The sequence below is a fragment of the Zingiber officinale genome, chromosome 4A (assembly GCF_018446385.1).
Source record: "Zingiber officinale cultivar Zhangliang chromosome 4A, Zo_v1.1, whole genome shotgun sequence".
Lineage (NCBI taxonomy): Eukaryota > Viridiplantae > Streptophyta > Magnoliopsida > Zingiberales > Zingiberaceae > Zingiber > Zingiber officinale.
The window spans coordinates 140,629,321-140,701,409 of NC_055992.1; the positions used below are offsets into that span (position 1 = coordinate 140,629,321).

Genomic DNA, 72,089 nt, shown 5'->3' on the forward strand with positions numbered 1-72,089 from the left:
ACGGAGCCCTCTGTCATAAGATCCCGCGTATGGCCTGATCGTCGAACATACCCGCTGTCAGAAGATGTTCCCTTGTCCTTTTCTCCTTTTACGCAATATCGAGCGTCGGCCGGCAAGCAGTTCTCTCACGTCCGGCCGGTCGTAAGTGTTGGTCCGCTCGGGAGATTCCCGGTAGTGTGCTCTATGGACTGTTCGCAGTTTGATACTTTATGCCTTCGGCTGAGCGGGCCACCCGCTCGGCCATACGACCATGTTCAACATGAGCGTCGGAACCTTGACTCCTCGCCGGGTGCCTTTGACTCCGATGAGACCCCGTTCGGCAGACCGGTCTCCCCTTCTCCGGTCGATCGTTCGACCTTTTGACTTCCACGTGGCGTTGACTTCCCTCAGAGGGGGGGTCCCTGTTCTTACCGCCGGATCACACCCAATAAATCATCAATCAAAGTTTTAAAAATATTTTTAAGAAAATAAATTTATAGGTTTTCAAAAATATTTTTTAAAGAATATTTTAAATTTTAAGTTTCTTAGCATCTCACCCATTCTAAATTTTCAAATATGATAATCCTATAATTATGTGAGATGACTTTAAAAATTTGAATTTTAGTTTAACTTTGATTATTTTAAGTTAAATTTGGGTTAAATTATTAAGATTAATTAAATTGATATTAATGGTAACATTATTATTATTATTATAGTATGAATTAATTGAATTAATAATGTTTTGTTAATTTATTAATTTAAGATTAATTAACTAATTAATCAAGAATTAATTTAAAGTTAATTAAGTATTTTTTAAAAAATTAATGATTATTAATTGAGTTGATATAATTTTACTCATATGGGTAAATTTATATAGATTGATTTTTTAGATTAAACTTAATTTGGAATAATTCAAAGTTAGTTTCAATAGATTTATTCATTTGTATTTGGAGTTCTGTTTAGTATGATTATTTTATATTTTAATTTATTTTTAAAAATTTAATTTATAATTGTTGGATTAATTATTGCTTATTTCAATTAAGAGTGATTATTATTTTAATTTTTGATTAAAGCTTCATAATTAATAGTTATGGTTTAATTGATCATGAATTATTATTAATTAAGGATTAATTTAATTAGTTTTTTAGGAATTAATTAGGTAAAGATTTAAGAATTGATTTAAATTTGTTTAATGTTAAAGTACTTAATTTGTTGGTTAAAGTTAAGATTTCAAGTTGAAATTCATTAAGATTTAATTAAGTATATTAAGTTAAATTGTAAAGTTAATGATTAATAAAATTAAGTTAAACTTATTAATTATTGATTTAATATTGGTTAAGGTTAAAGTATTTTATTTATTGATTATAGTTATTGATCCTGTCCGAATGCTGAATCGACGGACGCTGGGGACGTGGCGCTCTCTGCTGGCTCCTCGCGCGCTCCGAAGCGCTAAACAGGTCTCCGGCGAACCTGCAAGGAAGCCGGGCCGGGGAGGGGTCCCCGGCGACGGCCCTCCGACGCTCAAGTCAGGCAAGAAGAAGATATGAAGTGGCTCCAAAGATGTTAAGTCGCGTACCGATAGCTCCCTCTCCTTTTTTTCCTCTCTCGCGTTTCTGAAGTTTGCGGGCTCTTATAGAGCTTCAGGAAAGCTCATGCACACCTACCGAGGTGTACACGTGTCCTCTACCATGCCTGACCCCATACTGCTACAGTCCGAGCACGTCCTTGATGGGACAGAAAGATCTTCCGTATTCTGATTCTGCGTATGGCCTGCTGTCAGAAGGTATTCCCCACTGTCCCATTGTCCTAGTCTGCTTTTCCCCGAGCCGAGCGTCCATCCGCTCGACAGGCATCGATCCGACCGGGCATAGGAGCCCTTTTCCGACCGGGCATAAGTATCACTCCATCGCATGCTCGGCTGAGACAGTTCATTCACCATTGCTGCTTTAGCCTCGGCCGAGCGGGCCTCCCGCTCGGTCCGTTGACCTTGTTTACGATGAGCGTCGGAAACCCGACTCCCCCGTCGGGCTGTCTTTGATTCCGCTCGGATCCGTTCGGCCGGTCGCCCCAATATTCATCCGCTCGGTCAATCCTCTGGTTGACCTTTTACTCTTCAATCTTCCCGTGGCGTTGACTCTATTAAATGTGGTCCCCCATTCTTACTGCCGGATCACTTGCCTCCCCTTCAAGTCTAGTCGAAGGAGGCGATTAGTCCGACTGACTGGACCATCAGTTCGGCCGAGCGGCTCCATGAAAATACCATCCGCTCGGACGAATATATTCTGCTTCGACAGAAGAGGTTATTCACTGGATGTTGGTGAAGTATCTTTGGGTACTGGGCCGAGCGGAACACGTAGGTGGCCGAACGATATTGACGGCGAGTACGAGTCCCCTTGATCGCCTTTTTCCGCTCGGAGGCTTTATAGACGCCGGCTCGTCTCTCGATTTTTAACGTCGGAGCTCGACGGTCTTCCGCTCGGACGTTTATAGACGCCGGCTCGTCTCTACGGTTTAACGTCTGGGCTATACGGCCTTCCGCTCGGACGTTTATAGACGCCGGCTCGTCTCTCGATATTTAACGTCGGAGCTCGACGGTCTTCCGCTCGGACGTTTATAAACGCCGGCTCGTCTCTACGGTTTAACATCTGGGCTAGACGGCCTTCCGCTCGGACGTTTATAGACGCCGGCTCGTCTCTCGATATTTAACGTCGGAGCTCGACGGTCTTCCGCTCGGAGGGTTTATAGACGTCGGCTCGTCTCTCGATATTTAATGTTGGAGCTCGACGATCTTCCGCTCGGACGTTTATAGACGCCGGCTCGTCTCTCGATATTTAACGTCGGAGCTCGACGGTCTTCCGCTCGGATGTTTATAGACGCCGGCTCGTCTCTCGATATTTAACGTCGGAGCTCGACGGTCTTCCGCTCGGATGTTTATAGACGCCGGCTCGTCTCTCGATATTTAACGTCGGAGCTCGACGGTCTTCCGCTCGGATGTTTATAGACACCGACTCGTCTCTACGGTTTAACGTCTGGGCTAGACGACCTTCCGCTCGGACGTTTATAGACCCCGGCTCGTCTCTCGATATTTAACGTCGGAGCTCGACGGTCTTCCGCTCGGAGGGTTTATAGACGCCGGCTCGTCTCTCGATATTTAACGTCGGAGCTCGACGATCTTCCGCTCGGACGTTTATAGACGCCGGCTCGTCAATCGATATTTAACGTCGGAGCTCGACGGTCTTCCGCTCGGACGTTTATAGACGCCGGCTCGTCTCTTGATATTTAACGTCGGAGCTCGATGGTCTTCCGCTCGGACGTTTATAGACGCCGGCTCGTCTCTACGGTTTAACGTCTGGGCTAGACGGTCTTCCGCTCGGAGGGTTTATAGACGCTGGCTCGTCTCTACGGTTTAACGTCTGGGCTAGACGGTCTTCCGCTCGGAGGGTTTATAGACGCCGGCTCGTCTCTACGGTTTAACGTTTGGGCTAGATGGTCTTCCGCTCGGAGGGTTTATAGACGCCGGCTCGTCTCTCGATATTTAACGTCGGAGCTCGACGGTCTTCCGCTCGGACGTTTATAGACGTCGGCTCGTCTCTCGATATTTAACGTCGGAGCTCGACGGTCTTCCGCTCGGATGTTTATAGACGCCGGCTCGTCTCTCGATATTTAACGTCTAAGCTCGACGGGCTTTTAAGCCTAATTTGGACGAGGTCTTCAGTTTCGAGCGTGGGTATTATACCTCCGGCCGAACGGCACGGGGCCTTCGTTTCCGAGTCTCTGATTCCGATAATGTACCTCCGGCCGAACGGCTCGGGGCCTTCGTCTTCGAGCGCTTGGCTCGGATAATTTACCTCCGGCCGAACGGCTTGGGGCCTTCGTCCTCGAGCGCTTGGCTCGGATACTATACATTAGGGAGATAGGCCGCTCGGCAAACCCATTGGCCATCCTTTGAATTAATTTAGCTTCCTGCATTACAAGGACATAGGCGACCGACATGTATATAAATTTACATTTAGCGCACCTTTCACCCAGCTCGGATAACGTACTCCCGGCCGAACGGCTCGGGGTCTTCTTCGTCGAGCGCTTGGCTCGGATAACATACCTCCGGCCGAACGGCTCGGGGCCTTCGTTCGTCGAGCGCTTGGCTCGGATATTATACCTCCGGCCGAACGGCTCGGGACCTTGGTTCGTCGAGCGCTTAGCTCGGATATTATACCTCCGGCCGAATGGCTCGGGGCCTTCGTTATCGAGCCTGTGGCTCGGCTACTTAACCTCCGGCCGAACGGCTCGGGGCCTTCGTTCGTCGAGCGCTTGGCTCGGATATTATACCTCCGACCGAATGGCTCGGGGCCTTCGTTCGTCGAGCGCTTGGCTCGGATATTATACCTCCGGCCGAACGGCTCGGGGCCTTCGTTCGTCGAGCGCTTGGCTCGGCTAATTAACCTTCGGCCGAACGGCTCGGGGCCTTCGTCATCGAGCGCTTGGCTCGGCTAATTAACCTCCGGCCGAACGGTGCGGGGCCTTCGTCATCGAGCCTGTGGCTCGGCTAATTAACCTCCAGCCGAACGGTCCGGGGCCTTCGATATCGAGCGTGCGGCTCGTACAATATACCTCCGGCCGATCGGCTCGGGGCCTTCGTCATCGAGCCTTTGGCTCGGCTAATTAACCTCCGGCCGAACGGTCCGGGGCCTTCGATATCGAGCGTGCGGCTCGTACAATATACCTCCGGCCGATCGGCTCGGGGCCTTCGTCATCGAGCCTTTGGCTTGGCTAATTAATCTCCGACCGAACGGTCCGGGGCCTTCGATATCGAGCGTGCGGCTCGTACAATATACCTCCGGCCGATCGGCTCGGGGCCTTCGCTCTCGAGCGCTTGGCTCAGATAATTTACCTCCGGCCGAACGGCACGGGGCCTTCGTCATCGAGCCTGTGGCTCGGCTACTTAACCTCCGGCCGAACGGCGCAGGACCTTCGTTCTCGAGCGCTTGGCTCGGATATTATACCTCCGGCCGAATGGCTCGGGGCCTTCGTTCGTCGAGCGCTTGGCTCGGATATTATACCTTCGGCCGAATGGCTCGGGGCCTTCGTTCGTCGAGCGCTTGGCTCGGATACTATACCTCCGGTCGAACGGCACGGGGCCTTCGGCATCGAGCGCTTGGCTCGGATATTATACCTCCGGCCGAATGGCTCGGGACCTTCGTTCGTCGAGCGCTTGGCTCGGATACTATACCTCCGGCCGAACGGCTCGGGGCCTTCGTTATCGAGCCTGTGGCTCGGCTAATTAACCTCCGGCCGAACGGCTCTGGGCCTTCGTCCTCGAGCGCTTGGCTCGGATATTATACCTCCGGCCGAACGACACGGGGCCTTCGGCATCGAGCCTGTGGCTCGGCTAATTAACCTCCGGCCGAACGGTCCGGGGCCTTCGATATCGAGCCTGTGGCTCGGCTACTTAACCTCCGGCCGAACGGCGCGGGGCCTTCGCTATCGAGCGTTCGGCTCATACAATATACCTCCGACCGATCGGCTCGGGGCCTTCGTTCGTCGAGCGCTTGGCTCGGCTAATTAACCTCCGGCCGAACGGTCCGGGGCCTTCTTTGTCGAACGCTTGGCTCGGTTATTATACCTCCGACCGAACGGCTCGGGGCCTTCTTCGTCGAGCGCTTGGCTCGGTTATTATACCTCCGGCCGAACGTCTCGGGGCCTTCGTCCTCGAGCGCTTGGCTCGGCTAATTAACCACCGGCCGAACGGTCCGGGGCCTTCGATATCGAGCGTGCGGCTCGTACAATATACCTCCGGCCTATCGGCTCGGGGCCTTCATCATCGAGCCTTTGGCTCGGCTAATTAACCTCCGGCCGAACGGTCCGGGGCCTTCGATATCGAGCGTGCGGCTCGTACAATATACCTCTGGCCGATCGGCTCGGGGCCTTCGCTCTCGAGCGCTTGGCTCAGATAATTTACCTCCGGCCGAACGACACGGGGCCTTCGTCATCGAGCCTGTGGCTCAGCTACTTAACCTCCGGCCGAACGGCGCAGGGCCTTCGTTCTCGAGCACTTGGCTCGGATATTATACCTCCGGCCGAATGGCTCGGGGCCTTCGTTCGTCGAGTGCTTGGCTCGGATATTATACCTCCGACCGAATGGCTCGGGGCCTTCGTTCGTCGAGCACTTGGCTCGGATACTATTCCTCCGGCCGAACGGCACGTGGCCTTCGGCATCGAGCCCTTGGCTCGGATATTATACCTCCGGCCGAATGGCTCGGGACCTTCATTCATCGAGCGCTTGGCTGGGATACTATACCTCCGGCCGAACGGCTCAGGGCCTTCGTTATCGAGCCTGTGGCTCAGCTAATTAACCTCCGGCCGAACGGCTCGGGGCCTTCGTCCTCGAGTGCTTGGCTCGGATATTATACCTCTGGTCGAACGGCACGGGGCCTTCGGCATCGAGCCTGTGGCTCGGCTAATTAACCTCCGGCCGAACGGTCCGGGGCCTTCGATATCGAGCCTGTGGCTCGGCTACTTAACCTCCGGCCGAACGGCGCGGGGCCTTCGCTATCGAGCGCGCGGCTCGTACAATATACCTCCGGCCGATCGGCTCGGGGCCTTCGTTCGTCGAGCGCTTGGCTCGGATATTGTACCTCCGGCCGAACGGCTCGGGGCCTTCGTTCGTCGAGCGCTTGGCTCGGCTAATTAACCTCCGGTCGAACGGTCCGGGGCCTTCTTCGTCGAGCGCTTGGCTCGGTTATTATACCTCCGGCCGAACGGCTCGGGGCCTTCTTCGTCGAGCGCTTGGCTCGGTTATTATACCTCCGGCCGAACGGCTCGGGGCCTTCGTCCTCGAGCGCTTGGCTCGGCTAATTAACCTCCGGCCGAACGGTCCGGGGCCTTCGATATCGAGAGTGCGGCTCGTACAATATACCTCCGGCCGATCGGCTCGGGGCCTTCGTTCGTCGAGCGCTTGGCTCGGTTACTATACCTCCGGCCGAATGGCTCGGGGCCTTCGCTTGAGGAACTAAAATTCTATTACCGAAATAAAATACAGCTGGAAAACTAACCTGCCGACCAGCAGAGGATCTGATTCAGTTTCTCGACTCCAGAATACCCGTGGAGTGAGGATACGATGTACTCATCGAAACCCATCAAGGCCATGAGGATGGCAGAATTTTCCGGGTCGCCCATCTTTGCGTTCCAAATAATGGGAACCCGAGCGGAGCTTCTCGATGACTTTGGAGGGGCCCGCTCAAGGAGTCTTCAACTTTCCCATCTCTTCCAACCGGCTTTGCCTTTTTCCATACTAGGTTGCCGACCTGTAATGCCCTTGGGCAAGTGGTGCTTCCCCTTGACTGCCGACCGGACCTTTATTTCGGCCACATGTTGAGATATTTTCCAGTCGGAGATGTACTTCCGCTCGGCCTAATGATGCTGCCGTCGCCTGTTGCTCGAGGCGTTCGGCTTGCGCTTTTTGTTTCTGCTGCTCCACGGGCTTAGCTGCTCTCGCCTTGATTAGAGCGCCCAATCCCTCTTGAGAGAGTGCCACGGTGTGTGGTCGTCCAGCTTCGTCCATCTCTTCCACTTGGATGCAGGCGCGTTCCCACAGACGGCGCCAATTTGATCCTGTCCGAATGCTGAATCGACGGACGCTGGGGACGTGGCGCTCTCTGCTGGCTCCTCGCGCGCTCCGAAGGGCTAAACAGGTCTCCGGCGAACCTGCAAGGAAGTCGGGCCGGGGAGGGGTCCCCGGCGACGGCCCTCCGACGCTCAAGTCAGGCAAGAAGAAGATATGAAGTGACTCCAAAGATGTTAAGTCGCGTACCGATAGCTCCCTCTCCTTTTTTTCCTCTCTCGCGTTTCTGAAGTTTGCGGGCTCTTATAGAGCTCCAGGAAAGCTCATGCACACCTACCGAGGTGTACACGTGTCCTCTACCATGCCTGACCCCATACTGCTACAGTCCGAGCACGTCCTTGATGGGACAGAAAGATCTTCCGTATTCTGATTCTGCGTATGGCCTGCTGTCAGAAGGTATTCCCCACTGTCCCATTGTCCTGGTCTGCTTTTCCCCGAGCCGAGCGTCCATCCGCTCGACAGGCATCGATCCGACCGGGCATAGGAGCCCTTTTCCGACCGGGCATAAGTATCACTCCATCGCGTGCTCGGCTGAGACAGTTCATTCACCATTGCTGCTTTAGCCTCGGCCGAGCGGGCCTCCCGCTCGGTTCGTTGACCTTGTTTACGATGAGCGTCGGAAACCCGACTCCACCGTCGGGCTGTCTTTGATTCCGCTCGGATCCGTTCGGTCGGTCGCCTCAATATTCATCCGCTCGGCCAATCCTCTGGTTGACCTTTTACTCTTCAACCTTCCCGTGGCGTTGACTCTATTAAATGTGGTCCCCCATTCTTACTGCCGGATCAGTTATTAAAGATTAATTATGTCTATTAAGGTAAATTAGTTAAAGATTAGGGTTAATCAAACAATTAATTTAGTTTTAATTTAAAGTTGATTTAATTTTCTTTTTAAATTACACTTGAGTTAATTTAGGTTTAAGTTTAGTTTAGATTAAGTTTATTTTAATTTTAGTTTAAATTAAGTTTAGTTTTATTAAATAAATTTGAGATTTAAAGTTGTAATTTAAATTTGATTAGGTTTTCATAATTAGGTTTAATATTTGAATTAAAGTTTTAAAATAATTTTTTATTTAAGTTTTAATTTAGTTTTAAAATAATTTTAATTAAGTTTTGTATAATTTTAATTAAGTTCTAAAATAATTTTAATTAAGTTTTAAAATAATTTTAATCAAGTTATTTTTAATTGAAAAAGTATTTAGGAAAATGTTATTGAACCCATGTTAGATTCAAACTTAACTTTGGGTTAATTAAGCAAGCTTCCTAAGGATAAGTTTTCAGTTCAGTGGCGAGACATATGACATTCTTGCGTATCAACGGTGGACCACTTGCTGAATACTTTCCAAAATAGTCCTGCCCAAAAAAATTTAATACTAAGTTTTAGTCTAACTAACTCATATTTGACTGGAGTAGCTTCGGTCAGATCTACTAAATCTAGTGCACCAAGTAGAATACATAGGATTCAGCGTACACATGCTTTCGACAAAGTTTTCTTGACGTACTATCATCCTAATCCATTCTGATGGTATGTTGTTAGGATTTGATAAACCTTTTATAACTAATCATTATAGATTTAATAGCATAAAGAGAAGATGCATGACATTGTATATAACAGATAAATATGCATAATCATGATAAGTCAATCAATTCATATTATTGTTGATTATTTTTATTGTTATTATTGTTATTATTATTGTTGTTATTGTTGTTATTTATTGTTTATAATTTTTATTGTTGTTATTATTATTGTTTATTATTATTATTATATACATGAGTATAATTAGGTTTGCGAAAGTTTTGTTTTAGATTTGGTTTTGATTTATAACTTAAATCTACATTTTGTGAGTTGATAAAATTATTAATAATGTTTTATAATTTATTAATTTTATTTTTCAAAACATTATTTTATTTTTCTAGTTTTCTAAAATTTGATTTTATATTTAATTTATAGTTTAGTTTCTTATTTTATTTTTTAAAATTTTAGTTAAATTTTTTTTATTGTTAGTTAATTTTAGATAATTATTATTTTGATTTAAATTAAAATTATCTTGAATAAATAAATTTTGATTAATTAGATCTAGATCTTGATTAAGATTTGGGTTGATTTGATCCATTTTAATTACATTTGAAATATTTAAATCTTTATTAATTAAATTAGTTTTGTTAAGTAATGTTAATGTAGGATTTTTCATGTTTTTTTTTAAATTCATAGAACAATTCAAACAAGCAACATGCACTTTTTCATGTAAAATAAATTGTTTTACCTTAATTGCTCCCCTTGGATCCTTGGATATTCTTTCCAGGCATTGGGATTTGTAGTGTTCCATCTTTTTGCACTTGAAACTGTTGGTTCCTTTGGAGGCCGGTAAGAGGGGATGGGTGAATTACCCTGCACAAAAAGAAAAACAACCCTTCTTGGACTTCTTAAAGAAACACTTGCATAAATTATAAAAGCAATAAATTAAAAGGAAGAGGCACAGGAGTTTACTTAGTTACAACCGGAGAGGTTGTTAATCCAAGGAGAATTAAGCGCAATAGATATCTCTTTTCAGGCGGAGAAGCCTTTTACAACATTCAAGCACAGAAAAATAAGAAGCTAAACTAACAATGAAAGCATACAAGTGTTGTAATCCGAATTGCTTGTTCTTCTTAGCTTCTTGGACCAAGGCTATATTTATAGCCTTGGTCGGGATGCCTGGAAGGGTTCCAGGCACCTGAGAGGGGATAAAACTTTATCCCTTCTCGCATAGATCACATTTGACCGCGATCTGGATAACATCCAGGTCCGGGCGCTCGGACCAAGAAAATCAACAGTGTTGACTTTTTCAGTCCGGGCCCTCTGCTCCAGTTCAACTCGCCTCGGTTCTGGTCTTCCGCTCCTACTCCGCTTGCTTGGGTGATCTCGGTCATCGAGAATAGGGCTCACCAAAACCCAAGTTCTGGCCTTCTCATCGAGTACCCTTCCTCCCTGGTTTCTCATCCCTCGAACGTCACGTACGTTCTTCTCATCCATCGGTGTACTCTTCCGCGGCACCTCGTCCCTCAGACGCACCGAGCCCATCGACTCTCTCCCCATGCCATCCTTCTCGCTAGCCGCGTCTTCCGCTCGACTTCCTATGCTCCTAAGCTCCTGCACACTTAGACACAAGGGTTAAACCAAACAGGACTTAACTTAACTTGTTTTATCACATCAAAACAACCTTGGGGTTTCAACAGAAACATTCGACGCGGTCCTTCGTTTTTCGGACTCTAGACATCGGTTCCTCCTTTGCCTCCGGTAGTGCAAATTGGTTCTTTGGACATTTACTTTTGTAATGCCCTTTTTCTCTGCAATTAAAACATGTTATGTGTTCTTTAAATTTTGTATTTACAATATTACCTTTTGAATCCTCATTAGGATTCTCCCCCCTTGACCATTGCTATCTCGGATTCAGGCTCGAGCATTTGGTCGGACTCAGGTTCGGATCCATCTGCCTCCTCCTCAACGATTAGTGTCATGAAGTTGATTTGGTCTTGATATTCTAAATTTGTCTCTGAGGATAGCTCTCTGGATTCAAACTCAGATTTGAATTAACTTTGATCTTCTTGCCTCGACAGAGTCTCGTGAAGCTCGATCAATTTGGTCCACATCTCGAATGCATTCTTGTAATCTTCTAATTGACACAAAACTTTATTAGGCAAAACACTAATTAATATATCCATTACCTTTGTGTTTGCTTTTGAGTTTTGAGAGGATTGTCTCAGTGTGATCTAGTTGTTGAAATTGTTGCTTCAAATGAAGCATTCCATCATTTGCCTCCAGAAATTGAAGTAGACTTGGTCATACGGTGGAGGGTCATAGATGCTTCGTCCTTCTTGATATGACATCAACATTCTTGCAAAAAATAGAAAACAAGTTTCCAAGACTTTCGTCTTGGGATTAGTAGTGCTGGAAAAAGAATTTAAAAAAAATAAGGGAAAAGAAAAATTTTTAAAAGGTGCTTGAAAATGATTAAGTACTTTCAGAGCTACAGGGCTCTAATACCAATTGTAGGATCGAACGAGTGCGATAGAGGGGGGAGGGGTGAATATCGCACTCTTAAAAAAACTTTTCTTTTCGTATTTTAAAGACAATCCGAATATACAGTGGAAAGTAAAAGACTTAGTTCGATTACTTGGTTCGAAACCTAGGTCGACTCCTACTACAAGGGTCGCGATCCTTGACCGCACCGATGGATAATCCACTAAAACCCTTCTTTCTGAAATCCTTGGAAAGAAGCAGATCGTACAAATGCAAATAGAAGATAGTAACAGAATACTATCTTATTTTAAATCAAATACAATGCAAGCTTTAAATAATTATACCGATAAGAGTAGAAGATGAAACTCGGTCAGACGGATGGAGTTGCTTGCTTGAAGATGTGCAGAAGACTTGTAGCGTAAGTAGCTTGTGCAGAGATGAACTTTTTATCAATCAGAATCCATTTTTTTAGCCTCAAACCTCGAGCTTTCTTTTATAAGAATCGTCGATGTTCGGTCGACCGAACTCACTTCCTTCCTTCTTTGCTGAGATTTGCTGAGATCTGATCTTCGAGCATTCACTGATTTTTAATGGTTCAATCGACCGATAACCTTATTCGGTCGATCGAATGGTGAACTATCCCTTCTCGCCGAGATTCACACTTAAAGCTCCATTAATGCTTTTATTGTTCAGTCAATCGAACCTCATTTTCGGTCGACTGATCATGCTGTGATACCATGTCTGTGAGCCTGATCTATTTTGCCAATTTTGCCTGTTCGGTCGTCTGATAAAATACCTTTTTTAGTCGACTGAACCTCCTGTTTAGTCGACCAAACCCTTGGTCAAATGAAGTTTTTGAGTGTTGGACGCGTGACCCCTGACAGAGCTTGATTCTGAGTTCTGAGTCAAAAGTTATGACCCTTTGAAGTTCAAGGGGTCATATGATTCTGCAACACAAAGTTAGTTTGATATAACAATAATATTCCTGCAAAACAAAGTTAACACAGTTATAATACATGAGTCGTAATATGCATGAGTATAACAGTTAAGATTGTCTTGATCTCAACTTGGAAACCTTCCTGGTTTCTTCAGTTGGATCAACGACCTTAGGTTGTTCTTTTCTGGAACACGATCTCACCGTCTCTCCTCCAGTTGCATACCTCAACTTACCTGCCAAACATTGGTCCTCTAGACTTGGTTGGACTTTCTCTGCTCAGTGTCTGATCACCTGATCCACTAAAACTTTTCCTGCAATACTACATTATCCAGCAGCAATCATAGTAATACAGAATACTATGGTAAAACTAAACTTAGAATCACCAAGATCCGCTGGTCCGGTCAACCGCTCGCAGTCGACCAGAAACCATCCGATCAACCTTGCTTGGAGTTCACTCCTCTAAGACTTCTCGTTACCTAAGGTTATCTCCCCCTAGGATTTTCTCCATCTGGTTTCACTCACCAGAATCTAAGATTACCACCCCTTAGGATTTTCTCCACCTGACTTCACTCACCAAGACTCAGTATTCGGCTACCCAGGGATCAGGTCCTTCAAACATATCCACCTGGCTTCAACGATCTATCGAGATTTCCCTTCCCTAGTCTACAACTAGGACTCAGTATTCGGCTACCTAGGGATCAGGTCCTCCAGACCTATCGAATCCATCTGGCTTCCACGATCTACTGAGATTTCCCTTGCATAGCCTACAACTAGGACTTTCCATGCCTAACCGCAGTTAGGACTAGTCACTTGGTTGACTTCTCACCATTGCCTAGCCATGACTAGGACTTCCCATGATCAAGCTCTATTAAACATACTTAAACATATTTGTCAGACATTAAAATCTTGGAGGTCGATTGCATCAACAGTAGGCTCCTTTTATAGGAGTGCTCCGGGCACCCGGATCCCTTCCGAGTGCCCGGATCGTGATGTAAGCCCAGCCAATCAGCGCGCTTCATATCTGCGATGGGATAACTTTTACCTTTCGGCCGCCCGGATCCCTTCCGGGAGCCCAGACCAACTCCGGGCGCCCGGACCCCTTCCGGGCGCCCGGACCCCCATTTTCTAGAAAACTCCTTTTCCTGCAAGAAAATATTAGTCCAAGGTAAAATAAAAGTTATGCTACCATGTAAACCAAAGTGTTAGTTCAATCACAGTCAAGAGTAGTTAGAGTAATTAGATTCTGTCTCCTCGAGAACAGAATCTAGTCACAATCTCAACTTAAACTTCCGAAATAGATCTAAGTTAGATAGACGTCTAAGTTCCCTACCTAGGAACGCATCCTCACCAAGTCACTCCCCTCCAATGACTTAGCTTAACTTACCTATCAGACATCCGGTCAGCCCGTCAACCCGTCAACCCGTCTAGACTTCATGCCAGCTACCCGATCGATCAGTCGACCTAGCTGGACTTCGTGCCGGACATCTAGTCAGCCCGTTGACCCGTCTGGACTTCGTGCTAACTATTAGGTCAACCCATCGACCTAGCTAGACTTTGTGTCAACTATTAGGTCGGCCCGTCGACTTAGCTGGACTTCGTGCCAACTATCTGATTGGCTCGTCGACCTAGCTGGGCTTCATGTCAGCTATCCGATCAGCCCGTCGACCTATCTAGACTTCTCCTGCACACTCAATCAAAGTGTTAGATCACAACAAACCTAACTTAACCTACTTTGTCATTCATCAAAACTTGAGTTAAACTGTTAGTGCTAACTGCAGCAACACTTGCCACTAGCGCAAGTCCGACGAGGACTTCTATCTCCGATTCGGATGACGTTTTATCCCACGTCACCTTTACATTTCTATACTTGTCGATTTAAGCTGTTTTATTGTTCTTTTCCTTGTCCTTATCCTTGCTCTTCAATTTTGGAGAGTTATCTTTCACATGCCCTTCTTCATTGCAGTGATAGTATCTTACTTTCCTTTTTCTTCTTGTACCCTACACTTGATTAAATTTTCTAATTTTAAATAACTTTTTAAATTTTCTTACTATGAGTGTCGTTTCGTCGTCATCAAGAGAAGATTCAGAATCTCGTTCGTCAGTTTTTGCCTTTAAGTCAATGTTGTGCTTGTTAGAGTGTATACTAAAAGTCTAGCTTTTTGTAAACATTTATTTTGAAATAAAGAATCACATTGGTCAAATGTCTACATTTATATGCTAAGTGTAGTTATTCAATTAATTTATATTGTAGATAACATGGTGTGTGGTGTCACATACAGGAGATCATGTTATCAGTTCCTTATAAATTAGAAAAAGTAGCTCACGACTAAGATGGAAAGGAACAAATCATTGGAATAGTTGTAGTGTAATTTGGTATTAGTTTATCTTAACTATAAAATTACACTAGTACACTCTGAGTGTATTGAGCAGGACCATTTGAGGAAGTATCTTTTTATACTGACTATATAAAAGAGCAATACCTTTATTATTATAGAAGTGTGTACTCTTAATCATGATATAATAACAAGCACATATACTTAATATTTATTTCTTTAATTTATCAAAGGGTGTGATTTAGTTCGATAAATCAATAGACCCGATAAGTTGGAAAATGATATTATTTATATGGTGTGTTGTTGACTATAGAATGAAACTGTGTCCTAGTAATCTAAGTTGATGACGTCCCCTTGAGGAGCTCATAAGGATTGTCATGTAAACCCTACAGGTGGACTTAGTCCGACATGACGATAAGGTTGAGTGGTACTACTCTTGGAGCTAGATATTAATTAAGTGAGTTGTCAGTAATTCATTTAATTAGTAGACATTCAATATCTTAAACACAGGGAGAATAACACACTCATGATAAGAAGGAGCCCATATAGTAATATGAGATTGGTGCGGTAGTGCAATAATAACTCTTTAGTAGAATGAGATATTATTGATGAACTCGAGTTGGGTGTTCGGGGCGACATGGGAAGCTCAAGTTCATCCGGAGACCAAAACCAATTCCTCCTCATGGTCCCTGTCATAGCCTCTTATTTATAAAGTCTTATACCCACCTAAACTCACCTTCTTACCCATCCTTAGGTGGTCGGCCAAGCCAAGCTTGGAGCCCAAGCAAGGGTCGACCAAGATAAGCCTTGGATGGATCAAGTGGTGGTCGGCCCTAGCTTGGAGCCCAAGCTTAGGTGGTTGGCCACAATAAAATAAAAAGGATTTTATTTTAAAATCTTTCCTAATGTGGAAAACATAATTTTGAAAGAGAGTTTTAAAATTAAATTTTACTTTTTATAGTTTCTACAAAGGATTAAGAGAAAGGTTTGATATCTTTCCTTATTTGTAGATTGAAAGGAATATTTTAATTTTAGAGAAAACTTTCCTTATTGTAATCATCCATATGTTTTAATAGAGAGATTTTAATTTATAAAAGTTTCCTTTTATAACCAACCATGAAGGGAATTTTTTTTAAAAGAGAAATTTTTATTTTAAAAATTTCCAGAAATAAATTAGGAAGTTTTAATTTTGTGTTTAAAACTTTCCTTGTTTGGAGGAGTTGTAGGGGTCGATCAGATTAAAGGTTTAAAAGGAAATTTTAATTAAAATTTCCTTATTAACCATTGACAAGGAAAATAAGGAAGTTTTAATTATGTTTAAAACTTTCCTTATTTGACAAGACTAAGGAATATTAAAGAGAGGGTAGAGGTGCCTCACCTCACAACATATCTTCTATTATTCCCCTCTTCTCTTCCTTGGTAGTGGTCGACCCTCATCCCTTCTTCTTCTCCTATTCTTCTTCCTTGTGTGGCCAGCGGCATCTTCATCTCAAGGAGCTTGGTTGGTGGCCGGATATTGTTAGAGGAAGAAGGAGAGATAGGAGGCTTTGTTTCTTAGCATCCCTTGGAGTTTGGTTGGTGGCCGAAAGTTCTTCATCTCTTGAAGATTGTTGGTGGTCAAAACTTGCTTGGAGAAGAAGGAAGCTTGGGTGGATTCTCGTCTTGGTAGGTCGTTGGCCACACGACGTCCAAGATAAGAAGAGGAATACGACAGAAGATCGTGAGGTCTATAAGCAACAAAAGGTACAACTAGTTATTAGTTTCCGCATCATAACTAGTTTATCCTTTTGTTTAGATCTTGAAATACCAAACACAAGAGGCTAGCGATTCTTGTTTTCGGATTTATGATTCGAATTTTGTGTTTCTTTTGTTTTTCAAACTTGTGATTTGATTATTCTTATTGGTTAAACCTAGGGTTACTATAAGGAGATTAAATATCGAATTTCGTTGAAAGACTTTGTCTAGGAAGTGGTGGATGATCCCAAGAAGGCCTAGTGCCTCGTCATGTTTAACCTGGAAGCCGATCTCTGAAATAAATATTTAATCGAATTTGTAACATGGGCGGATTTGAATTAATAATGTTAAACATCGTTTGCAATCTAAGTCTAAACCTCTAAGAACAGATAAGTTGAATTTAGAATCAATAATGTTAAGTTTTGTTTGCGATTCCAAATTTAATTTCTAAAGAACACAATAGGTTGTTAGGAAAGGTTCAGGACTTGTATAAAATTTTTATACAGGAGAACCAGTACGATATTCCGAGTAGCAACCAACAGTGCTTTGGCTCCTTAATTCTTTATATCTGCACATCTTGTTTCATGGACTTCAAATGTTGAAAACAATTCTTCTAAAGCACTTAATTCTAAATCCTTAGATATATAATAAACATCTACTAATAATGTCCATTCAATAGTCTTAGGAAATGAGTTAAGTGCATACCTTAGCGAATCTCAATTGCTTACCTTTTCTCCGAGATTCGTGAGTCGGGTGATGAGTTCCTTTATTCTTGAGTGAAGGTATGCAACGGTTTCTCCTTCTTCTAATTTGATTTTGCTGATCTGGTTCCTGAGCAGATCCTGTCTCACGAGTTTTGTCTCAGAGGTTCTTTCATGTAGTTCGAGGAATTTCTCCTAGAGTTCCTTAGCAGACTTATAGGCCCCGATCCGGTTGACTTCTTGTGGTAATAAGATGCTCAGTAGATGAAACTCTGCTTTACCGTTTGCCATGAAGTTGGCTTGATCCTTCTATTGGAGTGTATACTGAAAGCCTAAGCTTTGTAAACATTCATTATGAATAAAGAATCACATTTGATCAAATTGTCTACATTTAGTTGTAGTTGTTCAATTAATTTATACTGTAGATAACATAGTATGTGGTGTCACATGCAGAAGATGATGTTATCAGTACCTTATAAATTATAAATAGTAGCTCACGACCAAAATGGAAAGGAACAAATCATTAGAAGGTCGTAGTGTAATTAGGTATCAGTTTATCTTGACTGTATAATTACACTAGTACACTTAGAGTGTAATGAGTATGACCATTTGAGGTCGTTTCTTTTATACTGACTTTATAAAGAAACAAAGATCTCGGTTATTATGGAAGTGTGTGCTCTTAATCCTAATATAATAACAAGCACATATATTTGATATTTATTTCTTTAATTTATCAATGGGTGAGATTTAGTTCGATGAATCAATAAGCCCGATAAGTTGGGAAATGGTATCACTTATAGTGTGTGTTGTTGATTATAGAAGGAAACTGTGTCCTAGAGATACTAGGTTGATAATGTCCTCAAGAGGAGCTCATAAGGATTGTCATGTTAAACCCTGCAGGTGGACCTAGTCCGACATGATGATAAGGTTGAGTGGTACTACTCTTGGACTAAGATATTAATTAAATGAGTTGTCAGAAACTCACTTAATTAGTGGACATTTGACATCTTAAACACAGGGAGACTAACACACTCATAATAAGAAGGAGCCCAAAATGTAATTTGGGATTGGTGCGGTAGTTCAATAATAGTTCTCTAGTGGAATGAATTATTATTGATAAAATTAAGTTGTGTGTTCGGGGCGAACACGGGATGCTTAATTTTATCGGGAGACCAAAATCAATTCCTCCTCTCGGTCCCTATCGTAGTCTCTTATTTATAGAGTTCTATACCCACCTATACCCACTTTCTATACCCACCTAATAGGGGCCGACCAAGCTAGCTTGGGAACCAAGCTAGGGCCGGCCTAAGCATAAATTGGTGTGGCCGGCCCTAGCTTGAACCCAAGCTAGAGGGGTCGGCCATATTAAATTAAAAAGGATTTTAATTTTAATTTTTATTATGTGGAAGATATAATTTATTAAAAAGAATTAAAATTAAAATATTTCTCTTGTAAAAGATCTACAAAAGATTAAAGAAAGAGATTAGATCTCTTTCCTTATTTGTAGATTGGTGAGATATTTTATTTTCTCTTTAAAAATTATTCACATGTTGTTAAATTAAAATTATAGAAATTTCTTTTTATCAACCATGAAGAGATTTTTGAAGAGAAATTTTATTTTTAAAATTTCCGGAAACAAATTAGGAAGTTTTAATTTGTTGATTAAAACTTGTCTAATTTATTTCTTTTGATGTGGCCGGCCAATATTGTTTTAATTGGAAATTTTATTTTATTTTTCTCAATTAAATCATGTCAAGGAAATTAAGGAAATTTTATTGTAATTAAATTTCCTAATTTGCCTAGGCCAAGGAATATAAAAGAAGGGGTGGGGGTGCCTTCATGAGATACAACATCTATTATTTCTCTCCCTCTTTTGTTCCTTGGTGTGGCCGGCCATCATCATCCTCTCCCTCTCTTCCTCTTGTGGTGGCCGAACCTCTCTCTCCCCTTGGAGCTCTTGTGGTGGTTGGATACTACTTGGAGAAGAAGAAGAAGAATGAGAGAAAGCTAGCATCTCTTGGAGCTTGGTTGGTGTTTTGATCTTCTTCCTTGGTGAAGCTTCCTTGTTGTGGCCGAATCTAGCCAGGAGGAGAAGAAGGTGGTTGGTGGTTTCTCATCTCGGAAGATCGTTGCCCACACAACGTCCGAGGTTAGAAGAGGAATACGGTAGAAGATCAAGAGATCTTTCTAGAAGGTATAACTAGTAGTTTTTCCTTTTCCGCATCATACTAGTTATTTATGGAAATAATACCAAATACAAGAGGCTTACATTCTAGTATTTCGAATATGTTTTTCGAAGTTGTGTTCTTTTGTTTTATTTTTCCTTGTGATTTGATTGTTCTTTTCGGTTAACCTAAAGTTATTTTAGGAAATTAAATATTAGATTTCTATAAAAGGTTTTGTCTAGTCGGTGGTGATTGCTCCCATATCCAAGAAGGTCATGTGCCTCGCCACGTCAGTACTGGGAACCAATTATGGAAATTAACATTTAATGGAATTAATAACTTAAGGTGATTTGGGTCGAACGTGTTAAGTTCCGCAGGAGATCCAAGTCAAAACCTAAAAGAACAAATAGATTAAGTTTTGGATCAAACGTGTTAAGTTCCGCAGGCGATCCAAAATTTAATTTAAAAGAACACATGGTAGCTAGGAAAAGGTTCAGACCCTTGTACAAAATTTTTATACAGTGGAACCTCTAGACTTTCCGAGTAGCAACCAACACCTTCTTCATCCATTGGTATTTTCTTTACCCTCAAGTGCTACAAAACTAAATTTCATTATTAAAAGTAAATCGAAATATGTCTTAAAGAATACCTTCATATTTTTCTTCCAGCTTACGAATTCTCCCTCGAACTTTGGTGGGTTAATGCTCAATCCGACCATCTCCTGTGTTTCATTCGGCGGTTAGTCCTCCTGAAGCTGTTGGACTTTGATACCACTTATTCGTCCCTTAGAGATCGGCTAGAGGGGGTGAATGACCTGCATAGTAAAAACAAACAAAACCCCTTCTCGAACTTTACAGTTTTATTAGTCTAACATGCATACAAAAAAATAAGAGACTGAAAAAGAAGAGGCATAAAAGAATTACTTGATTTGCAATTAAGGGATTGCTAATCCAAGGAAGTTGAAGCTCACTAAACAACCTCTTTCAGGTAGAGAAGCCTCTTACAGCAGTTGAAGCACTCAATTATAGAACAAAACTAAAGAGGAATCAATTATAAGTGTTGTTCTGACCTTCTAAGACTAGGACTGTATTTATAGCCCTAGTCGGGGCGCCTGGAAAGGTTCCAAGCGCCTAGAGGGGGATAAACTTTTATCCCCGTTGCAATAGAATGCGTCATGTCGCATTTGGATAAAATTACTGGTCCGGGCGCTTGGACTAGGTTTGGGTGTTTGGACTAGTAAAGTCAACTTTTAGTTGACTTTTTGGTCTGGGTCTTCCACTCCGGTTCTGCTTGCTTGGGTCTAGATCTTCTGCGCTGGTTCCGCTCACTTGGGTGATTTCAGCCTCCAGAATAGAGCTCACATGAATCCATTTTCAGCCTTCTCTAGTAACCTTCCGCTCCAACTTCTCATCCCTCGAAAATATCGCGCTCCTCCTCATCCACCCGCATATTCTTCCGCAGCACCACATCTCTCAGACGCACCGAGCCCGTCGACTCTCTCCCGTGCTGCCCTTCTCACTAGCTGCGTCTTTCACTCGACTTCTTGTGCTCCTAAGTTCCTGTACATTTAGACACAAGGGTTAAACCACAACAGGACCTAACCTAATTTGGTTGATCACATCAAAACTACCTTGGGATACTAACACATTGGTTTACCAGTGAAGATTCCTATATTCCACGTTCCAAATCTTAAACTATTAATTTTCCTATTATATTTGTTCTTATCCAACCTATGGTGTAAAATCTTTTGTCTATTTAACACTACACCCAAGTTCTCATGAAGATGTAGTAGTCCTTGCCAATACGTTACAGTTGAACCCTACAATATGAACTCTTGTATATTTAGAACTACACTCGAGTTTTTGAAATGTAGCTATCCTTATCGAGACGTTACAGTCAGATCCTGCAACGCGTTTCTTTCATGAACAATTTAACATTAGCACAATAGTTTAATAGATCCATCCATTAAATATTTGTCATAGTTTTAACACTAGCTGGTGACCTAAGGTAACCCTCTTCTTTTATTCGGGCTTAGGACCATCCATGACTGGTTCGTCATGGGTGGAGTTTTATTAAGTTTAATGTCATATGTTTGATGGATGACACAGATCTCCTCGGATATCGAATGGACATCCTAGATTTCTTTAAAGCTTGATCTCTCAAATTAATCTCAGAATTTGGCTCAATTTGGATCGATCCGACTCGAGTCCTTGCCCTTTGATACTTAATATCAAATAAATTAAACACCATAAAATTTGGATCGATTTGGCTCGTTTACGTCCTATTTCTTCTCCTAAATCAATTGAGTTCTCCTAGCTAGCCAAGTTTTTTAAGAGGGCGGAACTAGTATACTTTATAATTTCAATCATTAGTGTCATCTGCAAGAAAAGATACGAAACAAGCGGCAAAAAGGTAGGAAAGAAGTTAAAATGTAACTCACCATGGTAGCAAAAGACGAATACGCTTGCCCCCAACACCCCTGTCAACCCGTCCCAGGGCCAATACAGAAAATTTGATGGAAGAAACAAAAAAAAAAAAAAGAAGAATATTTATCCTTTTTGTTTAGTTAATTAATGCGGTGATAAAGAGGGGCCCATCAGGTATGGGTCAACTGTCAAGGTAGAGATTAAAGTCAATGTGGTCAACGTCAGGATGTCAAAGGGCTCACCTATAGTGGCTGAGCGGAGGTCGACTACAATGGTCGATCGGGGTAGACAATGTTTGATCGACAAGAGGCTTGCCCGAGCTGACCACCCGTCTAGCTCGGATCGAGACAATATGGTAAGATCGACAGACGTTCAGTGCGGAGTGGCAGAAAGCTAAGGAGACCGAAACGCTTGCCCAATCGGAAGGATGCAGTATACTATACCCAGCCACCATAAAGAAGAACAGTTGAGGCTGACCTAGTGGAAGAGTTCCAGCCGAGCGGCTACCCCGCTCCACCGAACAGCGGGATCATTGACGTATCTCCCGATATCCTTTTGGGAGATAGTACCATTGACACGGGACATGGTCAACAAGCGAATTGTATGACAGAAGCTTCTACTGTCTTGTCAGGGATATGCATGTCATGTTAAGGTATGGTGTTAGAGATACTTTTCTGACAGGTCCTTTCATAGGATATATTGGAGAATGTGTCCATGCCTCGAGGAGCATGCACATCGCCCACCAGGGCTTTATATAAAGGGGGTACATACACCAGCAGAGGTATACATTATTCACTATTTGCGCTTGTGTTACTGTTGCTCCACTTTCTTCTACAGTTTCGATGACTGACTTGAGCGTCGAAAGGTCAACGCTGAGGACCCTTTCCTGGCTCGATACTAGCGTTGCTTATTTTGTAAAGCGGAGTGCGGTCTACATTCAGCCAATGCAATAGTCACATCCCTAACTAACCACCTTCCTATTTTCGGATCGGATTATTAATCATGCTAATTAGAAGATTGAGATAATGGAGATTGGAGGAAAAGTAACCTAGATGGACTGGACTGAAGGGGAGTAATCCATATCAAGAGGATTGGACTTAAGGGTAAGTAGTCCAAACCAAATCAAGACGATCAAACTCAAGTTTAGGGTGTTTGAGTTAAGAGTAAGTTGACTTGAGTGTAGGTAGCCTAAATCAAGAGAAAATGGGCTCAAAGTCAAACGCCCATATTGTGCAAGAGTTAAAGAATTGAAGACATGGGAGAATCTATTGTAATTGCGTGGATTATACTTGTGATTGAGTCGGTCTACGGCCGATTATTTAGGGCTTAGTCGTGAAAGCCTTGTGACAGTAAGGTACGCCCTAAGTCGAGTTTATCAACTAGTTCAAATCTAGATCTTACATTTGGAGTAATGATGGGATGTTAGCGGAGTAAAGCCATACAACATTAGTTGGCCAAGACGATCAACTAGAGTAGGCTGGTCAACTTACCATGGCTGGATGTTGATCGAAAAGTTTTTTAGTTGACTAAAAAGATGAGCAATTGACTTGAGAGGTTGTTTAGTCAAATAGAGGTGCAGTCATTCATGTCAAAAGTTCAAATTTAAATCATTCAGTTGCTTGTTAAGGTTGGCAATCGACTGGAGGCATCAACAAATGCATGTTGGAACCAAAGCTATAGAACCTCTTGCAGAGCTTTTGGGGCACTTAACACTCATCACTCAAAACATTAGTTGGATAAGACAATCGAATTGGAGAAATGTGCTCAGACAATCTGAAAATAGTTTCTAAAAAATAATCTCAGAAATATTTTTACTATTTTGGCTTAATGGCTTCTTTGGAGATTCAAGATAAAATTAGAAATACCTATTTTAAGTTTTTGAACTCATTTGCTGCAATAGTTTTGATAATTGTCAAGAGGGAAGAAGAGTGAATGAGTCCCTAACATAATGCAATTTCATGCATGCCTTAAGAAGTAATGGTTCAATACACGATTTAGCTTGGAGCCAAAACATTCACTCAGCTAGGACAATCCCATGATCTAGCCACTCTCAGCTACGGTGGCCGTGTGATTTGATTAGTCGCTCGATCAATACGGCCCATCCTGGCCAAGCGACTAGACGGCAGCCACTGGTGAATTTTTTTATATATTTTTTTAATAAAAAATAGATTAGAAAAGAAATGTACCTTTTATTAAATATGAAAGTGTGGTATGGAAATTTTTGAAATGTGTAAAATGTCAACGAAAAAAAAATAATTCATAATATAAATTTTGTTAATTTTATAATTTCATTTGGGCGTGATCTGGCCGTCCATTTGGCTGTGGCTCGGAATGAAGCAGAGAGCTGTAGTTTGGTTGGGCTGGGATATCTTTCAAAGCAGAGCCCGCTGCGGATATGATCCATATGATGTCGACGCCGGTAACGCTCCTCCCCAGCTCAACTCCGCCGCAACATCGGCCACTCTCCGGCGTTCCAGTACGCGGCACCACTAACCGCCGCCGATTCTCCACTCTTATCGCACTTTCTTCCTCTTCGAAGGACATACCGGAGGATCTCCTCACTGCCGCCGGGCGTCTTGTATGGGGTCGTGGTCTCCCGCCGCAAACCCTAGTCTCCGCCGTCCGAGTCGGGTGGTCGGCGGCGTGGCATCTCATGATGCGCCAGCTCGCTCCTTCCTCTTCCTCTGCACCCGGCTCCTACGATCGCCCCGCCTCCGCCTTCCCCTCTGTCCCTCACCACTACAAGCGGAACCCTAGCCATCTCCATCTCTACGTCGCTCTCCCTTGCCCGTGGGCGCATCGTGTCCTCGTCGTCCGCGCCCTCAAGGGTCTCACCTCCGCACTCCCCGTCTCCGTCGCGGCTCCCGGATTCGATGGCTCTTGGCGATTTCCCGTTATCGAAAAATCCACCTCCGGTGATGAGCTGAACCCGAGCCCTGACCGGGCCAATGGCTGTAGTACGCTGAGGGAGGTGTACAGTCTTCGGAGGGGCGGCTACGACGGGAGGTCGACGGTACCGATGCTTTGGGACTCTGAGAAGAAGGAGGTGGTGTGCAACGAGAGTTACTCCATCATCGAATTCTTGAACTCAGTGGACATCGGAGGGAACATCAATAGATCCTCGCAATTAAACCTCTGCCCTCCGGGGCTCAAGAAGCAGATCGATGAATGGAATCGTGTTATCTACCCCAACATTAACAATGGAGTCTACAAGTATTTTCTCACTCTATTTTTGTGTTATTTCAATAGTTAGGTGATATATTGCAAGTAAATCATGCATATTGATCCATTTGAGAAGTTGAATTTCTGTGTCATCTTCATACTACTTTCTCCTTAAAACCAATTCTTATTCATACTACTACTTTCAAAAAATCTCTCATTGAGTGAAATTAGTTTGGATTTTGCAGATGTGGCTTTGCACAGAGTCAAGAAGCATATGACAATGCAGTCAATGATTTGTTCAATACATTGGATAAGATTGAATCTCACCTATCTACCTCACGCTTCTTGTGCGGCGATGTGTTAACTTTAGCTGATGTCTGCTTATTTACTACCTTGATCCGTTTTGACCTTGCATATAATGTCCTCTTTAAGTGCACTAAGAAGAAGCTAGTTGAATACTCCAATCTCTACGGCTACACATGTGATATATATCAGATTCCAGAGGTAGCGAGAACATGCAACTTTGAAGCAATCATGGATGGTTACTTTTGCACTCTATTTCCCTTGAATCCTGGTGGGATTCGGCCTGTCATGCCTTCAGCTTGTAGTCATGATTTTCTTTCTAAGACACATGATAGACAAGTTTTATCTTCAAGAATCAAACAACCATTAACTATGTCAGAATCTTAGATGCAATTTTCTGCCTCAGAAAAAAAAAACCAAATGGTAAATTGACATGCTCAAGTTTGGCTATATGGAACTGCTAGTTAATATAACCTTGTTCTACTTTGCAATCTAGAGCTATTCATAACTGCAAATTGCTCACTGCAGTAAATAGAGACATGTTGGACCAAAAACTATGAATCAATGGCAATGAAAAATGCAAAAGTAACATACAGATGTGCCTGGTTTAAGAGGAGAAAAGGTATTAACTTTTGAACTTGTTGATTTCTTCCCTCATGCTTAGAAGATCCAATTATTGTGTTTGTGCAACTTTGAACATATTTAATTTTGATAACTTGGAATATCATATACTCTTTTTCCACATGAACATAAAAATTTCCTAGTGTTTGCATGGAGAATTAATGAATTGTGAATTTTTTGTACTTGTTTTGTTGTTATAAACCTAAGATATCAAAAGCTACTCAATTGGCTTACCTTCATTTAATAACAAATGATTCCACAAATAGACAATCAAAATGGGACATTATTTGTTACATTAGAGGTGCAAGTTAGTAATATAGGACAATAATCATACTTATTGTTGATATTGATTAGTTAAGCTCGAGCAGTAAGAAAGTGACCAATTTATATTTATATAATTTGATTTAAACTCCCCACATTCTGACACCATGTTAAAATTGTTTGTCTAACCATTGTTCCAAAAGCTTGAGTCCTTAGAAAAGAAACCAATTTATATTTCCGTGGGATTAATGGGCATGGAGCCTTTTAATTTGAACTAGTGTAAAAATTGAATATGAAATTGAACTACCTAAGCTATGGGTCATTGGCTCAGTGGTCAGATTGATGGGATGGTCCTTTAAACTACAAATTTATTGATTTTATTCTTGAACTATAAAGTTAAGTAATAAAGAAAAGAAATACATATCTTTTATTATATTAATTTTATGCATAATAATAAAAATATTAGAAAATTAAACCAATATATAAAATATGTATTGACGTAAAATTAGAATAATCAACTTGCAATTATATTTTAATGAATGGTTTTAAATTTTTTTGGGATGTACTTATCATTAGAATTGAGTATAATATGAAAGGAATTGTGTTCTTTGAAAAGGTGAATAACTGATTGCTTTCTTTCTACAAAATGTTAGTGCAACGGAATATCAAAAACACAACAATTATGAAACAAAACAATAAAGAACAAGAGGAGACAATTCTTTTATGTAGTTTAGCTGTCCCTCAAGGACCACTACTCCATGGTTATGATCCGTCAAGTGGATCAAAACCATAGTCTCTATGCCCTATGTCTTATTCCTCATTTCTTTTCTTACTCTTCCCCTTATCTAGGTCTTTCCAACACCTATGTTTGATGTCTTCATCTAATCCTACTTGAGCTGCATAAATGTTAATTACATCAATAATTTTTTTTTTCTACCGCTATCTTGAAAGTTATAATCATATCTTCCTTCCTAACTACTTCTACTACTTTGTTCCTTAACAAACTATTTATAACAACACCTACTCTATTTTTTATTTTACTCTTTCATGTGTACTGAAACTTAAAACTAGAGTTTTATATCATCTTGTCTTTACCTCTACCTATTTTGTCTCATGTAAATATAAAATATTAATTTTTCTATTAATTATCGTATCAACTACCTCCATTAGTTTGTTAGTGAATGTTCCTAAATTTTATTTTCTAAATCTAAGACAATTAGTATGTCTTTTCTAATCCAACTTAAGGTGTAAGAACTCGTTCTTCTTGGTTGTATGATTTTATAATGTTTGGGCCTTGGGGTTGTAAATGAATCGGACATTCATGAACAAGTTTGAGGTTCAACTTGATAAAGCTTGTTTATCTTCATTAACGTTCGTGAACAAAGTTCACGAATAATTTATGAACAAACTTATTTATTAATTTAAGTAAAATTTAATTATAAATTTATTTCTTAATTTTTTATTCAAATACAAAAAATTATAAATTTTTATAATCTAAAAATTATTCATAATATGTTAGAAATAAGAAAATAATATAAATTTCATGAATTAGATAGACCTTTAACTAATTTATAAGGATAACAATGTTGTTAGCTAAGCTCGATAAAAATCTCCTAATTGGAATGCAAACCTAACATAATCTATTTTAACATGCTTATCTCTATTGCACTTTTATGCAGATATATGTTATTTCTTAGTTAACACTATAAACTTTAAAACATGGTTGGTTGTATGACTGCCATCCTTCCCTACAACCTCTTACCTCACAGTCATACAGGGTGGTCCTCAAAATTCTCATCTATGATACACTTTTTTTTCTGTTGTATCTTAGTTGCTTCTGCCATTCTTCCCTACAACCTCTTACCTTACAATCATAACAAGGTGGTACCTGACAATCTCATCTATGATACACTGATTTTTTTTGCCTATTCTATCTTAGTTGCTCCACTTAACCTATAAGTATTGTTGGTTGTATGATAATCATATTAACTTCTATCTATAATAATGTGGAAGTCTAAAACCTTTTCCATTTCAATCAGTCTATCATTTCTACTATTGTAGAGAAAAGTTGAATTCTGGCAGCCAATGCATTTTTACTCTTGTTTAACGTCCTGATTCTCAACAGTCGTGAGAAGTTCAGGACCTCTACTTCCTGCTTGTTTGATATAATAGTTCTGGTTGTTTCCAAAGAGTCAAGTCGAAAAATGATTCTCAAATCGCAATGTTCTTTTACTAGGACAGCATCCACTAACAGTAATACAATTAAAATTTGGGTTCAGCCCCTAAGGCGTAGTGCAGATGATGGGTGCATGATATCTCTGGCGTAATGGCCAAGGGTCGGTTATCAGGAAATGACAACTTGAGATTTACCCCACTATGCGCTTATGGCTTATGTACCTATATTTACCTCTCTCCATAACTGTGGGGCCGACAGTAGGAGAGCCGTTAAGATAGCGGATCTACTCTTTTTTTATTTTTTACTTTTTTTAGGGGTTCAGATATCAATTCTTGGTGCTCAGTTTTCAACTTTTTCTTCCCTTTCCCTGTATTTATTTGCATGAACATCTTATCTTTTCTATTTCTTGATGGTTGTAACAGAGGACAAATTACATAAGTACTGAAGTACCTGTAGTATTTTTATTGTTCTATTTCTTGCAAAAAGCTAAACATTTTTTTGGTTATTTAGGATTTTCAAGTTGTAAATTATTCTGTTCAACCATCGTTTCAACTTTTCAATGACTAATGGTGTGGCTGTTCTCGCTAGATTAAAGAATAAGAGTTATATCAACTCCAAACAGCAGAGGCAGCAGTATGAATGGTTATTTCTTGCTAAGCCAGTTCAATTGGAAAACCAGAACTCCATTCATGAACATGTTTGCCAGTGGGATATTCAATCTAGGTCTTTCAGATTCAGAAGCTATCTAGTTTGTGTATTATTTGTGATGTTATCGCTAGATGGACTCGTAATTTCACTCAGCATGCATTCTGATTCTGAGATTATCTTTTCCTCTGATGGAAACTGGGTACCCTCTCCCATTTACATAGTTGTCTTATATAAACACAGATGTTTGTAAATATAGATATTTTTGTTGACGAGTTTTCATGCTGTTAAACTCTTTGGATTACTTAAAGTGTCGTTGAATATTAAATCATCAAATAGAAGATAATATTTGGTATGATTTGATTTAACTTTTTGATAATTGGGAGATCAGTAACAAACACAGGCTCACCGTGCCAACTGGCATGACCATGTCGGTTCTATCGCCAAACCATGTCACCCAGGGAGCCACACTGAATGTCCATGTTCTCCAACACGGTCATGCAACGTGTGGCATTTTTCTCCCTAATAAATTGGATTTGATTAGAGACCAAGCCACCTTCAAAAGCTATAAAAGGAACTAGGGGACTTTAGCCAAAGGATATCAAAGAATCATCCAGGGTGGGGTTGTGACAAAAATCCTATTTAGGATAGCTGTCTTGCAAGAAAGTGGAGATCAACTCTTTGACAAGGAGTGATTGGAGTTCTTCTTAAGACATCATTGAGTGCATTCTAAACCTAATTCCTATTCTTCATTGTATAATGATATTTTTGGCCTGTAAATCCATCGCCCTTCGTTGAGTTCATTCTAAACCTAATTCCTATTCTTCATTGTATAATGATGTTTTTGGCTTGTAAATCCATTGCCATAGAGTAGTCTTCCTGATTTTGTGATTAGGGAGAAAATATTTTTTTAGATGAAATAATGCATTGATCCTCATTTTATTTATGACATGTATGATTTATGATTGATTCTGGTTTGTTTTCTCTCCATCCATCATTGTTACTGGATTCGACTTAGATAGTAACTTTGTTGGAATAGATCGAGGGATGAACTCTAGCTGTGATCATTGCATATAAACATGATCGGATCAATAGAGAATACGGGCAGGCTTATCAGCAAACCCTAATCTCTGACCTCTAGAATTGACTTGAGAGTTCCTAATACGAAGTAAGGGTAGCGTCTAGAGGTTTGTTGAGCTTTAGTGACAAGAGTTTCCTTGAAAGCGACCCCTAGTACGATTATCACGAAAGTAGTTAACTCTCCCAAGGCTTTCATGATTTGTCATATAACTTAAAGAGTCTATCTTAATCCACTTTATGAGTTACGATTAAGATATACACATCGGTGTTTTTGTTCTTTTCTCCACCTCATAGACATATCGATTAACTTTAGATGAATCCCTTAATAATCATACATCGAGATAAAAGAAATTGCATTTGTCAACATTCATCATACTGATATTGAAATCCTAGAATAGCCTTCCAAACTAGCTTTTTCACTGTTCTCTCTCGATCACTTTTGATTCTTTGCAACAACACCTTTATTAGACTCTCTAGATAACCTATTTCGCGAGTATTTTGGAACTTAACAACACAGTCCCAATGGACGATATATTTGTATTACTTGAAGACACCGTGCACTTGCGGTACAAGCACATCAAGACCTAGTCCGGTACAAATACATCAAGACTTAGTCGGTGTTGGATATTTTAAATAAATGAAAAAGGCTTGAAAGAAAAGTCACAACTTTTGGCCATTTTCAATGTACAACTACTAAGTTGGATTAAAAATGAACACACATTCTTGCTCTCCTTTTCTTTGTTTTCTAAATTGTCTTACTTAGTGCAAAGTATAGACAATGAGTTTCATCTAATCCTATAGGATATTTGATCTTTGTGGTGCACAATTTATAGAGTGTGGATCCTCTGGTCCGCTTTTCCATGGTCCCCTTCGTAGTTGTGGTTGGATCACGGTTGGAATCTGACCGTAATTGACTGTGATCCCTCCCTGGGTTCACATTTCCACCCAGGTTATAGTTTGGGTTGAGGCAGGCGGTCAGAGGCTATTGGCGCTGGGCGGGCGACCGAGCTATCGGGCGCCAAGTGAGAGGTAGCCTCCGACCGCTTGCCTCGATCCAAACTATAATCTGGGTGGGAATGTGAACCCAAGGAGGGATCGCAGTCAATTGTGGCCAGATTCCAGCAGCAATCCAACCACAATTGTAAAGGGGACCATGGAAAAGTCGACCAGAGGATCTTACCTCCAATTTATAGACCAAATAAAACCTTAAGGATACTGTTTGAAACATGATTTGGAGTTCAAGATTAGTCTTATTTTTTAGCACTAGCCTCGTAATACACCAACAATCTTAAGATTTTATGCTACCATCCAAAATGGCTAGTACTGTGAAAGACCTAACATCGAGTATAGTAAAGCTTGACAGGTTTGATGACGACAACTTCATCCGTTGGTAGAAGAGGGTTCATTTCCTCTTGGTGGCCCTAAAGGTGGTTTATGTGCTCAACACCCCAAAGCCAACACATGAAGTGTTGGGATATGCCCGATGCGAGTGTGTGCTAGAATACATTTCACAAACATGCACAGCGAAAAATAAAACAATAATAATTCCTAATTATTACATCACACACACCATACGCATACAAGGATACATGTTAAACATAATCACATAATTAAAATTTTATGGAAAGTAAATTTACACTAAGTATATCTTATGGATGACCTGTACAAGAAGGGTATCAACTATAGCAACGTTGTTGAATCTCGCCTTTATTCGTATCCACGCCGAGCTCCTCAAGACAATTCCGTGAGTGCAAGTCTCTCCTTCAGAAATTACTAGCCATGAGTGAAGAAGAAGGATCAAGAGAAAGAAGAAACAAACAAGGAAGATGTCTCTTCCTTTACTTGGTGGTCATGACAACAAGAGGGAGAGCCCTCTTGTTAGTGGCGGGAGAGAGAGGAGAAGGAGAGGAGGGTTGAGTTTCCAAAAGTCAACCAAATAATGAAACTTGTATCTAAATCTCTCCTAATTACATCTATATATAATCCTCTTTAATGAATTTATTAGAAAGTTCAAATCCAATCCATTATCCCTTAAAAAAAAATTAGTTCATTAATCCCTTGGTTTGATTCACAACTAAACCAAGTTAATTCATGATTAAACCAAATATGACTCAACTCTACCAAAGATGTAGCCCATCTGTGCTTCCATCATGACAAATATTTCCATATTTGTCTTATGTATGGTCCAACCAAATATTTATCTTTTTATCTAAGAATCATATTCTTTGACTTATTTTACGTCTTTTAGATACTCATTAGTATGTGTGACCCAATAGGTTCCCAGTTCATCTTGGTCATCCATAATTAACTACTTAATTATAAAACGATTATGAATGATACTTAGTAGTATATTATAATACCCAATTAGTCAGAAAATCATAATTGATCTTAGAACTAATTCTAAATCCTTTAGCTGCTACAGTGAGTCATGTCTTGTTCCTTTCACTCGTCTTATACCTGTTAGGGTTGATTTGTGTGTGTGTGTTGGGGTGGGGGGGGGGGGGGAATGAATAGCTCGTCGTGCTTTGTTGGCTTGTTGGATGTTGTTAATATGCAGTGGAAAGACTTGAAACAAGACTCACAATGCTAACACGAGGATTTACTTGGCGTCCACCTCAAGAAGAGGTGACTAATCCAAGAATCCACACGACACACTCATCCACTATGAAAACACTCCTTTACAGTAACTACCAAAGGCGGAGAAGCCCTATACAAACTCTCAATACAAGAAGAAAGAAGAGGGAAGCAAATACAAGTAAAATCTTACAAGATTTACAACATGAAACTGAAACCCTAGATTCTTCTTCTCCTTCTATAGAACGTCTCTTGACCTTGGAAGTGTAGCAACACTTTGTTCCAAGAAGCTTTAAGAACTGATGGAGAGTTGTGGAGAAACTCGCATGAAGATCGGGAAGAAGCTCGCAAAGAACTCTCGAAGAGATCGCTCGCCAACGGCTTTAACCTGTGCAACGGCCACATCCCAATCGATTGACCAATCAATTGGGGAGGCTTGAATCGATCGGCTGATCGATTCAGAACGTCTCTGTGCTCTTTGGAATAGGGTCTGAATCAATCGACCGATTGATTCAAGCTTCCTCGTGATCGCGCGAGAAAAACAACTCCAATCGATTGGCTGATCGAGTGGAGGTGCCCAATCGATCGACTGATCGATTAGGAAATCTTTTGTGCCCATGACAATTGCTCCCAATCGATCAACCGATTGGGCCGCCATTTATCACAACACTGTGCCCAATCGATCGGCTGATTGATTGGGCTTCAGTTCAATTGATCGACTGATCGATTGGCCGCCCTTGACTTGCTTAACTCAAACCTAGGGTCCCTAATTCCAACATCCAGTCAATCATGACTTGTTGGAACTCCTCGTGTCTAGCATCCGATCAATCTTGACCTGTTGGGACTTCTTCACCAAGTGTCTGATCAATCCTTTGACCCACTTGGACTTTTCCACGTGCCAAGTGTTTGGTCAACCTTGACCCACTTGGACTTATCATCTCGTGCCAAGTGTCCAGTCCTCCATGACCCACTTGTACTTCCACCAGATGTCTTGTCACCCTTGACCCATCTGGATTTCCTCGTGCCAAGTATCCGATCAATCGTTTGGCCTACTTGGGCTTTCCAACACCAGGTGTCCGGTCAACCTTGACCGACCTGGATCTCCATGTGTCTGACTTCACTCACCAGGTCTTTCCATCTGCCTAGATTCACTCACTAGGACTTTCTATCTGTCTGGCTTCACTCACCAGGACTTTCCATTTGTCTGGCTTCACTCACCAGGACTTTCACCTAGTTTCACTCACTAGGGTTTTCACCTGACTTCACTCACCAGGATTTTCCCACTGCCCGGCTTCTCTCACTAGGACTTTCACCTACCTAGCTTCACTCTCTAGGTCTTTCACCTAGCTTCACTCACCAGAGTTTTCTAACTGCCTAGCTTCACTCACTAGGTCTTTCACCTGGCTTCACTCACCAGGATTTTCCCTTACCTAACCTTCAGTTAGGACTTTCTCAATCAAGTATTCGATTAATCCTTTGACCTACTTAACTATTCTTCATATTTAACTTGTCAGTCCTTGACCAGAGGGGAATTGTATTAACAATCTCCCCAATCGGACGATTGCATCTGCAATCTTCATGTATTGTCACACATCGAAACTCAAACATCAAGACTCAAGCTTGAGTCAACTCAAGCTTAGTCAACCAGGTCAACCTTGATATATGATATTGCACCAATAATCTTCCTCTTTTTAATGTTTGACAATACCTTTAAGTTAGGCTAATCTTAAAGCCTTAACTTATTCTCCATGTCAATACCCTTTGGATAATGAATGCATAATTTAGACCCTACATTCTCCCCCAAACTTTCCTTGAGGGACAAAAGCCTAACTTAAACCCTACATTCTCCCCCTATTGGCACACATCAAAAACTCTCCCCTTGAAGAGTTACTCAACGTAGTTGACAACCTCACATGTTGTTCACAACACTACAATGAAGGTCTCATACCCTTCATTGTCTTCAATGCTCACCTTTGAGTATTAACCAACTTCACAATCTCAATGAAGGTCTCATATCCTTCATTGTATCTAATGCTCATCCTTGAGCATACTCCTTTTCTACAATGAAGATATCCAATCTTCCATTGTTCCCCAATACTCAACCTTGAGCATTTTTCCAAACGAAGGATTTACCACCTTCAATAGTTTCGAAAAAATATTTCCATGTTTTTAAAGAGTAGCTCCCCCTAAAAACATACTTCAATCTTTTGTCATTGCACCAACAATGACTTGGAATCCCTAAATCTTTAGGAAACCCCAAAATTTTAATTTTGAGGTTTAAAAGATTCAATATTGAAACTAATCTCATTCTAAACTTCAACTTAGTGTTCCTTAACCATTTCTTCTTGTTTTCATCATGAAAACTCTCCTCTAAATATATACAAATGTGTTTCAAGGGGTTAGGAATGGTTAAAGAGGCTAAAAATGGCTTAAAGTGCTGAAATCAGACTTGCCCAGCCAAAATCAGTCATTTCAATCGATTGGGTTGGGACTCAATTAATTGACACTGGTTTCAATCGATCACTCAATCGATTCCGCGAGCTATTGTTCGTGGAAGATCACTTTGAATCGATTGTCCATCGATTCAGCATCGTTGAATTGATTGGTTGATTGATCCCGCAAGCCTTTTCTCGTGAGAAACTCCCATCTCAATTGATCGCTTGATCGATTCAGACACTCCAATCGATCACCCGATTGATTGGAGTTCTGATTTCCTGAAATTCAATTTCAGCGAAATTCAGAAACTCTCAAAAAATTCTACAAAATTCTAAAAATCATGAAAATTGTTGTAAACATTATTTAGGGTATATACTATCATGGAAAAATAGTTTTATAAGAAAATACATCTTATTTTCAAAGATTGACACAAAATTAGAATTTGTAAAAACTTCAATGTTTCTTCCAAGTTTGTGTCTAACTTTTCAATGATGATTACTATCAAAAGATAGTCTTCACCAAGATTTTCCAAAGTATATTTAAAATGACTTTCAAAACTAATTTTCAACCATGTTCTTTGGGCTCAATGCATATGACTTGTACATTAGTTTTCCCAATAATTGGAGTACACATAACTATGTGTTTTGATGAAGTCAAAACTCAACTAGATGAACTAAATCAACATCTTGAGTCTTGCTCATCATCCTAGCATCTCACTTGTATCTAGTGTGTACTAAAACACATACAAGTCACTTTATAGTCTTTGTGAGATGTAGATTTTGATTTTGCCCTAATCTAGGGATCATGCATATCTATCTAGGCATTTTAGATATTTTGAACATCCACCTAGGATGTCATTTATTAGTAAAGGTCATTGTCCTTAATTTCAAGGAATTAAAAATAATGCATGATGATTTATGGCATACATCAAAATAAATAATTTTTAAAAGAAAACATACTATAGCTACATGATATATGTATGACATGACATGATATTTTTATATTTTTCATAATAAACATGAATGTAAAATATGATGTCATGGCATATGATGGCCAAACAATCATGGTAAATAAAATATACATAGATAATCTATCTGAGTATTCTTAATCCTTAGCTAAACCTAAAATTGCTCCTAGATTGTCCATATTTTCTCAAAAAATGTCAAACCTCAACTTGGCATTTATTTTGCCTTTTCTTAGTTGTGTCAATTTAAATTATGTGTAATTCCTCAAATTTTGGCGCAATTTACTCTTCCAAAGAGTAAACATATGATTCATTTTATTTTCAAAGGTTTACAAAAACCTTGAAAATGCTCTCCAAGTGCCAACTACATCAAGATTGGATTAACCATCCTTCCAATTTGAGTTTACACTCTCTAACCCTTTAAGGTATAGAGAATATGCTGCTATGAACTCAATACCTATTGGTGCTCCTTGGATGTTCAAGGTATTCACTAGTGATAACTTCCCTAAATACCTTCCTAATAACCTTTCTAGGCTTCTTAGAAGCCTTGGTTACTTCCTCTATGTCAACTCTAGGGATAACTTCCCTTGTGACCTTCTTAGTGACTTTCTTTGACTTCTGAGAAGTCTTAGTCACATTGGTCTTGGTAAAAATACTTCTAGGGATAATTTCCCTTGTATCTTTGACTTGACCCCTAGACCTAGAATTGGTTCCATAACTATATGGAACCCTATGATAAGAAGGAACATCCTTCTTGGCTATGAGTTTGTATCCCAAACCTCTATGACCATTGGATGACCCTTGTGTAACTTTTCATAGGTTATGCTCATTTTAACCCTTAATAATATTTTCTATTTTCTTTAGGGTCTTTTCTAATTTGTCAAGCCTTGACCTCAATGTTTGGTTTTCCAATCTTAAATTTTTAAATTTTGATTTTTCTTGATTTCTATGAACATTTCTATTTTTAGGCCTATAATTAAAATCCTTAGAGTTATTACCTAGTTTATCTACCTTCCTAGCTTTAGAGGTGGTAGTCTTAGCATGATAGGCCACATGATTTCCTTTAACACTATCATGTCTCCTATTTTTATGGTAAATAGCATTAAAATGATATAAATTAGAACTAGCATGTTTTTTACCATGATTCAAAGGGATAGACTCAATATATGATACCTTGGGTTTTACCTTGGAAGCTCCCCCTTAACTTGTGCTTCCACCCTTGACTTTGATCGGCTTCTTCCCTTTAGACATTGGCTCCGATAATGTCTTTTTTTATGACACAAGAAATACACAATATCTTCCTTGCTCTTCTTTATCATGGGGGCAGTCTCTTTGGGCTTCTCCTTGCCCTTAGGCGTCACTTAGCCTTTTTTTCTTGACCAATTTTGGACACTTACTCTTGTAGTGCCCTTTTCCCCAACACTCAAAGCATATAATATGATTTTTTATTATTAACAATTGAAATTGTTATACCTTTGCTTGTAGGGGTGGCACATGATCCTCTATTTAATTTTTCTTAACTTGTAGAGGTGGCATCATCTTCTTCTTCTTCACTTGATCCAGAGGTAGAGGCTTCTTCTCGCTCTGGAGTCAATGATCTACACTCCCCCTCAATCCTAGAGGTGGAGGCTTCATCATCTTCATCCTCTTGCACATGAAACAAAGAGTATGCTCTCTCTTTGCTCTTTTGGTTGCACTCTTTTGAGGATGAAGTTTCTTGGACTTTTTCTTCGGAAGTTAAGCATCTCTCAACTTCGGAGTCCTCTTCCTCTTGATCTTGATCCAATGAGTCACCCTCTTTGGATTTCTCTTGATCTGGTACAGTGGAGGGAACCTAATGAATCTTAGCCAATTTGCTCCATAGCTCCTTGGTGTCTTCAAATTCTCCAACTTGCTCCAAGATGTTGCTTGACAATAGATTGACCAATAGCTTGGTCACTTTATCGTTAGCCTCACATCTTTAGATTTGCTCTTGGCTCTACTTGCTCTTCTTGAGAATTTTGCCTTTGTTATTTGTTGGAACTTGGAAACCTTCCATTAGAGTAAACCATTGCTCTATGTCCATTATAAGAAAATTTTCGATCCTTGATTTCCAAGAATCAAAGCTCATGAATATGAATGGTGGAGACACCCTTGTGTTGAATCCAAGTCTATCTTGGAATTCCATCTTGAAGTCGATCCTTTAGAAGTCTTTGACTTTGATGAACTTGCTTCAACTTCTTTTCCCTCTAGCTTGTTTCCCTTTCCGGCGATGATTCTGGTGAAGAGTGACCTCGCTCTGATACCACTTGTTAGGGTCGATTTGTAGCTAGAGGGGGGTGAATAGATCGTCGCGCTTCGTTGGCTTGCTTCGTTGTTATTGATATGCAGCGGAAAGACTCAAAACAAGACTCACAACGTTAACACAAAGATTAATTGGTATCCACCTCAAGAAGAGGTGACTAATTCAAGGATCCACACGCGACATGCTCATCCACTATGAAAACACTTCTTTACGGTAACTACCGAAGACGGAGAAACCCTATACAAACTCTTAATACAAGAAGAAAGAAGAGAGAAGAAAATACAAGTAAAATCTTACAAGATTTACAACATGAAACCGAAACTCTAGCTTCTTCTTCTCCATGTGTGGAATGCCTCTTGACCTTGGAAGTGCAGTAATACTTTGCTCCAAGAAGCTTCAAGAACTGGCAAAGAGTTGTGGAAAAGCTCGAGTGAAGATCGAGAAGAATCTCACGAAAAACTCTTGAAGAGATCGCTCACCAACGACTTTAATCTACGCAATAGTCACATCCCAATCGATTGGGGAGGCTTGAATCGATTGGCTGGTCGATTCAGAGTGTCTCTATACTCTCTGGAATATGACCTGAATCGATCGACCGATCGATTCAAGCTTCCTCACCATTGCGCTAGAAAATCAGCCCCAATCGATCGGCTGATTGATTGGGAAAGCTTCTGTGCCCGCGACAATTGCTCCCAATCGATCGGTCGATCGATTGGGCCACCATTTGTCGCAACACTGTGCCCAATCGATTGGTTGATCGATTGGACTTCGGTTCAATCGATCGGCTGATCGATTGACCACCCTTGGCTTGCTTAACTTAAGCCTAGGGCCCCCAATTCCAACATCCGGTCAATCGTGACTTGTTGGAACTTCTCATGCTTAACATTCGATCAACCTTGACATTACTGGGACTTCTTCACCAAGTGTTTGGTCAATCCTTTGACCCACTTGGACTTTTCCACGTGCCAAGTATCTGATCAACCATAACCCACTTGGACTTACCGTCTCGTGCCAAGTGTCCGGTCCTCTATAATCCACTTGGACTTCCACCAGATGTCCCGTCACTCTTGACCCATTTGAATTTTCTCGTGCCAAGTATTCGGTCAATCCTTTGACCTACTTGGGCTTCCCAACACCAGGTGTCCGGTCAACCTTGACCCACTTAGATCTCCACGTGCCTGGCTTCACTCACCAGGTCTTTCCATCTGCCTAGCTTCACTCACTAGGGCTTTCCATCTGCCTGGCTTCACTCACCAAGACTTTCCATTTGTCTGGCTTCACTCACCAGAACTTTCACCTAACTTCACTCACTAGGGGTTTCACCTGCCTTCACTCACCAGGATTTTCCCACTGCCTGGCTTCACTCACCGAGACTTTCACCTTACTAGCTTCACTCACTAGGTCTTTCACCTAGCTTCACTCACCAGGGTTTTTCAGCTGCCTAGCTTCACTCACTAGGTCTTTCACCTGGCTTCACTTACCAGGATTTTCCCTTGCCTAACCTCCAGTTAGGACTTTCTCAGTCAAGTATCCGGTCAACCCTTTGACCTACTTGACTATTCTTCACATTTAACTGGTCAGTCCTTGACCAGAGGTGAATTGTATCAACAATCTCCCCAATCGAACGATTGCATCTATAATCTCCATGTATTGTCAAACATCGAAACTCAAACATCAAGACTCAAGCTTGAGCCAACTCAAGCTTAGTCAACCAGGTCAACCTTGACCTAAGGATATTGTACCAACAATACCCACTTAGTTCAGGACATGGTCTACGTGTCTGTCCATACTAGTTGATTACATCACACTTAGCCCAAGTAATGTTTCCTCGTTCTACGGATTCAAATTACTCGTACATATGTACAAGAGTCTCGTAATCTTAACATGTGATGTTTTGACCAAAAACTTTGAGTAATAATCATAAAGAGTGGTCATAGGGTATACGTCTCCTCGAAAGGAGCGGTGAATCATCTGTGGGCTATCCAAATATCTTCGTGCATTTTGACTTATATCCAATCATCCCGGGTCTACACCTCAATGAGGTACTTGCTTAAGATGTCAAAGTATAAGTCTCCATGATTAAGATGATTTGTGTTATATATATATATATATATATATATATATATATATATATATATATATATATAACCATATGAAGTGTTACAGCGAGTCACTCCAATGAACTAGTTACCATAACTAGCATCTACGTTTAAATCTCAATATCCTCATATCTCTGGCCAATGAGAAAATAGTTGCTTGGCGAACCAAGGAGTATACCCATGTTAGTCCTACAGAATTGATGATGTCCAAATGCATCAATTCGACGACTAGGGAAATTCCAATATGTTCACAATTGCACATGTAACGATAATCACTAGTTATGATCCAATCACGATTTCTCTCATGCTATGAATTGTATTGTGGGCATCTAGTAAATGAGTTTAAGATAATCAAGCATATAATATGTATTCAAATAGTAAATTTATATTTAGTAAAAATCGTAAGGTGATTTTCTTAGGATATCCCTCAAAATCTAACACTTCCATTTGGCCTAATGCCAATCACCATGGTGTCTTAAACTCTAAGCATGAACGTGACTCTCAAACTTGCTTTGCGATAGAGCCTTTGTCAGAAGATCCGCTAAGTTTCTTTCAGTGGGAATTTTCTCGAGCTATATCTCTTTCCTATTAATGATCTCCTTGATCAAATGATAACGACAAAGCACATGTTTTTTTTACCGCTGATGAGACATAGATTCCTTTTCTTGTGCAATGACTCCAGTATTGTCACAATAAATAGGTAATGCTTCAATAATGGATGGAACCACTCCAAGTTTAGTAACAAACTTTTTGATCCAAACTGTTTCCTTTACTGCTTCTGAAGCTGCAATGTATTCCGCCTCATAGGTAGAATCTGCAACAGTATCTTATTGGAACTTTTACAACTAACTACACCTCTATTTAATATAAATATGAATCCAGACTGGGACCTGGAGTCATCCTTGTCCGTCTGAAAACTTTCATCTGTATATCCGCGTATGATCATATCACCATCTCCATATACCAAGAGCATATCCTTAGTTTTTCTCAAGTACTTAAAGATCATCTTAACAGTCATCCAATGATCCATTCCTAGATCAGACTGGTATTTGCTCGTAACACTCAGAGCATATGATACATGAGGTCTTGTACATAACATAACATACATGATAGATCTTATTGCGGATGCATAAGGTATCTTATCCATGCAAATCCTCTCGTCTTCTGTGCGTGAGCACATAGACTCTGAAAAGTGAATTTCATACCTTATAGGTATGAAATCTTTCTTAGATTTAGACATGCTAAACCGTTTTAGTACTCTATCTATATATATCGACTGTGAAAGACCAAGCAACCTTTTCGATCTATCTCTATAGATTTTTATCCCGAGGATGTAAGTTGCTTCTCTCATGTCCTTCATGGAGAATGTTTTGGACAACCAAACTTTAACTGACTGTAAAACTGGCACATCGTTTCCTACGAGTAATATATCATCAATATATAATATTAGGCATATGACCACACTCCCACTAACCTTTTGATACACACAAGGTTCGTTTGGATTCTGTGAGAAATTAAATTCTTTAATTGCCTCATCAAAATGGATATTCCAACTCCTGGATACTTATTTCAGTCCATAAATGGATCGTTGAAGCTTGCATATTTTATTCTTATTAACAGATATGAAACCTTCAGGTTGTGTCATATACATGTCCTCGAGTAGATTTTCATTAAAGAAAGTTATTTTCACATTCATTTGTCATATTTCATAATCATAATGAGCTAATATGACCAAGAGTATCCGAATGGATTTAAGCATGGTTATAGGTGAGTAAGTTTTGTTATAGTCAATGTCTTATCTTTGATGATAGCCTTTCGCCACTAACATTGCCTTGTAGGTAATTACTTTACCATCAATGTCAGTTTTCTTCTTGAAATCCACTTGCATCCTATTGGCGTTATGCCCTTAGGTGGGTCCACCAAATTCTAAACTTTGCTTCCATACATGGAATTCATTTCCAACTTTATGGTTGTAAGTCACTTGTCCTTTTCTGAACTATTCAGAGCCTCTTTATAATCAATAGGTTCTTCATCCTCAATGAGTAACACGTCATTCGATGCTCTTACAAGAGATACATATCTCTCAGGAATATTGCATGCCCTACCTGATCTACGAGGAGGTTGTATCATAATTGGTTGTAGTTCTTAACTAGGCATCTTGTTAGTATTTATTGGAATCTCTTGAACTTCATCAAGTTCAACCATACTCCCACTTGCTTCCTGTAAGAGAAATTCTTTCTCTAGGAAGGTAACATGCCTTAAAACAAACACCTTTTATTCCAAGGGGTGATAGAATTAGTAACCCTTAGTTTCTTTAGGGTATCTAATAAATAAACACTTATCAGACTTAGCATCTAACTTGTCTGATATAGTCCTCTTCACATAAGAAAGACATCTCCATATCTTCAAATAAGATATGAGGGGTTTCTTACTAGTCCATACCTCATATGGAGTAGTTAAGATTGCCTTCGTTGGGACTCTGTTTACCAAGTAAATAGCTCTGTCTTGAGTGCATAACCCCAAAAGGTTTTAGGAAGATTTGCATAATCCATCATTAACCTAACCATGTCCAACAAGGTTCGGTTACGCCTTTCCAATACACCATTATGTTGTGGCGTATATGACGGAGTCCATTAAAACAATATACCATTGTCCCTTAGATAATCTTAAAACTCTTGGCTTAAATACTCGTCATCTCGATCGGATTGAAGTATCTTGATATTTTTACCAAGTTGTTTCTCTACTTTATTTCTGAATTCTCTAAACATTTCAAAGGCTTCAGACTTGTGTTTCATTAGATACATATACCCATAATGAGAGGTGATCATTAATGAAAGTAATGAAGTAGCTATAACCTCCTAGTGCATGAGTTGACATTGATCCATATACATCGGTATGTACGAGCTCAAGTAACTCATCAACTCGTTCACCCTTTCCAGAAAAAGATAACTTTGTCATCTTGTCTTTTAAACATGAATCACATGTGTCAAATGTATCTAATTCAAATGATTTGAGAACTGCAATCTTTTGCAATTCGGGCATGCGTTTCTTTCTTATATGGCCAAAGTGACACTACCATGAGTAACAGGTTAATTGATTATCTAATCGGGTGTGTTTATTACTCATATCAATATTGAATGTGTCACTAGATGTATCTAACGCGTAGATGTCATTGCATAGAGTTCTAATACCATAAAGAACACTATGCAATGTTATATAACAACAATTGTTACTAAAAGTCAAATGGAAACCTTTTCTATTTAAGCAAGAAATAGAAATAATGTTCTTTATTAATGCGGGAACAAAATAACAATTATCTAGTTCTAAGATAAGTCCACTAGGAAGCTGTAACAAGTATGTTCTGATGGCGACTCCAACAACATTTGCTCCATTCCCAACTCGCTGACATGTTTCTCCCTTGACGAGTCTTTTGCTATTCCTTAGCCTCTGTATGTCATTACATATATGTGAGTCACACCAGTATCTAATATCCAAGTGTCTGAGGAAATAGCATGACAATCAATAACAAAAATACCTGAAGAGGATGGGGCATCGTGTTAGTACCCCAAGGTAGTTTTGATGTGATTAACCAAGTCAAGTTAGGTCCTGTTGGTTTTAACCCTTGTCTCTAAGTGTGCAGGAACTTAGGAGCACAGGAAGTCGAGCGAAAGACGCAGCTGGCAAGAAGGACGATACGAAAGTGAGCCGACGAACTCGGTGCGTTTGAGGGACAAGGTGCTACGGAAGAGTATGCAGGTAGATGAGAAGGAGGCACATGACGTTTCTGAGGGGCGAGAAGCCAGAGCGTTAGCTTGCTCGAGAAGGCCAGAAGTTGGATTCGAGTGAGCTCTTTTCCGAATGGCCGAGATCACCTAAGCGAGTGGAGCCAGAGCAAAAGACCCAGACCAATGCGATCAGAAGCGGAGCAGAAGACCGAGACCGAAAATCAACAAAAAGTTAATTTTTCGGTCCGGGGCGCTTGGACTTGTCCAGGGCGCCTGGAACCCTTCCAAGCGCCTAAATCGGAAAAATTAGCCAAACGCGACGTGGCGCATTGCATTGCGATGGGGATAAAGTTTTATCCCCCTAGAGGCACCTGAAACCCTTCCAGGCACCCCGACTAGGGCTATAAATACAACTCTGGTCCCAGAAGGCTAGAACAACACTTGTGATTGATTCTTATTCAGTTCTGTTCTGTAATCTAGTGCTTTAATTATTGTAAAGAGGTTTCTCCGCTTGAAGGAGAGTTTAGTGAGCATTCAATTTTTTTGGATTAACAACCTCCCCAGTTGTAACCAAGTACATCGTTTGTACCTCTTCATTTCTTTATTTAAGTCTCTTATTTCTTTTAGGCAAGTGTTAATTATTATTAAGTTGTAAAGTTCGAGGAAGATTCATTTTTATTTGCAAGGTCATTCACCCCTTTAGCTAGCCTCCAAGGACCAACAAGTGGTATCAGAGTGGGTTGCTTCAGGAGGACTAACTATCGAACGAAACACACGAGATGGTCGAACCGAGTATCAACCCACCAAAGTTCGATGGGAAATTCGCAAGCTAAGAAAAAAGATAGAGGTATTTTTCAAAATAGATTTTGAATTATTAATAATTATGAAATATGGTTTTGTAGTCTCGAAAGACAAAGAAGAATATTAGTAGACGAAGGAGTAAATTGACTTCGTGACAAATGACAAACAGAGTTTCATCTGCTTAGTGTTTTACCACTTCAAGAAATCAACCGTATCAGAGCCTATGAGTCAGCCAAGGAGCTCTAGGAGAAATTCCTGGAACTACATGAAGGGACATCGGAGGCAAAACTAGCGAGACAGAACCTGCTCTAGAACCATATCAGTAACCTCCGGTTAGAAGAAAGCGAAACCGTCGCACACCTCCACTCAAAAATCAAGGAGCTCATTACCGGACTCACGAATCTCGAAGAAAAGGTAACCAACCGAGATTCGCTAAGGTACGCACTTAACGCATTTCCTAGGACTCCAGAATGGTTGACCTTAGTAGATGCGTATTTCATCTCTAAGGATTTAGAGGTAAGCACTTTATAAGAACTTTTTTCAACTTTTGAAATTCATGAGTTAAGATGTGCAAGTCTAAGAAAGCAATTAAGGCAAAACATTGCATTAAAAGCTAAGATGGACGAACCAGATTTTGAGGCATCACTTGACGATGACGAAACGATATTAATGGTAAGGAGATTTAAAAAATTATTTAAATCAATAACTTTAATCAAGTGCAGGGTAAGAGAAGAGAAAAAAAGGTAAAATGCTACCACTGCAATGAAGAAGGGCATGTAAAAGACAATTGCCCTAAACTAAAAAGTAAGGACAAGACTAAGGACACAAGCACAGACAAGAGACTAACCCAGAAAAGGCATAAGAATCTAAAGGCGTCGTGAGACGAAACGTCGTCCGAGTTAGAGATCGAAGTCCTCGCCGGACTTGGCGCTATTGGCAAGTCACTAAGAAGACGAAGACGAAGCAAGCTTGTTCGAAATGTGCATCGAGAGTATCGATGATGGGGGAGCGACATCGGAAGAAAGTAACATTTCAAGGGGAGCTTCAGATTGCGGGATCGACAAGGTAAGTTAGATACGATCTCTTCCTCCTAATAAATCATTTCAATATATAAAACACCTATCAAAAAATTACTGTAAATTTGAAAAAGAAAATACAGAGTTAAAATCAACCTTGGCTACATCTAGTCGATTAGAAGATCTCAACAAGATTAAAACTGAAAATGAAAAATTAAAAATTGAGAATGCAAATTTAAAGGATCAAATAGAAAACTTAAAAAATTCTGCATGTTTAAATTTGTTTGCTTTAACTTTCAAGAAATATAAAGGATTAAATTAGTAATTTAGATATTACAAGGGGAAAATTAGAAAATTACCTAAAAATATATTTCTCGAAAATTTTTAATTAACCTAGTAAGAAGGAACCTATATTGGGTTCCAAAATCATATTTAAATTGACTATTTTTTTTACTTAGGGTTTTTAGAAAGAAAGTTAAATATTTAATTTCTTTAAAAGACTTTGTTTAGAAAGTGGTAGTTATTCCAATAATCAAGAAGGTCTAGTGTCTTGCCATAACCTGTAAGGCAATTATTGAAATAAATATTTAATTGACTTACTGTGAAGCACTTAACTAATACTTTAAATTGTTTTTGCAATTTTTGAACTATATTATTTTTTAAAATTTTAGAAAAATTTTGATCATTAAAATTTATTTAATAAAAATCATATTTGTTAGTTATTTTAGCAAACTTATTTTTCTATAAAATTTTATCTAAACATTTTTTTTGAAATTTTTTCAGTTAGAAAATTTTCTATGAATTAGTTATCAAAGTGTTAATTTTTTAAAATTTTATTTTAACTTTTTGTGAAAATATTTTTTTCCCTATCCAACCCTTGTTAAATTTATCAACAATTAAAGGAGTCTTTTTCAATTTTTTTTTTTTTTTTTGTAAAACTAGAGTTTTTTAAGCTTAATCTTTCATATTTTTTCCTTTCAATTTAGATTTTCCAAAATCAATTCAAAGTACCCTATTTAATGTGATCAAAAGGGGAGAAAGGAAGATTAAGTCTAGGGGGAGGGTAATTTAATTTTTTACACATTTATGAGTTACAAATTTATAACCTTATTATTATTTTCTTTATGTATGTTTATCCTAACTTAACTTGGATTATTCACATCAAAAAGGAGGAAATTGTTAGTACCCCAAGATAATTTTGATGTGATCAACCAAGTCAAGTTAGGTCATGTTAGTATTTAATCCCTGTGTCTAAATGTACAGGAACTTAGGAGAATAAGAAGTCGAGCAAAAGACGCAGCTAGCGAAAAGGACGGCATGGGAGAAAATCGATGGGCTCGGTACGTTCAAGGGACGAGATGCTGCGGAAGAGTACGCGGACGGATGAGAAGGAGGCGCACGGTATTTTTGAGGGACGAGAAGTCGGAGTAGAAGATTGCTCAAAGGCCGGAAGTTAGGTTCGGGTGAGCCCTATTCCGGATAGCCGAGGTCACCCAAGCGAAAGGAGCCAGAGTGGAAGACCCAAACCCAAGTGAGCGGAGCCGGAGCAAGAACCCGAACCAAACAGTTAACATAAAGTTAACTTAGGTCCGGACTCCTGGATTGAGTCCAGGCGCCCGAACCATGAATTTTATCCAGATCACGTTTAACGTGATCCGTTGCGACAGGGATAATGTTTTATCCCCCTAGAGGCGCCTGAAACCCTTTCAGGTGCTTCGACCAGAGCTATAAATACAACTCTGGTCCCAGAAAGCTATAACAACACTTGTGATTGATACATATTCAGTTCTGTTCTGTAATCTAGTGTTTTAATTGATATAAAGAGGTTTCTCCGCCTGAAGGAGAGTTTAGTGAGCATTCAACTTCCTTGAATTAACAACCTCCCTGGTTGTAACCAAGTAAATCTTTTGTGCCTCTTCCTTTCTTTACTTAAGTCTTTTACTTCTTTCTTTTATGCAAGTGTTGATTATTATTAAGTTATAGAGTTCGAGGAATGTTCGTTTTTCTTTGTAGGGCTATTCACCTCCTCTAACCGACCGACAAGGGACCAACAAATAGGACCTAATTAACTTGATTTGGTTGATCACATCAAAACTACCACGAGATACTTACAGAATGTTAAACCATTTTTCTCAACACAATTTGGTTATGGATAAAATAATAATTGTTAGTGCTTTGATTGATAAATTCCCCCCTCTTGGAAAGACTTCAAGAGAGATCTCAAGCATAAAAAAGAAAAGGTCTCACTTGAAATTCTAGCTAATTCTCTTCGTATTGAAGAAGAATTGAGAAAGCAAGAAACCCTTCAATCAAAGGAGGATGATAAAGGCAAGGAATGAACAATCAAGGTGAATGTCATAAAAGAAAGCCAAAACAGCAAATCCAAGATGAAGACTTTCTATGGCAAAATCAAGAAAAAGAAATGCAAGTGCTATCATTGCAAGGAGGGACACTACAAGTATGAGTGGCGTCTTCTCAAGAAGAATGGGAATGCTCCAAACTTCCACAACAACGGCAATGATGAGAGGGTACTTGTAGCCATGATCACTGAAATCAATATAGTTGATGAAGAATTCACTTGGTGGGTTGACTCGGGAGCCACCCTACACACTCTTAGTCAAAGCTCTCTCTTCTCCCTTCCTAGAGAGAGAAGCTCTCCCTTCTCTCTAGGAAAGAGGAGCTACTGGTTTGTGGCCGGCGGAAGCTCCACAACGGGGTTTAAGGTGGCGGTGAGGGAGGGGATATTCCCCTCCCTCACCGACGGTGGAGTGGCCAACCACTGGCGCTGAAGAGGAGTGGAGGAGAGGCCTCTAGCACCTCAAGATGGAGAGTGCAAGGAGCTTGGACAGCACAACTCGCTGCTCCTCACCTGCAGCAACAAGAGGAGGAGGTTCTTGTGTCTGGTCTCCTCTGGTCATGCAAGGGCATTGCCACCCCCACACCACCACCAATTGGGAGTCACCATAAAGCATGATTGGAGGACTTGATCTGAGGTGGAGGCAAGCTACACGGTTGGTGTCCGGGAGCTTGAGCTTAGGGCGACAAGGCAACGACGTTTCCAAGGGTTAACAGCGAGGAATGCTCCACATCTCAGAGCAGCCGAAAGTTGCCAGGTTTGTGCTGACGATCGCAAGGAGCTGCCTATTCCGACCACCATCAGATAGGACACCGTCGACTGATGCATGGAGGATGAGTGCGAAGGGGCAGTGGCTGGTGGTGCCATAGTGCTCATTGGGGGCTTCCGGTGACCAGTAGAGCCTTGCAGCTCTCCGACGAAATTTAATAGGGAAAGCGAGCTGAGGGCACCTTGGGATTTGCGACAGCAAAACAAAGGGGAGGGAGATTTCAAAATTTGAATTCAAATTAAAGCAAAGGAGAGGGAATGAGGTTTAGATTGGGTAACTTAGAGTGAAGTTCAAATTCAAATCTAGTTTCAAATTCAAATCCCATACCTTCCCCCTCCTTTTGGTGGGAGAGGGAATGAGACATGTCAAACAGAAGCAGAGATTTGTTTCTACCACAGCAGAGGACCTGTGGGTGTTTCTTCCGCCAAATTACCTCTATTATCAGACAGGGCAGCTTGCTCTAGCCACATACGAAGCTACATAGCCGGTGAAGAAGCCCCCCTTGCTTGGGTTTTCATGTTGAGGTGAGTCTCCTTTCTTGGTGTAAAATTGGACCTAAGGAGCGCATTTAGAGGAGGGGGGAGGATGCAACTGGATACGGTAGACGATCTGGTGTGGTGAAGCAGTGAAAGGAGGGGTTATCGACGGTAAACTGCATAGGGACAAGGGGGTTGTGAACATGGTAAGCAGATTTTGAAGGCTGCAGGAATACTTCTAGTTTAGTTTCTGCAACATCAGTCTTTTAGTGCCACTTGTGCTGGTGTCCGGAACTCTGGAGTGCTGCCGGAGGTTCCATGGTTATCATGTAAGATGTGGCTGGGACTAATTTGGGAGAGGACTGCTACCCTCCTCATCACCAATGGGTTGCTAGAGGAGCTGCTGAACTCAAATAGTGTCTCCGACATGAAGGCTGTATTGAACCCCCATGGTAGTTTTGATGTGATCAACCAAGTTGGTTAGGTCCTGCTGTGTTTGATCCCTGTGTCTGAGTGTGCAGGAGCTTAGGAGCACAGGAAGTCGAGCGGAAGACGCAGCTAGCGAGAAGGACGGCACGGGAAGGGAGCCGACGGGCTCGGTGCGTCCGAAGGACGAGAGAGCTGCGGAAGAGTACTCCGGTGGGCATGAAGAGCATGCACGGCGTTCGAGGGACGTTAAGCCAGGACGGAAGGCTGCTCGAGGAGAAGGCCGGGAATTGGGTTCGGGTGAACCCTATTCCAGTTGGCTGCAATCACCCAAAAGATCGGAGCGTTTGAAGTCAAAGCAAGCTGGAAATGAAGTCAAGAAGCTGAGCTACCAGCTTGAAGGCGCCTTCAGCCAGGTTGAAGGCACCTCCAGCTTGAAGGCGCCTTCAGCCTTGTTTAAGGCGCCTTCAACCTGGTCAAACAGACCGTTCATGCGCGGATAAAGTTTTATCCACTGACCCAACTTGGAGGCGCCTTAGACCCTCAATGGAGGCGCCTTGGAGCTTCGGGATAGAATTTCCAAGGGCTATAAAAAGACCCCTGGAGCTAGGAATTAACAACAACTTTCACATTCAACTCTGTAAGCATTTCCTAGCAGTAGTTCTGAGCCATTAGAGTGTAAAAGGCTTCTCCGCCTTCAGCAAAGGAGAATTTTCTTAGTGTGCTTTCTTATTGCCCTGGATTAACAACCCTCTTGGTTGTAACCAGGTTAAATTCGGTTTCTGCTTTTATTTATGCCTTTATTTTATTTACTATTGCATTAATTGAGTTGAAAAATCCGAGGAGGGTAGTTTTATTTTTGTTTTCAGCAATTCACCCCCCTCTTGCCGGCCTCCGCTGCGCCTATAATTGGTATCAGAGCTTGATCACCTCAGAAGGACTAACCGCCAACTGAAGCATTACGATCAAGACGATGGCCGGAGCGAACATCCATCCCCCGAAATTCGACGGAGATTTCGCTACATGGAAGCGAAAAATGGAGATATTCTTTAAAACAAACTTTGATATTTTAATTACTATGAAATATGGTTTTGCAGCTCCTAAAGACAAAGAAGAAAACACGTGGAGCAAGAAGGAGCAAGCCAATTTTGTCGCCAACGGAAAAGCTGAATTCCACCTCCTCAGCATTCTGCCACCTCAGGAGGTAAGTCAGATCGGAAGCTATGACTCAGCAAAAGATCTCTGGGAGAAATTCCTTGGGCTTCACGAAGGTACCTCTGAAGCGAAGCTGGCACGACGCGACATCCTCCGGACACAACTAACAAACCTCCGGATGAACAACGGCGAGAAGGTAGCGCAACTCCAAGCAAGAATCAATGAGCTGATAACGCAACTAATGAACCTTGGAGAAGAAGTAACCAACCGGGATTCCATCCGATACGTGCTCAATGCCTTCCCGAGGACTTCAGAATCGGCGTCCTTAGTAGATGTTTACTACATCTCTAAGGACTTTAAGGTAAGTAGTTTAGAAAACTTGTTTTCAACTTTCGAACTTCACGAGTCTCAACTTGCAGAAAACCCAGTAGAGAAGTCGAACCTCAATGTTGCCCTACTGGCTAAAAAGGACGATCTTGACTCCGAAGCGTCAATCGATGAAAACGAAGCTACGTTAATGGTAAGACGTTTTAATAAGTTTTTTAAATCTAACAAGTTTAGATCGTAGTCAAGTAAACATCATCAAAAAGGAAGGACAGTCCGGTGCTACAATTGCAACGAAGAAGGGCACATCAAGGATAATTGCCCAAAATTAAAGAGCAAACAAAAAGATAAGGAAAGAAGCAAGAAGCCAGCTCGACCCAAGCACAAAAACCTGAAGGCGACATGAGATGACTCTTCATCCTCCAAGTCAGAAGTCGAAGAATTCTCAGGATTAGCTCTACTAGCTAACCATCAGCTAGAAGAAACGTCTAGCTCAGAGATAAGCATCGATGAAGGGGGAGGAACATAAGAAGAAGAAAGCAGCAGTGAAGGGGGAGCGTCACCAGATCAGGTAAGTAAGGTACGCAATCTAACCCCGTCTCAATCTTTTCGATTTATTAAATCGCTTTCTAAAGACTTACTCGAATTAGAAAAAGAAAATAAAGAATTGAAAATGAAATTAGCAAAAGCATGTCCACTTGAGATGTACGATAGTATAAAATCAGAAAATGATAAATTAAAATTAGAATTTGAAAAATTAAAATCTGATGCATGCTTAAATAAATTTCCTAAATCAAAATTAAGAACTTATGGAAAATTAAATTGGTACATTAGAAATCACCAGGGTCAACTTAGAAATGTGCTCAAAAATCATGTACCCCCTAAGTTGTTGACCAACCCTGTAGGAAGGAACCTTTATTGGGTTCCAAAATCACTGCTAGTTTAAAATTCTCTCTTAGTTAAAAGCTTACAGTGAGAAGATTAAACATTGAAATTCATTATGGAAGCTTTGTCTAAGGAAGTAGTTGTTGCTACAATAACCAAGAAGGCCTAGTGTCTCGTCACGACCTGGAAGCTAAAATATTGAAAGAAAATGTTTAATTAACTTTCTGAAAAAGCATTAAAAACAAGAATTAAATAATGCTTTGAAAGTTTATCAATCATTTTTTCTTCTTAGAAACATTTTCTTGAAAATTCTGACTTAGAATTTTTTTTTGGGAAAATTCAATTTGTAAAATACTGGAAAAATGGCGGATAATGATAAGGGAATTTTCTGAAATTTTTGAAAATTTTTCGGGAATTTTTCAGAGCTCGTATGGACGAGTTAGCGAGGATAAAAAAACAGGGCCCCAGGAAAGCCTATTTAGGCTATCCATTTAATTGAGGAAATGTTTTATTTTCCTTTTTAATTTCTTTTCTTTTTCTTTTATTTTTTATCCCCGTTCTTTTCCCGATCCTCGCCGAACATGTGCTGCACCCTTGCAGTTACCTTCTCCCAAGCCAACCCGATCGCCCTTCTCCATCTCTTCCTTTCCCGAGCGTCGGCCGCCGGCAAGTATCCCTCACCCTCTTGCGACACGCCGGCCTTCTCTTCTCTCTTCCCTTACTGTGTCGTGCCCTAGTTTGGGTTCACAGTCGCCGTCGCGCCTCTGCATCCAGCACTAGCCGACCACCACAGTGCTTGTCGACGCCACCGTCTCTCGACTCCAGCGCCGACCTTCTCCACTTGACCGTGCCCTAGTCTTTCTTCTCCAACTCAGCGCCGACACCCTTCCTCTCTTCCTCTGTGTGCCGACACTGACCCAACGCCGGCCACCGTCTCTAGCTAGGCACCGTCGACCCCACAGTAGACCACCTATTACTGGGTTTCGCTGCGGGATGGTGCCCTAGTCATCGCCACCTGTACTGCCGGTGAGTGGTTGTATTGAGCATATCTTCTTCCTTACTGGGACTAGTTTCTCTTGTGTGTTCTGGTCAGGATGAGCTCCAACAGCGGCTTCACGGTCACATACTCATCATCCATTTACCTTTGTTTTGGTTGTGAGCTTGATCTTGCTTCTACAGCCCAATTGATTTTCAGATTTATAAGGAGCAGTTCCATCAGATCACTGATGAGGTAAATGCATCAAATCATTGCTCCTTTGTTGGTTTGGTTTCGTTTCAAGGTTGCCTCTTTGATTCTTATGTTAGACTATTCTGTTTGGATTAGGAATTCAATTGGGCATATGGAATGTGAAGATTTTAGATCGGTATTGGGGATATTGATTCAAGGTAAGCTATGTGTGGAGTTTTGGTTGTATTTCTATGAGTATTTCTAGGATATGTATTTATATCGGATTATGTTGGAGATATTGTAACCTGCAGTTGCTTGGTTAGTTGTGGATTTAGGTAAGTTACGATGGATTCATGTTTAACCTAACCTAATGTGATTATGGAAGGCTTAATCTATTGTAGTTGTGATGAATTAAGTACAGTTGATTTATGTTGGATTAGATTTAATCCTTGGATTTATTAGAGATGATCATATTGCTAATCGTAAGTTGATCAGCGAAAGGCAATGATTGTGTTGATTGAGGATTATTGATTAAGGAGATTAATTCAAGTTAATCATTAATTAGGATTAATTAATGATGGATTGATTAGGGTTTTTCCTAATTAAGTTGGGTTGGATTTAGCTAGTTGTTGTTTATAAAATTAGCTAAATTGTATATCACGTTATCTGCAGGACTTTGATTCGAGACGGTGTCTCAACGATGGATCTATTTCGGATTGGATCCTTTCTATTGGAGGCAGATACTTTTGACTTTATGTCTTTGATATGCATAGTAGTGAATTTAACAAGTAGCAATAATTATGTTCTATTATTTGTTTCGGTTAATCACTACCTGATACCCGTTATATGATTGATTGATTGCTTGTTTTGCATCTCATGTATTCCTTACCTGCTTATACATGCTTATAGGGGTAGTGATATACCATGCTTCACCATGTTCAGGACCTAGGTTTTATACCTTCTGTGTACCTTTGATTTGATTCGTTGACCTATGGTGCACTTTTATATATATATATGGATTAGTTCAGGATATTTTGTGGTTAGTGGCATGCACCATTTGCATGATTGCATGCTGTGCGATAGTCCGCTCCATTATTGTTGAGCACATCGCCAGTTACATGGATCTGCACACACCACCACTCATGGGTTAGTGGTCGATTCAGGCAGAGTGTGTTGCAGCAGGGACTTTGTTTGGCTTCGTTGGTCCGCTCATGGGTAGTGTTACACAACGTGTTAGCCGGCAGGGATTCCTCCCCGTCATCGTGTACCGGGAGTTGAGAGCATTGCGCTCCCCCATTTATGATTTGGGGTAGGAGGATAGGTGTACTCCAACAGCATCCCGTCCACTCGGTCACTCATCAGGAGTAGTGACGACAAAGTGCACGGTTGTCATAGCCCTACCCACTCGGCCTCACTATTGTGTGTGAGATGATCGACTGGCGTCAGGGGTGACCAGGACGCATCATTGGCATCATATGCATGATGCATTTATTGCTTGTGTTTGTGCTTGCTGCATTTATATGTTGTATATTGTTTGGACGCCTATGTTTGACATGCATACAGGATTTCTATGACACTCGGACTGTTTGTCCTTATACCCAGGTCCTGGTTAGTACAGTTTTTCTCCTGTTTACTTCTGTTGCATTTCATCCTTTTATATCAGAAGACTGTACGCATGATTAGTGCTAGATGTTATTTCCCTACTTTGCATATCAGTTGTACCTGCTGAGTGTTGGACTCACCCCGCCTCCATTGTTGTTATTTTTTTCAGGTTGATGCTGTCAGGAGAGAGTTCCAGTTGCTAGTCCCTGCAAATCTCAAAAATATTGTTGGTCTTTTGGTTTTCATACTTAGATTATGCTAAACTTGTTCAGGTTGATGGTATAGACATGGTATGGATTTTGTGATGTCGATGGATTTTTATCCGATATGTTTTACTACATGCCTGCCTGGACGGCAGAAGAGGTGAGTTTGTCGGATTTGAGCTTTATAGAGTTATGTTGGTGTAGTGGAGTAGGGTTATTTTCGAGTCTTGGTATTACTGTTTTGTTTATTGCTTATTATACTGCATGGAATGTCTGTGTGTTGTATTTTATTATTTTATTATTCCAGCCGCCTGTGGCTGAGGTATATGAAGATGTAGAAAAGTTTCAGATTGTCCCCCGTACGGGGGAGACGCTGCCGAAATTTCCTCGGTCAGGGACTCCTCCGAGGCGTGACAATTTAGCAGTATCAGAGCTTAAGTTTTATGATCTTTGTTTTCGTATTTTGGATATTTGGGATAACCTGATACCAATTTATTTGGTATCAGAGCGCCAAGTTTGGCGATACTTGTTGTTTTTCGTGTTACGGATTTTTGAGATTTAGCTGATACCAATTTATTGGTATCAGAGCGGGTTATGTTACCTGCTTTTGGTGTTCTGGATATTTGGGTTTGCCCAAGTTTACGAGTCAAACTGGGTAGTTATTTTGGATTGCACGGATTTTCCATTATGTATATGTTATGGATTTCCGTTTCGGATTTATATGGATTTCCGACGATTTTCTCGTTCGAAATTTTGAGGTCAAATTGGGGACTGGACAGCGACGGAACATCTCCAGACGGCATATAGGTATGATGTTTAATTTTATAGTTTATGACATGTATTAGCATTCTTTGTTTAGTACCTGTCTGGTTGTTATAACACATATTACATATGATGGGTTAGCCATTGAGCATGGTTGACCTTAATAGTGATCAAGGATTATAATCTCTGGTGATTTTTCATATCATACCATCAGTAGTTTTAGCTTCTGTTACTACTAGTAGGAGATGGAGGCACGTACCAGCCTCTGCTATTGTTAGCTGGGTAATGGATGATACCTACATATTCCTGTTGACTTAGCCAGTAGAGTTTTTATACTCATATCTTTTCGATAATAGGGTACCCAATACGATAAAATTTGGTCATTTTGGGAGTTATCATGTGTGATCATTGTTGAGAATGGTTTGAGGTTGAGGGATATTGTGAGATCAGATATTGTGATATGTTAATTTCTAATGATTATGAGAGTAAATGTTATGTGGTTGTCTGATGATCTATTACTAGATATTTGTTTTGATAATCTATTAGTGGATAACTATTTTGATGATCTATTATTTGGGTTGTCGTTGATGGTGACATAGTGAGTGTCATGTATGATATTCACAGGTTTGATGATTATAGTTGGTGATCAGATTATAAATCGGGTGCTAGAGAGTTTACGGTTGAGTGTGCCTATGAAATTTTAATAAATATGGTTAGTTGTGGTTAGTTAACAGGATGATAATATTGATATTTGCTTCCTCTGATATTGGACTATGTGGATAAATAATGATTTGATGTTTTGAATGCTAACTTGCTCTCATGGGGAGTAGAGACTTATTCATCTGATATTATGTGGACTGATATTTTTTAGGATAAAAAAAAATGAGAGTGTCTTGATGTTCTTGAATTCTGACTTTTTCTTTTGGGTCGTACGCCTTCATACATATGATTATTGTGGGTTTCTAGTAGATTATACCCGAGTGGTTAGGCATACATGTCTGATTGTTTATTGGAGGTATTTTGTCAATTAAAACTATGTTGTGAAATGTGCACATATGTTTGAGTGTCTTATTGGAGGTATCTTATCGACTTAATCTGAGTTGTGATATGTGCAGATGTGTTCGGTGTAATATTCGAGGTATCTTGTTTATTATATGATTGTTCTGAGTGTACACCCGTGTCTATTATGATTTGTTGGAAGTATTACATTGATTATACTCTTGGCATAGGTGTATATATGTCATGTGAGTGTTGTTTGAGGTGTATTGTCGATTATACCTATGTTGATATATGCACACGGGTTCGGTATGCATTGTTGGAGGTATCACGATGATTTATACCTATGTTGTGAGTATGTTTGTTGTGTACTAGTTGGAGGATTATGTCGATTATATATATGTTGTGTGAGCACGTGTACCAGGTGTATTGTTGGTAGCAGCATGATGATTCTATTTAAGTTGAATGCAGGATGTGGAGTGTCTGCATTATGTCATTTGTTGGATTACCCTGTCAACCCATTTTCTTATCAGTGGGTGACTCACTAAGATGTTGATAGAATTGACGATGAGTTTGATTTGATTGCTGGATTGTTATACCTTAGGTTACCCACAGTTATCCGTGATAGAGAGATCTCGTGCAGTCTCTAGCTGGATAGTTAGGTGCCTTGGGCATTTATGTATTGTTTGTGGTGGAGCGTTGTTCCCACAGGTTATGGATCGTTTGTGGTGGAGCGTAGCTCCTACATATTATTGTTTGTTGTGGTAGAGTGTTGCTCCCACATAGTTCGGATTGCTTGTAGCGGAGCATTGCTCCCATATCTATTGCAGATACATGTTATGGATTATTTGTAGTGGAGTGTTACTCCTACATATGTGGTATTTTCTGTGATGGAGCGTTGCTCTCACACTGGAGGATCTATGCTTAGATGATTTATATCGTTGGTGATCAGATTCCTGACTTGTTGTTGGGGATCTTATGGTTAGGAATGTCTGTGATACAGATATTATGTATCTTAGTGTTACCATTAGGGCTTGCGGAGCCTTAGATGTTTTCATGGACGCGATGATTTGGGTATCCCTAGGATATTGGATCAGAATTCGTTATCGTTATTGACGATGTGGTGTTTTATTCCTGATCTGAGGTGTATCACGTACACCATTTTCGCATAGTTCTAGAGATGTTTCGACGGAAACGTCTATATGTGAAGATCAGTAGTGCGTATTTTGGTTGTCTTTTGTGAGATGTTTGAGACACACGGTCACCAGTAGGAGTATTCCGTGGGTCCACAGGAGATAGAGGTTGTTACCGTTGGGAGTAGACGGAGTCTATAGAAAAGGCTCGCAACTTCCTTGGTTTGGCTCGATATTTCCGGAGATACGTTGAGGGTTTCTCCCGGATTACTATGCCACTTACATGCTTGACCAGGAAAGGCGTGAAGTTCACTTGGACTGAGGATTATGAGATTAGCTTTCAGGAGCTGAAGCAGAGACTAGTGTCGGCTCCGATTTTGGTTTTACCTTCTGGAGAGGACGGATATGTCCTCTACACCGACGCATTTATTCAGGGTTTGAGCGCTGTTCTGATGCAGCACGATAGAGTAGTCTTCTATGCTTCTCATCGGTTGAAGGAGCATGAGAAGAACTACCTTGTATATGATCTGGAGCTAGTTGCCATTATTTTTGCCATGAAGATTTGGCGACATTATTTATATGGCGTTACATTTGAGATTCTCACTGACCATAAGAGTCTCAAATATCTGTTTACTTAGAAGGAACTTAATCTCCGACAGAGGAGATGGATGGAGTTCCTGAAGGATTATGATTGTACCATTAGCTATCACCCAGGGAGAGCTAATGTAGTTGCCGATGCACTTAGCAGGAAGTCCAGAGGGACTTTAGCTTGCCACCGAGTTGTGGTCACAGACTTGATTCAAGGTTTCTCCGATTTGGGACTTGAGGGGTAAGGATAGACAGAGCAAGATATTCTGGTTACCATGGTTGCTCAGTCGTCGATCACGACGAGGATCCGAGAGGCCAAGCTGGTGATCAGCATTTGCAGTTTATTGGCAGTCAGATAGTTTCCGGGCAGCAGACCGAGTTCACACGAGACGAGTAGGGTATTATATACTTCCGAGGCAGATTATGCGTACCTCAGTCTCACCCGATTTTGTAGGAGCTACTTCAGAAGGCTCATCGCTTTTGATTTGTGATTCACTCCGGCGGTACCTGTATGTATCGAGGTTTGAGGCGTTCCTATTAGTGGAACGGAACGAAGAAAGACATTGCGGATTTTGTAGCTAGATGTCTTGTTTGTGAGCAGGTGAAGGCTGAACACCAGAGACCTGTTGGATTACTTCATCGGATTCCTATTTCCGAGTGGAAATGGGAACACATTACCATGAACTTTGTGGTGGGTTTGCCGAGGACACGACGAGGTCATGACGCGATTTGGGTAATCGTTGATCGATTAACCAAATCTGCGCACTTGTTAGCGATCCGGAAGACTGATTTTCTGGATCGATTGGTAGATCTGTTTTTCCGGGAGATCATCATATCACGTGGTGTCCCGTTGACTATTATTTCGGATAGAGACCCCCCGGTTCACGTCTCATTTTTGACAGAGTCTGCAGCAGGCCTTGGGCATGCAACTCTGTTTCAGTACAACTGTCCATCCGCAGACAGGTGGACCGTTAGAGCGGATCATTCAGACTCTAGAGGACTTGCTGAGGTCTTGTGTATTGGATTTTAGGGGCAGTTGGGAGGACCATTTGTCATTGGTAGAGTTCGCCTACAACAACGGTTTGCATTCGGCTATCCAAATGTCACCGTTGAAGTGTTGTATGGTAGGCCGTGTCGGACACCCACCCTCTGGATGAGGTTGGGGAGGCCCAGTTGTTGGGACCTCATAGAGCCTAGCATGAGGCAGAGTTGGTCCGTACTATTAGACGGAAGATGTCAAAGGCATAAGACTGTCAGAAGAGTTATGCTAACCGGAGTCGGAGACTCTTAGAGTTCTCCATGTGCGACCATGTATTTCAGTGGGTTTCACCCACGAAATGGGTGAAGAGATTGACCGCAGAGGTAAGCCAGCTCCGCGATACATTGGACCTTTCCAGATCTTGGAGAGGATTGGAGTGGTAGCTTACTGGCTAGCACTACCACCGTCCTAGGTAAGCGTGTACGATGTGTTCTACGTGTCTATGTTGAGGAGATACCTATCCGACACGACGCATGTGCTGACAGATATCTCAGTTCTAGTTCAGTCTGACGTCACTTATAAGGAGATTTCGGTACGGATTTTGGACCGGAAAGAGCGTCAGTTGCGGAACAGGACTATCCGACTTGTTAAAGTCGGATGACAGCATCATTCGGACGAGGAGGCTACTTGGGAGCTCGAGGATACGATCCGAGCTCGATACCCCACCTTTTCACTTGAGGTATGTGATTTAATTTACCGTTCAGCATTTATACTCTTTACCTGTTATTAGTATTTGCTGATGGTAGATAACGAAATTTGGAGACCAAATTTTTATTAGTGGGGGAGAATGTAAAATACTGGAAAAATGACGGATAATGATAAGGAAATTTTCTAGAATTTTTGAAATATTTTCGAAAATTTTTCAGAGCTCGTATGGACGAGTTAGCGAGGATAAAAAAACAGTGCCCCGGAAAGCCTGTTTAGGCTATCCATTTAATTGAGGAAATGTTTTATTTTCCTTTTTAATTTCTTTTCTTTTTCTTTCATTTTTTTCCCCCGTTCTTTTCCCGATCCTCGCCGAACATGCGCCGCACCCTTGCGGTTACCTTCTCCTAAGCCAACCCGATCGCCCTTCTCCTTCTCTTCCTTTCCCGAGCGTCGGCCGCCGGCAAGTATCCCTCACCCTCTTGCGACACGCCGGCCTTCTCTTCTCTCTTCCCTTACAGTGTCGTGCCCTAGTTTGGGTTCACAGTCGCCGTCGCGCCTCTGCATTCAGCACTAGCCGACCACCACAGTGCTTGCCGACGCCGCCGTCTCTCGACTCCAGCGCCGACCTTCTCCACTTGACCGTGCCCTAGTCTTTCTTCTCCAACTCAGCGCCGGCACCCTTCCTCTCTTCCTCTGTGTGCCGACACTGACCCAATGCCGGCCACCGTCTCTAGCTAGGCACCGTCGACCCCACAGTAGACCACCTATTCCTGGGTTTCGCTGCGGGATGGTGCCCTAGTCATCGCCACCTGTACTACCGGTGAGTGGTTGTATTGAGCAGATCTTCTTCCTTACTGGGACTAGTTTCTCTTGTGTGTTCTGGTCAGGATGAGCTCCAACAGCGGCTTCACGGTCACATACTCATCATCCATTTACCTTTGTTTTGGTTGTGAGCTTGATCTTGCTTCTACTGCCCAATTGATTTTCAGATTTATAAGGAGCAGTTCCATCAGATCACTGATGAGGTAAATGCATCAAATCAATGCTCCTTTGTTGGTTTGGTTTCGTTTCAAGGTTGCCTCTTTGATTCTTATGTTAGACTAGTCTGTTTGGATTAGGAATTCAATTGGGCATATGGAATGTGAAGATTTTAGATCGGTATTGGGGATATTGATTCAAGGTAAGCTATGTGTGGAGTTTTGGTTATATTTCTATGAGTATTTGTAGGTGATCCTGTCCGAATACTGAATCAACGGACGCTAGGCACGGGGCGCTCTTTGACTGCTGTCGTGGATCTTCGACTGGTGGCACGAAGCTCTGGCGAACCTGCACAGAAGTCGGGCCGGGAAGGGGTTCCCTGCGGCGACCCTCCGACGCTCAAGTCAGGTGAGGCTCAAGAAAGAAATAGTGGCTCCAAAACTCGTAGAATACGTACCTCCGGCGAAAAATAAGGGCCTTTATATAGGGCAGCGAAGAAGTGAGTGTACACCTACCGAGGTGTACACGTGTCCATGGCCCATACTCCAGTAAGGATTTGTCAGTGAGCTTCCTTGACCCATACTGCTACAGTCTCAGCTTGTCCTCGATGGGACAGCGGAATCCCCTGTCACAAGATTTAGAGCATGGCCCGCACGTGAAACATACCTGCAGTCAGAAAAAGACGTTCCTTGTCCTTTTCCCCTTTGCTCCAGATCTGGCTTCCGGGCGGACAGCTCCCTCAACATCCGGCCGGACATATGCTGTGATTTACTTGGGGAGGTCCTCCATAACGTGCTTTATGGAGACTATTAGCAGTGTTACCTTATGGCTTTGGCCGAGCGTGAAGTCCGCTCGGCCCCGCGACCTTTTCCACTCAGCGCCGGAACCCTGATTTCGACAGGGCGCCTTTAACCATCAGCCGAATATCGTCCGGTCGGCCTACCGATCGGACCCATCCCTCTCCGGATGTTCGATTCCACCGGACGGCCAGCCAGCCGGCCGGCCGGCCCTCTCCGGATGTTCGATTCCACCGAACGGCCGGTCGGCCGTCCGGTCGGACCCGGCCCTCTCCGGATGGACAACTGCCACTGTGACTTCCACATGGCGTTGACCCCACAGGGCGGGGTCCCCTGTTCTTACTACCGGATCACTTGCCTCCCCTTCAAGTCTAGTCGAAGGAGGCGAGTAGTCCGACTGACTGGACTAAGATTCTGGCCGAGCGGCTCCGCCGTGCTGGTATCCTCCGCTCGGCCAACCATAGAGGTAGCCTTAAGCGAATCAACAATGGCATTCACCGGATCTCCTCGTGTTCTGCGCCAATCTTCGACATTAAGGTTGAGCATGCTTTCATTAAATGCTCCGAATGATTGAATGCCACGTGGAGCACTGCCATCGGCGTACAGCGGCGGTGGCATGGTGTTTTGATGTGATCGAAGCGATTCGAAATGGACGGTTCGATGCATGCTTTGATTCCCGTGACCTGGATCCAACGGTGGGGGCCGTCCGGCCTTCACCCTATAAATTCTTCGTTTCCTTCTCTCCCTCACTTGCCTCCGTGATTTCGACCATTGCCCCCTGCGCTTTGGAGCTCCGGCGATCCTGTTTCTGCTCTCCGACGCTCTCCGGCGCCTTTTCCTTGATCCCTTTCCCCGCAACAAGGTTTTATATCTTTCCTTCCTCCTTTCCGGTGTTTCCTCCGCATTTCTTTCTCAGTTTCGATCCTTGAAACCTCCTTTCGTTTGTTGTTGTTTTTCTCCTGTCTTTTTGCCTTTTGATTCCTTCCGATCGGCCCATGGCTAGCTCTTCCAATCCCGAAGATCAGTCGCTCGGCCCATGGTACACCACCATGCAGTCCCGATTCGAACAGCGGGCCTTCGATATTTTGACAGACAATTTCAAAATCCCAGAGGATTTCGAAATTCGCTTAGCTGGTCCTTCCGCTCGGCCTCACAGGCCGCCGCGCGGAGCTTTCTGTGTCTTCCGAGACCAGTTTACCGCCGGTCTTCGTTTTCCTGTACATCCTTTCATCATAGATGTCTGTAATTTCTTCGGTGTGCCGCTCGGCAATTTAGTACCCAATACCTTCCGTCTCCTCTGCGGTGTTGTCGTTTTGTTTAAGATCCACAACATCCCCCTCCGACCGGAGGTCTTCTTTTATTTCTATTACCCCAAGCAAGCCGAGCCGAGCACCTTCATGTTCCAAGCTCGGCCCGGCTTGGTCTTTTTCAACAAACTTCCTACTTCCAATAAACATTGGAAGGATTATTTTTTCTACATCCGTATGCCCGATCGGGCCAACTTCCCGACCCAGTGGCAGGTCAGCCTACCCCCCACTCCCAAGCTGAAGAAGTTCAAGACCCGACCGGACTATCTCCACGCTGCAAATATGCTAGCCGGTCTGCGACTTGACATCAACAAACTTCTTCACGAGGGAGTGATGTACATCTTCGGGTTGAGTCCTATACGGACTCCTCTTCCGACCGGCTTCAGTAAGAATTTTGGTTGGGCATTTGCTTTGATTTCTAACTGATTTCTTCCCCTTTCTTTGCAGCGGACATCGTCATGGATTCGGTCATGGCCGGTGTTTTGAAGAGGAAGGCGGCCGCTCTGGAAGCCGCGGCTGCCAAGGAGATGGAAGCGCTGGGTATCTAGCCGGTCGGATCCCATGAAGGAGAGAGTGGAACTCAGGCTGAGTCGGCCGCTCAAGCTTCCCAACAAAATGTGGCTAGCGGCGCCACCCCCTCAAGAGAACGAACTGCCCCCGAGGAAGGTTCCGCTCGGGAGGAGGAGCAGCCTCTACAAAAGAGGCGCCGAGTGGAGACTCCCCTGCGGTCGGCGACCTCAGCGGTCCAACCATCCGAGCGGGTCACTTGCCGGGGCAAGGCGCCAGACGAAACCATCTCGTCGACCGGGCGCCTTGGATGGACGAGCCGGCTACTCCGGTGGAGGCTATTCAATCGACACCCTTCCGCTCGCCACTCGGTCCAGGCTCGACCATTCATTCGCGATTTTAGGCTTGATCCTTCCATTGCCGGTCGGACGACCCAGTCATGGCCGATTGGTCCTCTTCATCTCCGTGAAGAGTGCTTCGAGACCGGCCGTCCATCTGGCGAGCACACCATCACCTTGAAAGGGCCCTAGGCGAGATGTGGGCCGATGCTCAACGCTGATCCCCTCGGAAACTTGGCCAATAGCCACATGCGGGAGGCCACGGGGTAAGTTGCTCTACAAAGTTTTGTATGCATTCTTTCCGATCGGCCGCTAACAACTATAATTTTGTTTTGCGAGAGATGGGTGGAGAAGTGCGGTTTCCAACGCAGCCTAGTGGATGAAGAGCTCGACAGCGAAGGTCGATTGGGTCGTCCGGCCTCGGGCCCTTCCTATTCCAGTGCAAGGAGTGAAGAAAGCTCAAACCTGGCGGCGGCGAAAGAAGGCAGACCAGGGCCCATGCCTGGCCGGAGTCCGGCGACAAGTCAAGTCGCTTGACACAAAAATAACCACAGCCACCACTCGGAAGAACACGGCTATCTCCGATCCGGAAAAAAAGCGTTGAGGCTCGGGGCACAGGTGAAGATAAAGGTGTGAGCGACTCGGCGGGGAGAAGGTGGGCCGCTCGGCCGAGGCTAAGATTCAGAATCTGAATGAGGCCCTTGCTGGCGGCGTTCAAAGAATATCAAGATGCCGAGCCGAGTCGAGTCGCGGCCTTAAGACAGAGCTACATCCGCTCGCCCGAATTCTCAGAGAAAATATGCGAGCGGATGTACACAGCCTTCGACTTGGCTATGACCGCCACCACCACTTATCTGAAGTCTAAGGGTCTTCTTCCGGAGTCTGCTGCTATTCCGGCCAGCGATCAGGTGACGCTTCTGAATAACATACCCAGGGACCTTTATGATTATATTGAGTAGCTTTCTGTAATTTGGCCACTCGCCAGGATATCATCCTTTTTTGTAATTGGGCCGCTCGACCTAAAGCTTTAACTTTAATGCAATGTTTTCCTTATATTTGCTGTCTTTTTACATAACCAAAATATGTGTTCATCCGCTCTCCCATTATCACCCCTCTGGTATTCGAAAGGGATTTTTACCAAGTGCCTGGCATTGCCCTGCCGTTCGGCTAAACATGTAATACTTTGCCTACTTAATTTTTCGCTCTGATAGCAGAGATCCTTCGCTATGTGTCGAGCAAGTACTTTTTGGCTCTGGGCCGAGCGGAACGTAGAGACGATTTAATGATATTGAGGGTGAGTTTCTAGGGCAATTGTATTCTCTTTATAGGCATTCCCCGCTCGGAGGGTTTATAGACGCCGGCTCGTCTCTCGATATTTAACGTCGGAGCTCGACGGTCTTCCGCTCGGACGTTTATAGACGTCGGCTCGTCTCTCGATATTTAACGTCGGAGCTCGACGGTCTTCCGCTCGGGCGTTTATAGACGCCGGCTCGTCTCTCGATATTTAACGTCGGAGCTCGACGGTCTTCCGCTGGGCGGTTTGACGCCGGCTCGTCTCGATATTTAACGTCGAGCTCGGCGGTCTTCCGCTTCGGACATTTAGACGCCGGCTCATCTCTCGATATTTAACGTCGAGCTCGACGGTCTTCGCTCGGATGTTTATAGGCGTCGGCTCGTCTCTATTTAACGTCGGGCTGGGCGGTCTTCCGCTCGGATGTTTATAGACGCCGGCTCGTCTCTATTTAACGTCGAGCTCGGCGGTCTTCCGCTCGGGCGTTTATAGACACGGCTCGTCTCTACGTTTAACGTCTGGGCTCGCTCGGACGTTTATAGGCGTCGGCTCGTCTCGATATTTAGCGTCGGGCTCGGCGGTCTTCCGCAGGCGTTTATAAGGCGGCTCGTCTCTCGATATTTAACGTCGGGCTCGGCGGTCATCCGCCGGGCGTTTATAAGCGGCTCATCTCTCGATATTGCGTCGAGCTCGGCGGTCTTCCTTCGGGCGTTTATAAGCGGCTCGTCTCGATATTTAACGTCGGAGCTCGACGGTCTTCCGCTCGGACGTTTATAAACGCCGGCTCGTCTCTCGATATTTAACGTCGGAGCTCGACGGTCTTCCGCTCGGACGTTTATAGATGCCAGCTCGTCTCTCGATATTTAACGTCGGAGCTCGACGGTCTTCCGCTCGGACGTTTATAGACGCCGGCTCGTCTCTCGATATTTAACGTCGGAGCTCGACGGTCTTCCGCTCGGACGTTTATAGACGCCGGCTCGTCTCTCGATATTTAACGTCGGAGCTCGACGGCCTTCCGCTCGAACGTTTATAGACGCCGGCTCGTCTCTCGATATTTAACGTCGGAGCTCGACGGCCTTCATGGCTAATCTTTAACACAGCCGCTCGGCAGGAATGATAACCATCCTTTTAATTCATTTCTGCTTCCTGCATTACAAAGACATGGGCAACTAGAATATACATAAATATGTGTTACACCAGTGCACCTTTCATCCGGCACGATAAGGCTGGAGATGATTCGCACTCCATGGCCGATCCAGCTGCCGTCCGTCCTCATCTTCCAGATAGTAAGCGCCCGAGCGGAGCTTTTCGATAACCTTGAAGGGGCCCGCCCACGGAGCTTCAAGCTTGCCAACGTCGCCGACCGGCTTGACTTTCTTCCAGACAAGATCGCCGACCTGGAATGATCTGGGGATTACGCGGCGGTTGTAGTTTTGTTTCATCCGCTGCCGGTACGCCATCAGCCGAGCGGACGCCTTGGCTCTTTCTTCTTCGACTAAATCCAGCTCCATGTTTCTCCGCTCGGCATTGTCCTCATCGTAATTTTGGATCCGAGCGGACTCGACGCCGACTTCAACAGGAATGACGGCTTCACCGCCATACACCAAGTGGAAAGGCGTGACGCCCGTCCCTTCCTTTGGAGTCGTCCGGATGGCCCATAAGACGCCCGGCACTTCATCTACCCAACTTCCTCCCAAGTGATCGAGCCGAGCACGCAGAATGCGAAGAATCTCCCGATTGGCTACTTCAGCTTGACCGTTGCTTTGGGGATAGGCTACAGATGTGAAGTGCTGCTCGATGTCGTAGCTTTTGCACCAGTCTTCAAGCAACTTTCCTGTGAACTGCCTTCCATTGTCGGAAATCAGTCGGCGAGGGATGCCGAACCGACAGATGATGTGTTGCCATATGAACTTTTTGACCATTTGTTCGGTGATCCTGGCTAGCGGCTCGGCTTCCACCCACTTGGAAAAATAATCGACCGCCACTAGTAGAAATTTCCGCTGTCTGGTCGCCATAGGAAATGGACCAACGATATCCATTCCCCACTGGTCGAACGGACATGAGGCCGTCGATGCCTTCATTTCCTCTGCCGGTCGGTGATAGAAGTTGTGGTATTTCTGGCACGAAAGGCACGTCGACACGGTCCTCGCGGCATCTGCTTGTAAGGTCGGCCAGAAGTACCCGGCCAACAAGATCTTCTTAGCCAGCGATCGTCTGCCCGGATGCCCACCGCAGGATCCTTGATGCACTTCTTGGAGGATATACGCCGCATCTTCCGGGCTCACGCATTTCAGTAACGGGCGGGAGAAAGCCTTCTTGTAGAGCTGATCACCGATGAGTGTGAACCGACCGGCTCTCCTCCTTAGCAGCTGAGCTTCATTCTGATCGGACGATGTGGCACCCGAGCGCAGAAACTCCGTGATGGGTGTCCTTCAGTCGCTCGGAAATGCGAGGCCCTCCATCCAATCGACATGCGCCACCAAAGATACTTGTTCAATTGGCTGCTGGATGGCGATCGGCGTCATTGAACTTGCAAGTTTGGCTAACTCATCAGCCGCTTGATTCTCCGCTCGGGGTATCTTTTGGATAATAACTTCTCTGAAGTCAGTCTTGAGCTTCTCGAAGGCTTGAGCGTAAAGCTTGAGCCAATCGTTGTTGATTTCAAAGGTGCCTGTCAGCTGCTGAGCGGCCAATTGGGAGTCTGAATGGAGTGTTACCCGTCCGGCACCTACATGTCGGGCGGCCTGTAAGCCTGCTATAAGGGCCTCATATTCTGCTTCGTTGTTTGTAGCTTTATAATCCAGCCGGACGGATAAGTGCATTTTCTCTTCTTGAGGGGAGAGCAACAGTATCCCAATCCCGCTTCCGAGCCGAGTGGATGATCCATCCACAAATATTCTCCACATAGCTTCCGGCTCTGAATTCTGCACCTCAGTCACAAAATCTGCCAAGGACTGTGCTTTGATTGCCGAGCGGGGCTGGTATTAGATGTCAAATTCACTTAACTCCGTCGTCCATTTAATGAGCCGCTCAGACGCTTCTGGATTCAGTAATACACGCTCGAGCGGGCTATTGGTTTTGACAATGATGGTATGCGCCAGGAAATATGGACGAAGACGCCGAGCGGCGAGGACCAGAGCGAAAGCTAATACCGGGAGCGAATTCAGATATGCCTTTAAATCTTCGAACGCCCGGTCGCATTCTTCGTCCCAGTGAAATTTTGTAGCCTTGCGTAAGATCTTGAAAAAAGGAAGGCTCCGGTCGGCGGTTTTGGAGATGAATCTGGACAGAGCGGTTATCCGACCGGTCAAACGCTGCACCTCCCTGGTATTTCTTGGAGGCGGCATATCTTGTAGAGCTTTCACCTTGCTGGGATTTGCTTCGATGCCCCGCTCGGTCACTATGTACCCCAAGAAACGCCCTCCTTTTGCTCCGAACAGGCACTTCTGGGGATTTAGCTTGACTCCATATTTGCGTAGCGTTCGGAAGGTTTCTTCCATGTCCTTGAAGAGATCGGCCGCTCGGACGGACTTAATGAGAATGTCGTCCACATAAACTTCTAGATTTCGCCCAATCTGCTCTCTGAATACTTTATTCATCAAGCGCTGATATGTGGCCCCCGCATTCTTCAATCCGAACGGCATCACATTATAGCAATAAGTGCCGTCGGCCGTCACGAAGCTGACTTTTTCTTGATCTTCACGGGCGAGCGGCACTTGGTGATAGCCCTGGTAGGCGTCGAGCATACAGATTAATTCACAGCCGGCCGTAGAGTCCACCATCTGATCTATCCGGGGCAGAGGATAAAAATCTTTCGAGCAAGCTTTGTTTAGATCCCGAAAATCTATGCACACTCTCCACTTGTTGCCTGGCTTGAAGACTAATACTACGTTAGCCAACCAGCTCGGGAACTGCACCTCGCGTATATGGACGGCCTCCAGAAGTTTTTCCACCTCCGCTCGGATGATGGAATTCTGCTCGGCGCTGAAGTCCCTTTTTCTTTGCTTTACTGGCCGTGCGTCCGGTCGGACATGTAGCTCATGCTGCGCTATGCTCGGCGAAATTCCAGGCAGCTCTTGCGTCGACCAGACGAAGACATCATGATTCCTTCGGAGACATTGGATCACCTCCTCTTTTTGATTCGCCTCCAGATCGGACGCGATGAAGGTCGTAGCTTCCGATCGGGTCGGGTGTATCCGCACTTCCTCTTTTTGTTCATAAACTAAAGAGGGAGGCTTTTCTGTGATGGCGTTTACCTCAATCCGGGGCGTTTTCCGAGCGGAATTGGCTTCTGCTCAGACCATCTCGATGTAGCATCGCCGAGCAGCCAGTTGATCTCCCCGTACTTCTCCCACTTTGTCTTCTACGGGGAACTTGATTTTCTGGTGGAAGGTGGAGACGGCCGCTCGGAACTCGCTGAGCGCCGGTCGTCCCAAAATGACATTGTAGGACGAAGGAGAGTCGACCACCACGAAGTTTGCTGTCCTTGTCCTCCTGAGCGGCTCTTCTCCCAGCGAGATAGCCAGACGGATTTGTCCGACCGGCAGGACTTCATTGCCCGTAAACCCGTAAAGGGGGGTTGTCATGGGCAGCAGCTCGGCTTGATCAATTTGTAGCTGATCGAACGCTTTCTTGAAGATGATGTTGACCGAGCTCCCTGTATCAATAAAAACGCGGTGGATAGTATAATTCGCTATTACCGCTTTGATGAGGAGAGCGTCGTCATGCGGCACTTCGACCCCTTCCAAGTCTCTAAGCCCGAAGCTTATCTCGGGTCCGCTCGCCCTTTCCTGACTGCAGCCGACCGCATGAATCTGGAGCTGTCGGACGCTCGCCTTCCTCGCTCGGTTGGAGTCTCCTCCGGTCGGCCCACCAGCAATGATATTGATCTCGCCTTGGGAAGTATTGCTTCTATTTTCTTCTTCCCGAGCGGATGGTCGAGACCGTTCACTAGACATGCGGCGATTCTCCCCCCTTGGTGAACGATGCCGATCGGGAGTCTATTGTTGTCGCCTATCAGGTTGGGTCCGGTCGGCCTCATGAGGTCTTTGCCGCCTATCGGATGAGGGAGATCGCCGACCGCCATTCCGAGGCACGGGCTGAGCAATTAAGGGAAGACTTCGACAATCCCTTGTGTTGTGCGTATCCGTCCGGTGGAAGGAGCAAAACATCGGGGTCCATTTTTTCTTTGGCTTGGGCCGCGCGGCCGCTACCTCTTGCACGTGGGTCCTCACATGAGGGGAGCGAATTGCTTCGGCCCTCGGTCCTCTTGGCGGTTGATGAGCGGTGGGGGGCTTCCGCTCGGCAGTTGGAGCCCGATCAGTCGGAGCGTCCTTTCTTCGAGCCGCTTGGGCCTCCTCCACGTTGATGTACTCGTTGGCTCGGTGCAGCATATGGTCATAGTCTCGAGGCGGCTTCCGAACGAGCGAGCGGAAGAAGTCCCTGTCCACGAGGCCTTGTGTAAATGCGTTCATCATTGTCTCTGAGGTGGCCGTTGGAATATCCATGGCTACCTGATTAAATCGTTGGATATAAGCTCTGAGCGGCTCCCTCGGCTCCTATTTGATGGCAAACAGACTAACACTGACTGCTTGCGAAGTGGTGGAGGAAGGCCGTCCGGAAATCCTTGAAGCTTGTAATGGATCCGTCCGGCAGCCTCCGAAACCACCGTTGAGCCGATCCCGCGAGAGTGGTAAGAAAAACTCGGCATTTTACTCCATCTGTATATTGATGGAGCGTAGCCGTGTTATCAAACATACCCAGATGATCGTCTGGGTCAGTTGTCCCATTATACTCGCCGATCGTCGGAGGCATGTAGTGCTTCGGCAGAGGATCTCGTAGAATAGCCTCTGAAAATTGGCGATTAATCCTCTCGGGCGATGCGTCCGCTCGGGGGGCTTTCCCTTTTCTGTCATCACGTCTAGGCATTTCGTCCGAAGAGGATCCACGATCTCTATGAGTTGCTGCGGCTTCAGGGGTGCGGAACAGGGCCCGGTGGAATGCAACGGTGGCTTGAGGTGCTTCCGCTCGGCCACCAGAAGCTGAGGTTGCTTGCTGCTCCAGCCGCTCGGCTGTGGATTTCTGTTTTTGCTCCACAAGCTTGGCGGCCCTTATCTCGATCAAGGCGTCGAGTTCCTCCGTCGAAAGCGTCACCGTGTGTTGTCGTCCAGCCTCGTCCATTATTTCCGTTCGGATGTAGGAGCGTTCCCACAGACGACGCCAAATTGATCCTGTCCGAATGCTGAATCAACGGACGCTAGGCACGGGGCGCTCTTCGACTGCTGTCGTGGATCTTCGACTGGTG

The 72,089-nt window shown here is 42.9% G+C and overlaps 1 protein-coding gene across 2 annotated transcripts; it reads left to right on the plus strand.

Moving 5' to 3' along the window:
- Positions 1 to 24,233: 24,233 nt before the first annotated feature.
- Positions 24,234 to 29,413, plus strand: LOC121971500 (glutathionyl-hydroquinone reductase YqjG-like). Of its 2 annotated transcripts, none has more exons than XM_042522799.1 (4): positions 24,234 to 25,103; positions 25,298 to 25,556; positions 25,884 to 25,977; positions 29,002 to 29,413. In XM_042522799.1, exons 1-3 carry the CDS (start codon positions 24,286 to 24,288, stop codon positions 25,884 to 25,886), a joined length of 1,080 nt encoding a protein of 359 aa, XP_042378733.1. In that variant the 5' UTR covers positions 24,234 to 24,285; the 3' UTR covers positions 25,887 to 25,977; positions 29,002 to 29,413. The 2 variants fall into 2 exon arrangements, with proteins under 2 accessions (XP_042378733.1, XP_042378732.1); XM_042522798.1 differs by having other exon boundaries at positions 24,235 to 25,103; positions 25,298 to 25,778.
- Positions 29,414 to 72,089: the final 42,676 nt, after the last annotated feature.

Excerpts from the sequence above, each read along its gene's own strand:
- LOC121971500 (XM_042522798.1), top strand. The coding sequence starts at position 24,286 with ATGATCCATATGATGTCGACGCCGGTAACGCTCCTCCCCAGCTCAACT. Across the intron at positions 25,104-25,297 it reads ATTAACAATGGAGTCTACAA|ATGTGGCTTTGCACAGAGTC; the intron begins GTATTTTCTCAC and ends TGGATTTTGCAG.